Genomic DNA, 71,831 nt, shown 5'->3' with positions numbered 1-71,831 from the left:
AGAGAGTGAGGGAGAAATGTGGAAGGGCAAGTCAGGTTCCTCCCTCATGGGAAAATAACTCCCCACCTATGAGTAGATGTACTGGTGAACTTTATCCACTCTAACTACAAGTGTGATGCCTAGCCTCATTTGAAGTTTTTCTCGGACTCTGGCAACGTGCGGGAAGCGAACGCCGCTGGTTTCATTGTTCCATATTTGCCAGAACTTGAGAAAAAGTAGCACCTATAGCCAGTGGCGGATCGAGAGGGGGGCGGTAGGGGCGATATCCCCCCCCCCCCCTGAAGCTGTGTCAGCTATTTTCAGTGCTTGTAATTCACCTCCTATCACAAATTAGAACAATTGAGTGGGGCCACTGTGAGCACACATTAACGCAATTTATGGTATGACTGGGTTTTCGTGCTAGTAAAAACAAAGTCGGTACCCCACCCTTCTCTCTCTCGTGTCACTTCAAGCAAACGCCCCCCCCCCCCCCCCCCCCCAACCTGAGTCGCCTGGATCCGCCAATAGCCTGTATTGTGATCGCAGGCCAAACGCAACAGTTCATGTGGGTCGTAGTGCAGTTGCTTAACTTGCAATGGCAGCTTTGATGGCGCGACTACTAATGATTTAATTTCGAAAAGCTTCGTCTTAACACCTAATACATGTTAGAAGGGGCGCACTTAGGCAGGTACAAACGTCCAAGAGGCACTAGCTTATGAGCACACGGTGATGCACAATTATGTGCAAAAGTTAATGCAATTTTCCTGTCAAAAATAAATATTTGCTCTGCCTGCCGGCTACTCCAACATCACATCCCGAGCGTGCTTTAGAACGGACTCGAGGTGTTGAAATTGAATGCTTCACCTAGGTAACAGCGTCTACTGGGTTGACTGTCAAGACCCCTTTATGTGCATTGAGCGTTATTTCTACAATCAGGTGCTACTGACGTCGACTAGTAGAGTGTACTAGTGCACCGTTACGCTGGCAGTCACTCTGTCGCAGACATTTCAGGTATCCTCCAGCTTTTGCAGTTAGGCTTTCGCAGCTGGTCGCCTTACAGCTCACATCTCGCAGAAACAACAGCCGCAATTCAGCGGCCGTGCAACAGCAGTATGCTCGCCTGACATAGTGACATCAGAGAACACCTACCACTTTGTGGCATGTTCGCCCACAGAACACCAGGTTCGCCCTTCAAAAAATATACTGATTTGAACAAGTTCGTAGATTCATTCCTTCCTCCATGCTACACTCAAACATGGCGCCATCATGCTAAACACCACGGTGCTAAACACGGAGGGACGCTAAAGAACAGAGGAATGAAAGGTCCGTGCGCTAAAGCAAGGCAACCACAATTTCATGTGAAACCAAGTGTGACTAATAAATAAACCATTCAAAGTAGTTTATTACGGTAATTTTTTTTTAATTTAGTGGTGTAATATTTTTATACAATTTTTATTAAGAGGTTTGTTTAGTGGCGCCACCAACGTGTGCTGCATCCGATAGACGTATCATGACCTACTACACTCCTGACCTGCCCAGAGAGCACCTCTTCCAGCGCCCACGTTCTAGTTCATACCTTCTGCCGCTAGGGCCGTCACCTACGAGCGGCGTGGCGCTAGGCAGCACCTGTTCGCTGTCGTCTGCTTCAGCCATCGCTGTGGCAGTGCAAATCGTTCTTATTGTGCATGAATTGTGTATGAATGTGTAAAATATGGCAAATAAAGCGATATGATTCCTCGTCAGAGTTGGCTGCATTCGTGTGGACGTTTGAAGCAGAAATAGAACCGTAAAAAAAGCACACAAAGGGTCACAGTGGCAAGCAGACGGGAACTTTTCTACAAATGAAGGAAAATTTATTATGAAAATATTTCTTGAATGAAAACGTAGTCCAACGAGATAAAAAAACTATTGTTAGGCATTCATTGTTCACACTGAATCACGATGGTTCCAGACGATACGCATACACAAATTGCAGAAGATACGCAGAAACACAGTAGGTCGTGTGCAGAAACTTGCAGACGGCAGATAGCTGCAGTAGTCAGCTCTAATAGTGGCCGCGTGCAGTTTTTTTTTTTTAGATGAGCTGACACCTCAAATGTAAGTATGGTGTATTGCTGCGTGCCATATTGCAAATCGGAACAAGGCAAACAAAGTAAAGTAAGTTTTCACGAGTTTCCTGCCACAGACATACGGGAAGAATGGATCGAGGCAATTGGAAGAAAAGGTGAGTCTTGTGTTTTTGAGAGTCGTTTCAATTCAGAACGAGTTGCAAGCTAGCAAGAAGCACCAGGGTGCTTTAGTAAACTTTATTTCCGTGTGTTATGCTAATTCACTGAGCTAAAAAACATGAAAGCTTTTTTAAAGTACCGCGGCTAATATGGCAGGCTCCACAAATAGTGCCAAGAAATTTAAATATAGCACACAAGAAAAAAGTAAATATACGAAATCTGTAAATTATGTAAAAATGCGTAGCGGTGGGTTGCGAGGGGTTCGAGCACCCTTCCCGAAGGCTGCCTCAACAAATGCCGCCGAAATCCATAAAAAAATTAATGATATGAAATATTTACGTGCTGCCTCCACAGTTTGTCTCTCTGTGTGTGTGTGTGTGTGTGTGTGTGTGTGTGTGTGTGTGTGTGTGTGTGTGTGTGTGTGTGTGTGTGTGTGTGTGTGTTTAGCGATGGACAACTCTTGAACACTGGGTGTCACTGAAGTTAGCGACCGAATTTGGTCAAATGTATTTCTCATCTCAAACCTCTATCTTCCCATACAGCTTTGTTCGTTTCTGTATAAGCTTACTTAAGGTAATTAGAAACGTTACGCCGGTAACGAAATGTGGCGATTAACTGTTCACTCTATATAGGGCTGGCAGGCGGTCGGGTATAATGACATAATTGAAGTCCTTCGTGCAATGAGCCCATCGGCTCTGTGAGGGTTAAGAGACCCAGCCGGTGAAACCGAAATGAGGAACCTGGAATAATCAGCGACAGATACTCTATTTATGTGCGTGCTGCATCTGAGATTACATCATGCATGACAAAGATTCGTTTTGGAGAATGCAAAAGAACAAAAACCACTGAAGTCATCGTCGTCAACGGCGGAGTCATTGTACAGGTTAGAGGTTTGCGCTCTAAACCAAGACCAAGGCGCTCAAGTGCGCCTCGGTTTCGGCTCTGTCGTATTGGGTCGCGCTTCGTTACTGAGCAGCCATTAGGAAATTCAGCTTTGTTATGAAACCTTGTATAGCCAATGAGCTCTTCGAATAAAGGGCTTCAAGTATGCCACTGGACTCGACCACGTACCATCACTAAACATCAATCGACGAATGTAGTCATCTAAAAAGACATTTACAAAGGCTGCGAGAAAATATGAAAATGCACTAAATGGGTATACAGGTACTTCCCCAGAATAAAATCGTGGCTATGCTTTTTCTTAACCTCCCCATTTGGCTTGTTACATTTTGGAAAAATTAATTACAAAAAAGGTGTTATGGACTGTTATTTTGCAATCTTGCTAGCCATGCGTATACGCCTTTACCTTTGATGAAGGTTCAGGAAAGCATCGCTGGGAGCCCAGCGACCGGTCGAAGGTATGCAGCCTGCATTTTACCGCTGAAGATTACAGAACAGTGACGAAAAGGAAGATGTTGAAGCCCACAGCCGTGCCTTCCTTATTTCCCGCTTCTCCTGATCCACGTGGGCAAGATCCAATGCCGCGGAAAAAGCGGCTAAAACGAACGCAGGGGGAAACAACGCTGGCACCCATACAAGTAAAAATACTGTAAGTAAAACTTGAAGTCTAACACAACAACGGATAAGAATAATGTTAGCAGTATTCCCTTATGCGTTTAGCGGGACAATATATCTGTCATGCTTCGCTATTTTTTCGGCTTAACAGGGGAACGTCCAACGCAGATTCTTCTCAAGAAGAGCGAGCATCAGCGGAGCCTGGGGAAGTATATAGTTCTGAAAACCCAATTGAAACTGCACAAGAGGCCGAGTGGTTGCATTTTCCATCAAGTCAGGACAACATGGAGGACTGTAGTTCAGTTATACAAGGGGAACACCAGAAGAGGCCAGTGCGGCGCTCCATGACGTCGCAAACGTCGATCGGTTTGAAGAAGATGCGCTCCCTGGTCGCGGCAACTAAGACGTTGCGGCGGAAGTGCAGCAGGCTGAAAGAAATGAACAGTAATTTGCATTCACAGCTAGAGAAGCTAAAGAAAGATTTTTTCGAGATGAAAGCCCTCGCCGAGGCGAATGGCGCTCTAACGCTGCAGGTACGCAGTTACGTCAGTGGACGAATGTTATATTAATCCTTTTATATTCGCACTTAATTTTAAATGACTCTGAACATAATAACAATTTAGGAGTAAGTCAATTCTATCAACATCACCCGTACTACGAGAGGACGTCCGGTGAGCGAAGGAATTCTCGAAACTATAAGAGATTGTAAAGGTGGCGATGCTACCCTTAAGTTCTCGCGCATCGGCTAGCAGTGACGTCATACTTTGACGGCCTCAGGTAATGTCTAAGACTGCTGTGTTAGTAGATGCAAGGTCTGAAGTAGCAAGTTTCAAAGAAATGTTCTCAGCCAATGCGGCCAAGTACACAAGGAGCGACGCAACATAAAGCGACGTGCACGTGTCGAAGATTGTTCGCCAAACTCAGAACATTAAACCTAGTCTTAATTTTTTCTGTTCTAATAGTCGTATGATCGGAACAGGAACGATAGAGAATTATCAGGTACTCATTTATCAGTCTATTAACTTAGTGTCCCTATACTTTTTTGTAAGAAACGTCAGAAAGGGGAGGATGGAAGCTTGCAGTAAAAAACCTGTGAACAGGGGTTGTTCCCATTCTTTAATCGCTGTTTACACACACACAAACACTGAAAATAATCATGAACCAACTCGCTTAATCAGTAGTTTTAGCAAAGTTGTTTCGAGGCGGCGTTTCGACAAGCAGGCTTGTTTTCTGAAAGACTGAAATACAATTATAGCCTTAAGGATGACAAGTCCGCTGTCATGATGTCTGCTCGAGAGAAACTCTGTTTATAGATTTTCTTCTTCATATAAATTTACGTGACATTTTAGTGTACGCCGATGCTGGCAATCTTTCTGGTCATACGAAGGTGTAGGCCTGACATAAGGACACGGAATAAAAGAAGGTTGGTGGGTAAGCGCGCACATGAGCAAGTGTTTAAGATACGAAGGTCGGTGTGTACCCCCTTGCGTGATTGGCGCACCCCGAGTTTATTCCTTTATCCTGCGAACAACGAGTTCAAATTTCTGTCGTCGCAAACAATTAGGGACATTGGACTGACAACTGGAAAGACAGTAATTTGCAAGCTGTGTTGTGTTGGTGCTATGGGCCGATCGGTTTATGCTCGTACAGGAAGCCACGCTTGACGCACATGTGATGTCTGCCTTATAAACTTGAGCGAGCAGCATTGCATTCAAAAAGGAAGGAATGGTTTGGAAAGTGTAAGTGAACAGTTTCCGCTAGTCCGTATGTGTGAGTCGGTGGCCGGTTACTGAACATGACGCAAGTCTGAAGTTGCGCAATTCATTAATGTAGCATAGCTGCAATTGAATGTCCACGTGGTGACATGAAACATCTATTATTGTCTTAAGAGTAAACGCATATCTTTTCTCGCGATTATGAATTGTTGAATAAGGAATGATGCCAAATGCAAGGTTTCGACAATCAGGTGCACTATTCTTTGTCAGGACAGCAACAGCCTCCTTTAGTAGCGTGTGTGTGAACGTTTGCTCACTCTCCCACAACATCTAAACTTGTCTTGACAAGGGCAAGTCCAGTACGTAAATGTCGAATTGTTGGATGCGCCGGCATTCCCTGCTCTACGATGTTTCAGCGGGTCAAGCTTCCATTCTCCCCTGCACTTCCGCTTTCTTCCAGTATGTTATCTTGCGCGTGATTTACGCATTTCAACTGCCCTTTCATCATCAGGAAATGCTGGACGAGAACGACAAGAAGGCTGAATTTTTGAAGGAGCAATTGCAATGCCTGCGTGAGAAAAATCACCGTTGGAAAGAGGTGACCATCAGGCAGGCCATAATGTGGCAAGCTAAATCACCCTGCGGGTACGAAATGTTGCGGAGGTCTGGGTGCCTCACCCTTCCAAGTCGCATGACACTGAAGCGTTACATTGGCTACTGTACTGGAGCAGTTGTTTCGTCGCTAATGAAGCAAAGGCTGCACACGGAAAGCACACACTTGTCCGAACGGGTACGTTACTTCGATCAGAATTATTTACAATATGCACGCGAATAACGAAGGAAGCAGCGCACGCGGCAGTGTTTGACTGATCAAAATACATGCTAGTATAGCCGAATGAAAAGTGATTTAAAGTGAATAAACAGGGACCAGACCTGTGGCAAGGATTACTCGAACGTAAGATGTATTGTTTAAGAGTATACGGCAGTGCGCTATGTTTGCTCTAAACCCTAATCATTTCTGTTAAATTATGGGTCATGTACGGAACAACAAAGAAGGTTATTTATATAATTAACTGTCTCCGCCGATATATAACGCATGTCTGTTAACAGTGAATTCCCCCCCCCCCCATTTTTTTTGTTAGGAAAAAATGGGCTCTTTGATTGTGGATGAAATGTCTTTAAAGCAAGCACTGACGTACGAAAAAAAAGGAGACAAAGTCCATGGCCTAGTCGAAATGGGAGGCCTAGAAAAAGAAGTGGGCATTCAGAACGAGCTGGCCACACACCTTCTCGCCTTTGTATTTGTAGGCTTATCAACGCACTACACGTAAGTGAATCATCACTTTGTCTATCACTATACGTTTCGCTGTGACTGAAAGACTAACCCCACCTATAGATATAAAAAGAAAACGTTGTCTTTAATTAACCAATGATGTGCTATTCCGCGACCAGGGCTGAAAGTCTGGGGAGGGGCAGGGGGAGTCGTCTTCTATTTTTTAAGGAGGGCTCCCCCCCCCCTTTCCCCCGGCAAGTCAACTTTAGCATTGTGCACTTATTTGACAAGCACTCGAGATGAGCAATTGGCTCTCCTCCTCTCTCCAACGGAGTGAGATTTTAAGCCCAGCTGACACCGACGCTACAGAATACTGCTAATTTTTATCTTTTTCAGGCTACCCGTGGGATATTATTTCACGCAGTCAGTAAAAGGAGACCACCTGCATCAACTAACACTTGAAGTAATTAAGTCCATCGAAGAAGCAGGATTCCAAGTGGTCCGACTTGTAGCTGACAACCACGCTTCGAACAAAAAGATGTTCACCATGTTAGGGAATGGTCGTATGATGCCAGTTGTGCCGTAAGTTGCTAAGTATATATTTTTGCTCTCAGCTCGCATTAAGCTGTGCGCAATGCCTAGTGTAAATATTTTTTTATATGTATTCGCAGTGTGCCCTCAATGTATGCATGGATCGAATCCCAGCTGCGGCTGCTGCTTTTCCGATGGAGGCGGAAATGTTGTAGGCCCGCGTTCTCAGATTTGGGTGCACGTTAAAGAACCCCAGGTGGTCGAAATTTCCGGAGCCCTCCACTACGGCGTCTCTCAAAATCATATGGTGGTTTTGGGACGTTAAACCCCACATATCTATCAATCAATGTATGCACGCGCATGCATGCCGTGTTTGAGTGAAAAAAAAAACAAAAGACTTGGTCGCACAAAAAAAAAAGCCTGTATCAGCATCAGAGCCCCCCCCCCCCCTTCTTTTTTTTTAATCAGCGCTGCCATATAAGAAAGCCGTGTCCATAACAAGATTGCTATCAACAGTACAATCGCTGTAAATAGCCCGTCTTTACAAATCAATTGACGTTACGCGTTTGCGTAATGTATGCGCACCTGCATGCGACTGTATGAATGGGTGAGTATACTTAAAGTTTCGGAAGATTTAAGGTGTAGGTAATCTCAATAAAACACACACACAGACCTGCAGGATCATGGCATGAGTGGAGAAATTTTATAATAAGGTAATAATTAACAACGCACACGTCCTTCGAATGGCTAACATTTACATTACTTTGGTAAAAAACAGAAAACCGTATATGCAACTAATTATTCACACCGCAAACGCCGCCTTTCTCCAATTTATTTATTCATTTTTTTTTGTTGTTGTTGCAGACATCCAATGGATATGAATCGGAGGCTCTTCCTTTCTTTTGACCACTGCCACATCCTGAAAAATCTCCGCAACCAGATGTTGTCCACCAAACGCGTTCTGTTCAACAATGGGCATTACTACAGCCCCACGTATTTGAGAAAGTTGCTGGACATAACAGAAAAACAGTCGTCGTTCAAGCTTGTTCGGAACCTTACGCAGAAGCACGTTTACCCGACGAACTTCGAGAAATTAAGCGTGAAGAGGGCCGTTGAAGTGTTCTCTCCACAGGCATGTATAAGAAAAGGTGTAAACCCATTTAGCGTTAGTGTCACACACTCCCAGATTCTCTGTATTCCTTGTAGACATCACAATGCGTGACGCACACAGGTCATGCAGGAAATGCCTTTTCGTTAGCTGTAAATTATGTATGCTTCCTGCAACCTGTATTACACAAAAAAATACATCTAATTGAGCTAGAATCATGCTCGCAGTTTTCTATCAGTAGTGACGTTTATACTTCTCAAATTCTTTGGCGCGCTCGGGCAAACTTTTATGCGCTAATATTACGCCACAACTCATTTTACATCATATTACGTCAAGTGAATGTTCATGCAGAAGCAGAAAAAATTTTGCAGCTTTTCGTTCAAATGAAGCAGTACAAAAACTGCCTTTTAATAGTAATTCACCGCAAACGATACGTGAATATTCATGTTAGTTTCTGGTTTATTTGTTTGTAGAACCCAAACGGAAGCAAATGGTGAAAATGTAATTCAATACGTATATAACTGCTAACATATTTATCAGTATGGTCACATAAAAACATGCACATGAGCTGCTGCTACTGCTGCTGCTAACAGCGCATGGTTATCTGAACATACAATTTCCCTTTCTTAACGAATGTACCTGCGCGTATTGCTTACCACACAATAATTACGTATCATTAGAGCTTCTATAAATATATGTTCACTAACACAAACTCACTTAAAAGTGCACGTTATTGATGACTGCAGTGCCACTTGTAACTCGTCTCACTTGCTGTATACGAACGTCCAAGCTTAGAAACCTCTCTCTAAATAATTCCGATCATTTTTAATATGTCGCGTCTCCTTGGTTTCTAGGTGACATCGGCCTTACGATACCTCTTACAATACGGCCGCAGATTTGGCATTTTCGGGTTTGAAGACTGCCTGCCAACCATCGAGCTGATGGAAATGATATTTAAATGGTTCACCATACACAACATAAGAAATACAACCTTCCACGTAGTAAGCCGGGACCAAAACAGGATGCCGTTCAGTTCCCCAGATGATGACAGGTACATTCCATTTATCCCGCTAGGTTTCATATTTTCTACAATAAACTGCTTTATTTTCAGGTTGATATGGCTGGAGCAGGAATTTCTGCCCTTTTTCGCAGCATGGAAAGCCGCGGCACCACATAAGAGGGCATTCATATCTCTTGAAACATACGAAGCTCTCCAACTGACCACAATGTCCACAGTACAGTGCACACAATTTCTCATCCGTTCAGGTTTCCTATACGTGTTGACTGCCAAATTCTCCAGTGACCCTGTCGAAGCACTTTTTTCCACCATCAGACAGCTTCAAGGAAGCAACGATCAGACAGACGCCCGTGCTGCGCTTTCATCACTGCAGAAAGTCCTCGTGATGGGAATGATGCACTCATCACCAAGCGGCAGTACAGAGCAAACAACGTCTCCTCTTGGATCGCCCAGTGCAAGGCAGGCGTCGTGCTCCACAGCAGTAAAGCAAGCCGGACAACCTCTGGAAATGCACTCGCTAGTAAACCAGAATCAAGGGTCGTCAGGCGAGTGCGCGGCATCGACATCTGCTACTATAACCCAGACGATGCGGCCACATCTAGAAGCCCTGCAGACTTGCCGTGGTGCGCTTTTCATATCTCGTTGATTCCGTGTAATGGAATGATTTACATTATTTAAAAATTATTACACACCGTCCAACAATTCCCCACTATACGATATTATGCATATATTATAAACTCTGCGCTGCTTACTGTGTTACATGCAAGCCGCGTGAGGCAGCGTTTGCGTCAGTGCACGATGTAGATGAAAACATGCTTCTCAATCAGTTATACTGTGTATGTATGTAACGATAAGTCCATGGTACAAGCAGGTACTATGGCTTACATTTAAAAATATAACATGCTTTCACCAGGCGCCCACACAACTCGACTAACCGACGTCCCTTTCCCGCAATCGGGGAAGAAATTTTCGGCGGTTTTGAATCGCTGTCATAACTGGCACACAGATGATGGCATGGCTCGTTTGCGTTCGCCTTACTCTCTTGAGATGCTGTCCCTTCCTAATCCCGTCGTCTTTCTCTTGCTTCTTCTCCTAGATTTTTTTTTATTTTTAAACGTTTCTCCCTCAGTTTTTTTTATGTTGTTGTTTATACTATTCTCCGGACTTCTTCCCTCCTGTCGTGACAAGCTATAAATCGACGCGGAAAATGTGTAAATATTATTATACCTTGAAAAAGACGGGGCTCTCCCGACGCAAACGTCGGCTGAATGAACAGTTATCTTGATGATATGTGGGGTTTAACGTTCCAAAACCACCATATTATTATGAGAGACACCGTAGTGAAGGGCTCCAGAAATTTCGACCACCTGGGGTTCTTTAACGTGCGCCCAAATCTGAGAACGCGGGCCTACGGCATTTTCACCTCCATCGAAAGTGCAGCCGCCGAAGCCGGGATTCGGTCCCGCGACCTGCGGGTCAGCAGCCGAGTACCTTAGCCACTAGACCACCGCGGTGGGGCAACAGTTGTTATCTGAAAGCGCATTAACATCCATATATATATATATATATATATATATATATATATATATATATATATATATATATATATATATATATATATATATATATATATATATATATATATATATATATATATATATATATATATATATATATATATATATATATATATATATATATATATATATATTCTCATATTTTGTATACGGACACGTGTCGGTTTAATCATGCATGCTTATCTATATACTGATAAAATTCTTGCACACTTTTCATTTCTACCTTCCCACAGGTGCCCCACAGCCAGGCATAAGGGCCAGCACGCTTGGCCTTATAGCGGGCTTCCTGGTGAAAGCAGCTGAGGATTGCATTACTTGCGACGACTGCATCGGCAAAATCAAGGCTCCCAGCTCATCTGGACCAGCTACTGCTGTGATATTTAATTTAGACAGGGGAGGGCTTTCATACCCAACGATCTCATTTCTTTCCTTTGTGAGCACTCTAGAAAGGGCCGCGGAAGCATTTGCGCCATTGGCCATTTCCAAAAAGAGGCCGATGGCACTTTTTGTGCAAACTGTGCTACCTGCAGTGGCCTTGAACCCTCTTTTCAGCCATAAAGGCGCTACTAGCGAGCACCGAGAAGCCATGGCGCGGCTAGTGTTGCAAAAATTTAGCCGTCCTTTCTTCTCAAACTACGTGCGGGACAAAACAGCCAAAGAAGGAAAGAGAAAGAGAATAGCCGAAAAGCCAAAATCTCGCAAGATTTTAAAAGTTTAGTTGCATGCCTCCATTGTATCATGTACGCGCCCAGAACCTTGCTAGCACATTTTATTGAACTATGACCCAAATGCACGCAGCTCTGTACGCGTACATATGTTTTTCTTTATTGCAGACACAAGCCGTCACTGTGTGCCAGCAAGTAGGATATTCTTCGAAAGTGCAGAAACTTTGTTTGAAACATCAGCTTTAACTGGCATATTGTGGCACGCATAAGTAAAGCGACAAATGTGTTTTGTTTCATTTTGAAGTGCTGTAACATTGCTCGAATCACACGCATACACTCGCCAAATTCTTTTAGCAGAAACCTTGATATCACTTTGAGGGATCTGCTTTTCATTGACAAACGAGTATAATGGCACATTTTCAGCATGTGTACGCGCCCCAACTGCGGGTGTCGCCCTTGGGCGCTATCAATCAAACATAACCACTAGTACAACAAAGGCGGTACTATTCCGCCCTAAAAATAAGTCTGTTAATGAAAACATACATTTCAAGTATGGCGATACTATTATTGAGTTAGTAAATTGTATAAAAATTCTTGGAGTTACATTTTCGAGCAATATGCTTTGAAACGATCGCATTTACAGTGTGCTGGGTCAGTTATCTCGCGTAGAGGGCACGGTGTACAGTGGCAAAACTGTTCTACTATACAAGGTAAAATTCTTACTTTATAAATGACTGTTCTGTTGGCATCTTGCTTATTGTTTCTTGGTATGAAGGACTACGACTAACACGCGCTTACAAAAACTGTACCTGATGCAAAAGACGTATATTAGAATAATTTTTTACTGGTCGTATGATGCTCGCAGAAGTGAATTGTTTCAACAGGCTGGAATACCACCCCTACATCGTCTCTACGATTTTAAGTTAGCATTGGTGGTCAGGCGTCAATTTCAAGAAAGTCGACATTATTTGTACGACCTCTCGAAACTGCAGCCAAATAATTTGTTCGAAACATGACATAAAGAAACATGGAAAATAAAAACTTCGAGAACAAACTACTCCACAGATAGGTTGTTCTACACAGTTTCTACGTTAATTGATAAATATGTGAAAGCTGGCATAGATTTCTTACTCTGTACCCGAACTCAATTGCACGATATACACATGTATAGTTTTCAAGATTTCTTTGCAGTTGCTACATTGTTATCATGGTTGCTATTTTTATTTTTAGAATTTGAACTTGATATTTTTGTAATTGTTGCTTAGATAACATTGCTAACTGTTTGCCAGTGCTGTCGTGCTAAAGGCGTCTGTGGGCCTATGTCAAGCTGCCTCTTTCGAAGAGCAGCTTTTACCTGCCGCTGTCCTTCATCAAACTATTGATGAAAAATAAAACATTATTATTATTATTATTATTATTATTATTATTATTATTATTATTATTATTATTATTATTATTATTATTATTATTATTATTATTATTATTATTATTATTATTATTATTAACTATGCTCGACAAGATGATGATAATGATGACGATAAAAACTTTATTGGGGTCGCAATGTGTTGCCCTCGATAGGCACATCACTGCCTTTACCATATCGTCTCATCGCACGGACATATAAAATCATAGAAACGCGCATCGGCCAGCGCTCCCCGTTCCAGCAGACAAACTCCCGTAGCGAAATTTGACGCACAATTTTTGTTGTGTAGGTCACAGTAAGAGTTAAAGCTTCAATTCCTGTGTCTCTCCTTGATATGCGTCCGTGGGCGTATGTGCATTATTCTCTTCTATCAATTGACTACAAGTGTAACACCTGTCCAGGGCGAGTGTCCAAGGTAAGTGCTCAACAGGGGCACTGCGTTTCACCTGACGCGTCCTAAACAACCTAAAATCAGTTTGATATTCTATTACCAATGAGTACATTATTAGTCAAAAGCTTTATGAATACTAAATTGAAGTTTTTTTAGGCTGGAATGGCAAAAACAACCATGCAGCAAGACATTTCTACGCAAATATACAGCTTTAGAAGTCAATCAACCAGTATAGCCTAACTACTAAAATGTAACACATAGCACACGTTAGCCTTTTCAGCAAAAAACAATCACACGTATAGGCAGTTTGTCACAGAAGCAGACGCATGGTATCAGTCCGTCGCCCTCCTGCCGGCCGCACAGTAGCAGACGAACAGGTTATAGGTAGCGCCACCTACGGCGAGCGATTGAACGAGAGCGGGGACACGCGCTCCCATAGGAACCCCGCTATCTGAACAGGTCAGGAGTGTAGTAGGTCATGAGACGTATGAATGGACGCAACCAGCGAAATAGGCGTGCTGTTCTGTCAACATGCTCCCTGGGCCTTGCCTCCGTCCTGGCCTGCCGGCTATAATTGTACGTATGTATTGTACTTCAGTGTACTAGTACACTGTAAGTGTACTATTTTGTACTACCGGCCTCGCGTGGACTACCTTGTGGACGTTGGCCGCAACAGAGGATAGAGTGCACTTCAACCTTCGTGTGTTGTTTCGTGCTTGCAAATATTGTGCAGTTGACGCACAGCAAAGCTGATGTGCCCAAGTTTATAGTAGATAATGATACACAACGAAGCTCTCACAAGGGCTTCGTTGAAAATTTCGGAAAATTTCTTTTGGACACGGCTGAGAGATAGACCTGTGACAAAAAAACATGCCGCCAGTTTATGCTGTTATGCGAGTGATGGCAGTTTACTACAAAACACAGCGCGATGAAACTCGAACGAGCACCAGCAGCGCTGTCTCACAACAGTCAGAAGACTGCTGTGTGCGTGTCAGTGTTGTATCCGTTTTATCGCGCTGTATTTTCTTTATAAAGAATTATACCAACACGCCCAAGCTTTCACGCTAAAGGCGACAGTTTGTTGACCGATAAGCGTGCCTACATTGCCCACATTTTATGTTGCAAAGGCGAAAAAAAGATTTGAGATATCTGTTTCTAGGGCGCGTGATTCAAACACGCCAGCAAGCGTGTGTTGTGATTTGTGTAGCTCTAAATTACGCGCTAAATTTTGTTCCACTTCTGCGAAACCTCGGGAAATGCGTAGCACGGACATCCAGTGATTCCCGTTTGTAGTGTTCCCGCTGCTCTGTCTACCAAACCGCTGAAGGCTTCAGTGTTGATGTGGGGTCCAATCGATTCACCTGCAGCAGTCTGAACTGGTTCAGTGGTGCAGGCACAGCTCGACACCTGAAACGAATGACAAGATGCTGAAGGGGTGCAGGCCTTATTTCTGTTCGCTAGATTTACAGCATCCAACTAACACTGACCGATGGTAAACCACATATGAAGGCAGTTTATGAGGCGCAAACATTTTGGCAAAACACACGGCGCCTTAGTGCTGTGTTGTCTGCTGAGTTGCACGCACGGCTGCCCCAAGCTGGTACCGTCAGCGTAGGAGGTGCAGGAAAATCATGAACTAGTGCTGCACCTCTCTTGCACCTATCGAAACGAATAGCATGGTTCAGAGGTCGTCTTTGCTGAACCGCTGAAACAAATGGCAAGGTGCCGCACCTCGTGAACTGGTTCCCATACGTGGTGCAGGCGAATCGAACAGACCCACCTAGATTTGCAAACCTTTTGTGCGACATGCACGCTACCTTTTGCTGCGCTTTGTCGTCTTCCTTCTCATAACAGCAGTCGTGTCGTCTGCAGCGAGTTCCATTAGGTTGTTTCCCCCTTAAGATGTAGCCGTGCGGCAAAGGCATTGAAGGACCGCTGGTGAAAAGAGCAAGCGCGCTTGATAAGGCAGTGGTTCCATCTCTTGCGCGGCGTGTCAGCTGCATGTTTCCCAAGTTGTTTAAAAACCTTTTAAAGTTGACTCTTTCACTTTTGAGTGTCTCTGGCCGTGACTTGCCCCCCTGTGCCTGTCCGATTTCAAGAGTATCATGGAAGCTTAAAATGCAGAGGCCGATAAGCTTGCTCCTCGTCATGTACAGGCTATTTACAAAGGCAATTGCTAATGGAATCAAGACAACATTAGAATTCAATCAACCAAAGGAGCAAGCAGGATTTTTTACTGGCTACTCAACAATCGGCCACCTTTATAGTATCAATCAAGTGATAGAGGAATGCTCAAAACACACCCAAACACTGTACATAGCCTTTATAGATTAGGAGAATGCATTTGATTCACTAGAAATATCGGCAGTCATGCAGAGAATGCAGAATCAGGGCATCGCTGAATCATATATAAACATCCTGGAAGAAATCTACAGCAGAATAACTGCCACCATAGTGCTCCACAAAGAGAGCGACAGAATATCAATAAAGAAGGGTGTAAGAAAAGGGGATACAATCACCCCAATGCAATAAGCATATGGGTGATTGTATCTCCTGTAAGCACGTGGTAAATATACCGCATGCTTACAGGAGATTTTGATTGACTGATATGTGGGGTTTAATGTCCCAAAATCACCATATGATTAGGCGAGACGCCGTAATGGAGGGCTTCGGAAATTTAGACCACCTGGGGTTCTTTAACGTGCACCCAAATCTGAGCACATGGGCCTGCAACATTTCCGCCTCCATCGGAAATGCAGCCGCCGCAGCCGGGATTTGATCCGCGACCTGCGAGTCAGCAGCCGAGTACCTTAGCCACTAGACTACCGCGGCGAAGCACACAAGATTTTCAGAGGCTTAGAATGAGAAGAGTGAAGGATACAAGTTAATGGGGAATATCTTAGTACCTTGCACTTTGCTGATGACATTTTACTGTTGAATAACTCAGGGGACAAATCCGATTCATGATTACTGAGTTAGATAATGAGAGCAGAAAGGCAGGTCTTAAAATGAATCTGCAGAAAACGAAAGTTATGTACAACAACCTCGGAAGAGAACAGTGCTTTGAGGTAGGTAGCAGTGCACTTAAATTCTAAAAGTCTATTTGAGGCAGCTAGTAAATGCAGAGCCAATCCATGAGATTGAAGTAACTAGAAGAATAAGAATGGGGTGGTGCACATTTGGCAAGCACTCTCAGATCATGACTTGTAGATTGCCACTATCCCTCAAGAAGAAAGTATATAACAGCTGTATCTTGCCGGTACTTACCTACGGACCAGGAATCTGGAAGGTTACAAAGAGGGTTCAAATTAAGTTGAGGAGGACGCAGCAAGCAATGGAAAGGTAAATTGTAGGTGTAACCCTGAGGGACAAAAACGAGAGCAGAGTGTATCAGGGAACAAACGAGTGTCAAGGACATTATAGTCAAAATAAAGAAGAAATGGTCATGGGCAGAGCACATCGCATGAACGCAAGATAAATGATGGTCATTAAGGATCACTACTGGATTGCAATAGAAGAAAAGTGTGTGAGGGGGAGGTGTATATGTTACGTGGGCAGATGAGATTAGGAAGTTTGCAGGTATCAAGTGGCAGCAGCAAGCACAGGACCAAGTTGACTAGGAGAAGCCTTTGTCCTGCAATGGGCGTAATCAGGCTGATGATGATGATGAAATACCTACTTATTCAAAAGCCAGTCATATTGCGTTTTTGGATATACAGAATCAAATCTCAGGATATAATTATACTTAAAATTTATTTTTTGCTTGATTAATTCTAAGAAAAGAAAAATTCGACTTTTGACGAGGCTTGAGGGATGTGCTCTGTCGACCATGGTAGTGGCTCCAGAAGAGTGGTCATGTGCATCAGTACACCATGAATTGAAGTTAAATGAAGACAGATTTATTAGGCAGGTGGTTCAGTTCATCCAGTCATCAGTGTAATTTCATCTTTTTTAACCCTGATTAATACCACTCTCAAAAACAGGTGATTTACTCAGCTGTGTACAAAGCGCCTTAAAGGATTGACACTGAGGCTAGCACAGCTGAAAAAGTGAGCGACTGAGTAGTGCTGCCATTGTGTCGTCTACTAATCCTCCTTGTGAGGATGGTCCTAAGTTATACTTCGCTGTGCAACTGTCTTTGGGCATTGTGAAAACGTACCAACACATGAAGGAACGAAATCATAAGCTTTTAGAAAATTTACAAATGGCGAAATCAATATATTCATGCTAAGTCTGCATTAATACATGAATTTTCGAATGCATGATGGAGAATGTACTGTACGTCAGTGACGCTGTGGCGGAAAAAAGCAAAATCATACAAGTACGTCAGTGACAGTGGAAGAGTTATTTTTCTTACTTTTTGGTTATTTTTTTAGGCTAATTATTTTGGGCGATGCTCATTTACGTTAACATGATTTTGAGCATTGCTAGTCTTGTTTTTAGGCCTCTACTCACCTCTTGTTAGTGAATGATGACTAGGGGCTGTATTGTTAGACATTGAAAATCATGTTCTAGGTGCCAAAAATAGGCAGGCTAAACACAGTTTTAGGCACCCAAAATTGTAAATAGAGGCACAATAAATTTTTACAAGTTCAAATTTTCAGAGAAAAAGGTGTGGAACCTGTGTCTACGACAAGAAAGCAAAAAAAAAAAAAGCTATAGTTTATGATAACATAAAGGCCTTCATGGTTTAACATAGCCATGCAATTGTCCTTTTTCCTACGCAGTTTTCAGAGCATGGTCTCTCCTGTTATTGTCCCGCATGGCAAGTTTAGTGTTCACCATCAAATAAACTTGCTCCTGGGTCACTTTTTTTTCGGCATGGCTGAGAAGCGCAGCAAAAGAGCCAATAGCTAAACCGCTAAAAGGACTGAAGAGTCATTTAACCTCGTGTTGGCCGTAGGTTCAATTGCGCAGAATCAATTTGTTAACACCTTCAAGGGTCTCTCACCATGCTTGAGCATTTCGAGCTGGCGAGTGATATGCATGCTCTGGACGCTGACGATCACATCTTCCAAGATTTGCAACGCTATGCATGCCTCGGAAAGATGTGAAATTTCGGACTGAATGCCACATGCCCTTGATCTTATGGGCGCATGCACCAGCATGGAGGCTGTGACGTACAGAAGGAATGTTTCTTGGTACGTCATAATAGTTAGTGACAGTGATAATTGTTTAAGGTGACGTGTGTAGTAGGTGCAACCTGTCGCCCGAATAGAAGGATAGGAGTTGATAGGAGTATTAAAACATAGAAATAGAATCTGCGCGTTTTATTCCCATCTTTTACTTCGAATCTCTCGAGATGGGAGACTAAGCTGCCTCCATTGCGTTTGCGTTCCCGCATCGTGCCGGCGCCAGCCCTGACAATGCGTGCCGTGTTTTTGGTGCATCTTCCCTTACCGAATTTCCAGGGGTGCTATGAGCTGTGTCGTGGCGAGGATGCATGATCCTTGCCAGCCGCTCCAAACATGCATGCATAGAGGGATCCATCACGTAGAAATGGACAGTACACTACAGGGAACAATGGTGACTGCAACATAAAACTGCAGTCACCATCAGTAATGTAATTGCACACAGCGTACCTTTCGATGTATCTATCTTTTCTTCCTCGTCCGGCGTCACTAGTTGCATGACATTGCAGAATTTAAATCTTCCACCTACTAAAAACGTGTATGGTGAACACTCACTACAGTTCGTAGGAGCTAAAATGTGGGGTAACATACCACTTCAGATTAAAGATTCTAGGGCTTTCTCGAGCGCACTCAAAAAATTTTTGCAACATGTAGAGCAATGGTATTGACCATGTACATAACCTTACACATAGTTTGATGTTTCGTCTGTACTTGTTTATTTGATTATTTGTGAATAAAGTGCAACTATGTGTTCTCTATACATTTGCGTATGTTCTATCAAGCATTTCGTCACCTTAAATCCCAATAATATCATCCTGTACTTTTGTTCGTTTTATTGAAAAATCAGTTTTTTTTATGTTCTGATTTTTTTTATACAAATTGTATTCTGCTCGTATACTTTCTCCCGTTAGACCCCCTACTAGCCTATGGCTATGAGTCTAATCAGTGTTATGCATTTCATGAAATGTAATCAAAACAACCTCAATAAAATCCTAATAATAACTATACAACACTGCTGGCCTGCACGCACTGGCTTGGGCGTGTCATGCGCACACAATGTAGCCATGCGTGCGCATGACGTGTTGATGCGTCAGCGTCGTGTTATTTTCAGGCTTCAAGTTGCTCAGATACTAACAACAGCAAGGAAGGAATCTGGCATCACGCTTTCGTGGCTCACAGTGAACCAGTTAAAAAGTTTTTAAGGTGCAAAGCTCTTCAGTGGGCTGCAGCAGCTTCCAGTGTGTAGAGAAAATTTCTCATGTGAGCTTGTCAAGCATCTTTTATGAAGTAAATTACTAACGAAACAAAAGCCACCTGTAAAGGGGATTTTTTTTTAGCTGCACTGTATTTTCTCCGGACGGTACTTCACAACATTGCATTCTTTCTCCATCATCCTGCTGCTCCTGCAGCTGCACAGAGGCACCTCCTTCCGGTTCTCGGCACCCCAACACACCCAGGTTTTCAAGGAGGTGCATTGATTCCTCGGGAACACGGGACTGTAAAACCGGCTGTAAAAGCCGCCTGCTATGTCTTTGGCCAAGGATGCCACTCTCCTCTTCTTCCCCTCTCCTCTATCCACTTTCATTTTCCTCTCCCCATTCCACCGTATACGCTGGGACGTGCTCCCATTTATGGTTGTAGGAATAACATCTTTCCTTTCCTCTTCGTCCCCCTGCTCTAACCGCTCACGCCACGTCAGTGTAATGAGGTAAGGTGGCCGGCACATCCCATTCCACTGCTACTAGTGATTGCTTTTTGCAAGTTTGTTGAACTAGGGTACTAGGTTGTTGCACTCAATTGAGTTCCAAAACGTCAATCTTGCCAGGTAACAGGAAATAAGATCTCAAACTGTTCTTAGAAGTGAAATTTGACTTCAAATATTGCTCATACAGGTGCCATTTCTTGGAATTAGGCATTTATAGGAGCTATAAAAACACTATAAAAGCCCTCCTTAACCTCCGATTTGGGCTCGTATATCTACTGCACAATGGGAACGCAAGGATCAAAAATATTATTTACCTATAATCCGGTCTCAAATGATCGCACAGTGCGAGATCTTTTATTTATCTTTATTTATTTACAAAATACTGTCGACTCTCCTTGAGGGTTATTACAGGAGTGGAAAAGATACAAACTTTTCACAAGCAAGGCAATGCAGTGGCAATACAAGAAGAGTACATAAGAAAAGAACACAAGAGTAATGACATCATGAAGTGCAAGCGTCGCGATCATGGTAATAACTAATGCATACATCATACAGGAATAGCAATACATTGCCTACAACCAAATGATAAATAAAATAAATTGTTAGATTGTGGATGCTTTCACCCGTATGCAATTAGGTTAGCACATAGATCTTGGGGGCACCGAGATGAAATTTCCAACTCTTTCTAAAACATTTTGAAGTGTTGACTGTGTTACAGTAGCTGAATCAAGCGCATTCCACTCTCTTATTACGCGAGGAAAAAATGAAAACCTGAAGGTATTGTTACGGCAGAAATATTCTTCGAAGATCAGCTGTGCTTTTGGCGCACTTTCCCTTTTGCTTTTATAGTAGCAAAGGCAGAGGCATTAGTTTTAAAGTGGCCGTTCAACAGTTGGTAAAAGAACTTCAACCGATGTGTTTTTGCTCTATCGCAGAGCGTAGGTAGATATGCTCGGAGCAGAAGCTCAGAAGGGGAATCCGTTCGCTTATAGCGGTTAAAGATAAATCTCACCGCCTTGCGCGGCACGCTCTCGAGCAAAGCTATGTCAGTATTTGTTGAAGGAAACCACACTATATTCGCATATTCTAGCATAGGTCTTATAAAGGTAATGTAGGATAAGCGCTTCGTATCTGTGGTGGCGTAGCGTAGGGTCCGTTTTAGGAAAAAACAACTTGTTCATTGCCTTTTTCGTTGCTTGTTGTACATGTGCAGCCCATTTTTTCAGAATTTAAGTTTCAGTTTTTTCAGAATTAATAACCATCTGCCAATCTTGACACCACTGGGCTCTGTTGTTTAGGGATCTGTTAAGGGCAACCTGATCGTCAATGTGTTTGATTTCACTGTAAATCGTGCAGTCATCTGCAAGCAGTCTGATTTTAACGGTTTACTACGGATAGATGACAAGCGGACCCCCTAAAGTGCTGTGCACTTCCCTGCAACACTTTTTTCGAGTTGTTGTCTGATGGCTTCATTAACTCTTCCTTACCACGGGAAAATTGGCCTATTTTTGTATGTTGCAGCTAGGAATTTTCTGTGCCGTTGCTACTAGGTTTACAGTGCCATGCAATACATCAAAATAAAGACGAATGAACATACTTTTGAATGCTTTTTATTTTGAAACAATAAAGAAAATTTATTTGGTACAAAAATTCGTATACTATAAAATTATAAAATTTTCAAGAATTTTTTTTAAAAACAAAGCGATATCTCCGACACAAAATTTTTCTGAGGAATTCTGAAATATACAAAATGTTTAGTAATCACAGGGCAACATTATTTAGAAGAATTGTTAAAATTGATCAAGCTGTTTTTGAGTTACAAAAAAATTGCCTGATGCATAGCGAAATAGTGGAGTTCTGAGTTGGTACTACGCGAGATTTTTTTTTTTTTCAAGAAAAAAATTTTTTAGCAAAATATTACATACCAAAATGCAAGTACTAAATGTAGGGTTTGAAAGCTACATTTGACAAAAGAACTGGCAGATCTAAATAGGTAACAAAAATTGACAAACACAAATAATTAGGTTTGTTCACAACAAACGTCGTAATGATATACTTATATCTTCCGAGTAAAAACTTATGGAAAGTTATGAGAGATGCAAAATATTTAAAACAGCGTATTGGAGTAGGATTGAAAAAATGAAAGTTATAGCTCAAGAACTTCTCGGGCTATAAATTGTGCACTACTGCGGAGCGTCATGCCAAGGCTGATGCCCGGATCCCTCTGGGGTCGGAAGTCCACGTGTCTTTGTGCTGGAGGCAGCACATTGCGCCCAAATAAAGTAGACACGCTAGAAATACAAAATAATATGCGGGACACATACAGAGCAAGTCAGCCAGCTCCAGAACACGATAAACAAAACAGAAGGTGAAAACCAAACTCACTCGCGACTAACAGCTGACGTTCCCGACTGATCTGATAAAATTTCTTCATTGGAGCTGAAATCCGATGTCGTTGTCCGATTCCTCACTGCTCGAGAAATCCAAAAGATCGCTCGTCGAGGGGTCGGCATCGAGCGAAATCGCTTTTTTCTGAGCGCGCAGGTTTCGGATGTTGACGCCATCATGCGGATCACGTGCGTTTCAACATTTGAATGGGCGCGCCCTTTAAAAATCACCGCCACACGGTAAAAATGCGAACCGTACAGAAACAGAAATTCTAGTGTGTGTACAATTGCCTAGATGGCGCTGCAAGTCCATATGCACGGTGTTTGTTGAAAAATAGGGGCGTGAAATCGTCGTTCACCGGTGAACGATGCCTAGTGGCGTGGTAAGGAAAGAGTTAAAAGAGCTCATTGCCTTACAAAGGGACTGCTGCAAATATTTTTAGGCGGTCAAGCATGAGCAGAGTTGCAGTGATTTGCTTCATGTTTCAAGTGCTTTCTCTCTTCCTTCATTTTGAAAGATATCCAGAGAGAAGGCTGACTAAGGGTCAAGAAAAAGCATCCCGAGATGGGTGCATATTCTTGGTCGGCATGCGTCATGGCCTCGAGCACTTTCTCTTTATCTTCTGCTCGAATGTGTGGCTTGCTTTCAGTGCTATTACGAGCGTCCGCATGAGCACGGGGTGGCATCTCACAGGGGCCACAGTGATTATGCTGTACTCGATGCTCAAATTGTTCAAATGTTGTAGAGTTTTGCTATATGGAATCATTTGTAGAAATAACAAGGAGAGATTTATGATTTATAGCTGACTTTGAGAATTTATTGTTAATTACAGGTCCTATGCTGCACTACAATTTTTGTCTCGCATGTTCCGAGAAGATTTGACTAGCGATTGGCTGCATTTTCTGATCATGCTTAATAAGTGTTGCAGGGCCCCTTTAAAGGGCCAACAAACAGGCTGAGACTTTTTTACACCTCCCAAACAAGCTCACTAACTCGCATGGTAAACCACGGCATCCACAATTTGCGAGTTTTACAGCGCTGCATGCTGTGCAGACCCTCTGCTTTGAAAACAATTCTCGTGCTTCTTTCCTACGCTTCTCCAATTCTCATCGCGGGTACGGTGATTAAACCTTGATTGTAAGCAACGATACAGACCACTGAGCTTGTCGATTGGCCCACTGTATTACGAAATGGTGCTTTGATGCTATGGTGATACAATTTTGGCCGAGCTGTCGGCATTTTCATTTTCCTGTCCTGCCCTGTGCAATTTTGTAGAGCCCGAGACTGCCACGACAAGTGATGATGACGGAACAAAAGCCTACGAGATAAAGAAGCTTCTCTCTACTTTACTGCTAAGGCAAGAGTGCATACCTCACCTGTGTCTCTAATTTTTCACACCACACTTCCTCATTGCACTGCTAGGACACGTGCATACTGGAGGCAAGCCGTGTTCAGTTTTTGCCGCCAGGCCAGTCGCGTAGTCACTGACGTAATGCTACGTTATTAAGTGGGTGTAGCCGCGACAGAGGGCTACGCCTACCCCTTTTCATTGTGAAAAGTAAGGTGGGAAGAACAATTGAGAGGTCAAAGAAGGTTGTTTTCCTGTAACTTCCTTATGACAGCACTTACTTTTGAAGTTTTTGCAGAAGCATGTTCACACTGTACGAGTGTGCAGTTATTTGCCTACTAGAAATTTTTGGCTGCGAGGTTGTTTACTGGCCCTTTAAAACAAAAGCCTTTGAGCTAGTGAGCTGCGCATCTACTTCATTTAAGTAGCATCGGTTAAAAAAAAACTGGTTAATATTTTTTGTCATAGAAACCAGTAAAACATTAAAGTGAAAGTTGTCTTCAGGATATTAGTTGATTGTTTACAATAGTTGCCAATGACTATGTGCAGATGTGTGATCGTCCTATACTATGTTTATGAATAGGATGATCACTCATCGGCCTATACCTGAAACGTCACTATATGGCCTTCAGTAAACTACATCTAAGTTTAGTGTTTAATTATTATTTGAGACTATGTGTATTAATTATCAGAACCTAGACACCTATGCCTTGATACTGTACCGCAGGCCATCAACTGCATTATAATTCTGCCCCTTGGGACTATGAAGCAGTTGAATGTGAACTGCCCTGTAATGGTCCAAGGGGGTGAAGATACCGTTCTATAAAATAAGCACTGTTGGCCCTTCCTTGACGTTCCATACAGCAGTATTAGTAAAACAAGTTGCAAGCAATTGTATGACAGCCATTATTCGCTGCTGAAAAGCCCCCCGCTGCAACCTCGCTCCGACGTGCTATGCAGTGAAAGCAAGGCAACTGCAAGCTTCGTACTTCCTTTTGGTTGTTCAGACGAAAACTTCTTTTGTCCCTTAAAACAGGAACTACTCTTTTGAAGCTTTCTGCACATCTTTACCAACAAAGCATACTAAACTATGCAACGATACATAAGCTGTATTTTTACTTGGACCGCTACATTGTGAAAATGAGGCCCCTGTATCAGTCGAAGGGCTATTCAATCCCAAATTCGTCGCAACATTCTGGAAATGTTTGCGGTTCACTTGCTTTTGAAGCATTTTGATTGTTTAATATGGGAACATATAAACAAGAAAATGCAAATATATTACTGGTGAAAAAATGCACTTTTTATAAAAAAAAACTCTGAACATGCAGCATATTGCGATCGTTTGCCTTGGCCAAAAAAGGAGAATGTTCAAACAAAAATGAATATACTGCTATAGTCATGTAATAGTAGTGCTTTGAGATTAAAGAATAAATAAATTGTTTTGTGGTTATTGCTCAAACGGGTAATATTTTATATACATCTAACGTGACACAATTTCACTTGGTTGCCCAAAGTTTGAAGTGCCCTCCAGGCAACACAGAATTGGTTGCAAAATATAACTCAATAACAATTTTCACATTCACATTCATATGTTGGCTATTTAGGCAGCATATTTACTTTGAATCATTCAGTCGGGATTAGCTCGGTGTGTTTTCTATACTTGCCCTTTTGCCAGCTCTCACACGCAGCAGACAAACGGGGTATTTCATATAACTGCAACCAAATATTTCAATAAAAGGGTGTTGATTGCTACTAAATGAAATCAATGGCATATTTTGCCATCATGTGCCGATTAGGTTATATTTATATTGTGTTTATCTAATGTCAATGCTGAAAAACTTTTAATATTACCTTTAAAGCCAGGTGCATTTTCCTACATGGTAGAGGGCATTCCAAAACGACTGGTGCAATTTTTCACGCCAACGTACGTGCCAAGTGGTAATTTTTTTCTGGCATGTAAAGGGCGCGTTGCGTTTCCACGTGATGTGGTGGAGCGTTGGTGTGCTTCCACACTACTGTTATATGTCTTTGTATACCATGGGGTAGTACGTATGTAATCTGTGGGTGTTTATATATGTGTTTGTTTGGGAGGGTTAAAAGGATCGCAAGGCAGGAGCCAGCGGTGCCTTGGAATAGGAGCTCGACTATGTGGTGTTGCTATGTTTTAGCGGTAATGCAGTGTTTTCTAGAAATAAAGTTTTGTTATTCTTCTTCACGTGATACGAAATCCAAGCACTTGACTTTGCTTCTGCACGAGAATGCTACTACTCTTGCGAAATGCGCTTCGAGCAAAAGAACCAGCTCGCAGACCGTAGCAAAATGCGTGGCCGCAGCTATAGGCATTGGTTTCTTTGTGCATTAGCATTATTGATGGCTGCACGCGGCGATGTTCACTGGGGGCATGTGCGGCCTCAGTTAAGCAAAAAGCAATATTTCATATTGCACTAGCTGTCAAGGTCCAGAAAGCTGCAAAGCCTTTGAATCTGTTGACACAGCTTCAATTTTTCCAACATCAAGAAAAGAGGATCTATGTAGCACTTGGCCATTATGGGGAAGACATGCTTAGGCAAGCTGCGTGCTTGGGCTGCAAACATCTGCTTCAGCATGGCAGCAAACCTACGGATGCACGTGGTGAAAAGTCGTACTGCTGTTTCAAGGTGGCAAGTTCAGCCTGTTGGATTACGTTCATGTTTGAAAATTTGGTTGAAGCGCACTGAAAAGACGTGGACAGAGGAGGCTGACAAGGACAGTGCTTACTCTCACAACTGTAGTTTTATTATACAAAAAAGGTATTTAAAGTGGATACATAGTTCTTCACGCACGTGCACTTCAACCAAATTTTCATCATGATTGCGCTGCTGTTGTCATGCCTTTCTACAGCGAAGAAACCTTGACCTTTGCTCTCACTGCTCACAATTGACAACTGTCCATGTACCTCAATGGGAGCCGTTAAATGATATTGCAGAATGAATTAGAGAAAATTTTTCAGCATAATATCAGCCTAATTTTGACTGGTGTAATCCGGTCTGAGAACCAATGCAACAAAGGCAGTAAGCAGTACAGTATCAAGTAAATTTGGAAGGGCAGGCAAATTGGTTTAGGTTTGAAATTAAAACAGCATTAAAGATGGATGACCAAAGGGAGAAGGGCACTGACAATAGCAAACAGGGCCATTCTGTGCAATCTCTATACTGGTCTCCTGTTTTTTGTGCCTTCACGAATTACGTGTGCTGCATCAGCTTGTCTAAACTTTTATTTTGGTATAGGTGCCATGACTCGAGAGTGTAATTAAAAGAAGGGGACAGCGCAAAATGCTGCCTTTCAACTGGTACATCACAGTGTGATGAGTACCTGATAATGACATTCATATGGTGTTAACCCTATAGTGTACAAAAGTAGGAGGAAATGAGCACAGCGAGATTTCTGTAATACTGTAGCGCGGACCATACCAACTTAATATTTGCTTTTTGTATCCGCTAAGATGTCATTGTGGCCAGTGAAGCAAAACTGTATGGAGAATTTTCTCAGCTCCTCATCGCAATGTCTGTCTGCTTGAATATACCGCCCCATTTAAATGTGTGTATTTGATGTTGTAGGTGCATATTTGTTCTGCTGGAGGCTGTTTATGGCCTTGCGATAATCACGTCTTTTTGCATTGTTTGATGTGTTGTAATTGGCATGACATTGTGCTCTTCAAATGAGTATTATCCTTATTATGAAAAGGTCGCAAAAGCAACATTCACAAAAATGTCGCCACTGGTGTGTGCTGATTGTCTATTGAGAAAAACTGGAAAAGTGCAGACGCCATCTAGTGTTTCTGCCGAAGTGATGGTGCTCTGCGGGGCTCCTGACATGCTTGGAGTAAACGAGCACACCTCATCACCGTTGGTTGGCAGTAAAGTTTAGTATTTTGGAGACATCGACGGTGGCTTTTGGTATCCAAACGTTGGCTATTAGTGCAGCATTTTTACTCCAAATCGTTCAGTCGGGATTAGCTCAGTGTGTTTTCAGTACTTGTCCTTTTGCCAGCATGTGCTTTATGTGGTTTGTATGCTCCAGTAAAATGAATAATGTGTTTCTCTCATGATTTATTATTGTGCATAGGCAAAATAATATGTTTGCACGATATCGCTGCCATGGTGCACTACTGCTGAACTCTCGGTACGCCTTGCTAAACTCTCAACAGAAATACATTTCGTGCAAAGAGACGTTCTTTAATTATAATACTGTGCTTTAAACAATTGCACTTAACATGTTAAAAGCACTTCCAACACTTTTTATATTTCAAGTAGCTATAGCCAAGCGTGGCCATTGCTTAGAAGGCAGCATACACTTGAAAATGCCACACTTAGGTCACTCTGCGCTTGTACAATATGCTCACTCCTGTGTTGTCAGTCACTCATAAACCAACAGCGAGTCCAACGATAGCATTGCACTGGCAGGTTACTGAACACATCAGATTCTACGTCACCAAAAGTGATACTGTTGCTTTCCTGATTGTTTCAGAATATGGGCCCTTGTATCACTAACTGATGCCAATAATCGAGTGTTTTGTTGAAGTAATATGAAACCTTTCTCTAAGGGTTACCTAGTGTTGCAGTCTATCACCATCACGGTATTCTGCAAGCTCGCTTTATTTCTCTGCGTTTTGAGAAATTTCAGCGAAGTCGTGGTTTAAGTATTGAATCTGAACAGCAGCACCCATGGATGAGAACTTTGTTTGGACTCCAAGGTCAGTGACAGGAGTTCAATCTTGCCTTGAGGGTCGCTATTTCAGAGGAAGAGGCAACATATCCGTTGTGACAGGTGCTGTCAAATAGCCTTAAAGCTCATTCAGACTTGCGACTCTCACAGGTCGTGTGATGAAGTTGGCTGCAAATGGTCGCGGAAGGCCACTTTCGCCGTGGAGACTGATCTGGCTTAGTCACTGGCTGCTCGATTTTTCAGTCGTACGACTGCAGTTATAAACCTCTAAACCAATCAGATGCGCATAAACAGGACGTTGTCACCTTATTTTATGGGTCAGTGGCAATGTGAGTCACATGCGAGCTGATGTGAATTCTGTGTGACAACACATATCAGTTCCTTGCAGGTGTGAACATCAATTGTCTTGAGTCTTTTTTTTCGTTTGTTTGTTTGGTTGCTAGTCTCTAAAGCCTTTCGATGGGTGCTAGTCGCAGGTGTGAATGAGTTTGTACAGTACTTCACGCGCATGACACCATTAATTCGCCAAATTCGTGCTGGTAGAAGAATGCCAAGAGATGTAGCATGTCAAGGAGAGAACATTGTGACGAAGACATTTAATAAAGAAGCTTCTCTATTCAAGTTCTGCAGCTTTGAGTAGGTTAAGCGTGACTGTGCAATTGTTTTTAATGAATGTATCGTTGTCTATGTTACAATATGTAGTAAGTGTAGCTGTGCGTCCTCGGGATAAGTTAGTCTGTTTACACTATACACACTTAAAAATTTAGATAACTGTCCACATTCGCCTCAGCGGTGCAGTAGTTATGGTGCTTCGCTGCTTACCTGAAAGTCACACAGTCAATTCCAGCCATTGCAGTCTTATCTTGATGGAGGTGAGGTGCTAGTGGCCTAGGCACTGTGCAATATTAGTGCATGTTGACGAACACCAGATGGTCGATGATCCCGAGCACCCATTACGACATGCCTCATATTCCTATCATAGTTTCGGAGCGTGAAAATTGTGGTATTATTATTTCATAACTGTATTCATTTATATCCTTCAAAATGTGCCTGCTAATTACTACCTCGTAATTGAGTAATTACTACTATTCAATTTATTACTTTATTATTTTTTCTCTGTCCTGATTCAGAATGAGCTAGCCGATGTCTTTCAGTGCATTCTTTTCAGCCCTTTGCATGCTATCAGTATTCACTGACAGTTGTGTTTCAGAAATTGTGTTGACCCTGCCACAAAAGTCTAGTGTGGTTATAGTACTCAACTGCTCTCCCGGAGGTCGTGAGACTCTTCGTGGCCGCATTTTCTCTACAGGCTAAAATGGTTGAGGTCCGTGTACTTTAATGTAGACAGACGTTAACAAACCGCAGGTGGTTGATATTTCCAGAGCCCTCCTCTAGGCGTCTCTCATAACCACATTGTGGTTTTGCGATGTTAAACGCCTACAATTATTATCACAGAAATTTTGTTTATCACCTTGTTTTATTGTGAAAACTTCAACAAGAAACACATGTGCTCCATCTGCCTGTGGGAAAATGTTGCTCATAAGATTCTGTTTGTATGATTACCTAATTTTAACGTCCGAGTTTTTTCAAATGAAGCACTTTATTATTGCTAGGACTCCATGAAAAAACTTCAAATAGGCCGAAATGTCGAAAATTGTGAGCTTTCATTTTTTAGAAATTTGCAATCAGTGTGGTCATTGTTTTCAAGTCTTAGCAGCAATGGTCAGAATAAGCAGCCTACATGGAGCCCTACGATTAGTAAAGAAAGAATGAGCATCCTGATTTGCTTATTCACATTATTTATGCTGCTGCATAGCATAGCAATGCGAACTGTAGAATTTTCACGGAGCTCTAGTGTGCAAATTTGTGTTCTTGCCTCCTAAATACTGTAATTTACTACGTGTGATCAGTCAACTCTGGCGGATACAATAAGGGCAAACATTTTATTGTGCTAAAAGCCTTTTCATAAAGTATAGTTATGTTTGGGGCACACAAAGGATGGCCAGTCAGTAGACGGTGCCCGACAAAAAGAGAAATTAAGGAGAAGAGGCTGCGCAGACGCGTACTAAGCTATTCGCCTCTTCACACACCTTTGTTGCCAAACTCCTCACCGCACCTTGTGCTGGTGAGTCACCCGCACGGCGATCACAGTGAGCTAGACTGAGAGACCACTCCTTGTTTTCAAAAAAAAAAAAACCAAACCAAAAGGCAAGAGGTGTTTTATAGTGAATAAAAAAGTGAGAACCCCATATGTCCCCTTGTTTACTTGAGGCAGTTTTCATTTTATCGTGCAGTGGTGCCATTTGCTCATAGTAGAACATAACACACAATGCGCATGTACTTTGTGCGTATTTCTCTTCTGCTAATTGAGTGCTAGCGGTACTGTTGTCTGCAAGTCAGCTTCAAATTGTGGTTTCACAGAACCGATGCGTATTCAAAACGGCAATCATCATGTCATAAATATTGCTAGAATTCTCAGACAAGCTCCAGAAATTCGAACACTCTTACTTTTTTAGGGGAAAAATAGACCTTGAAATCGTATGTGCGTTAGGTTAAAGCACAGACGCTTAAACTGGCCCATGGCTGTATTTTTGTTTTGAGTCGGCCCTTTGAATGAAAGTGATCAGAATTTCTTAGCTATATGTTTGGTTAATGTCTAAAGTAAAGGTATATGTGTGTGCACTCTGAGTGTTATGGTGAAACAGTGCAGTCAATGTGACGAATAATGCAGAGTACAAAGTGGTGTGTCCTGTATGTTTTTCATCCTGCTGTCTGTGCTCTTTTGCCATAATGTTCGTGAACTAGCTGGACAACCTAAAATCTCTTGTGCATTATGGGTGTTGGTGCTGGCTTTAACAGTGATTTCTATGCTATTACAGATGTGTTCATTCCTTCGGCGGAGCATTCAAGAAGTTGCCGAAATACATTACATGAGGCTCTTTTAGAAATAATTCGCTTGCTTTCCCCATTACATTGCAGTGTGATTATTCATCGCGAATTTAAAAATGGGACCATGATATGGCCGTGTTTACAATCTGCTGCCTATGATTGGTTATTTTGAAACAAGTGAAATTGGGTATTAGCTTTAGCATATTGAACAAGATATTAAATTTTTAGTAGTGTTTATGTTTCCATGATCAGTCTAGAGGAATCATTCTGTTCTCTGCAACGCATTCTTTAATGCTAGGCAGTTGGTAACCTATATGTATATTGGGACCGCCTTCCCTACGACATCGCTACTATCACCTGCTCATCTGAGTTCATCTAAGAAGTGTCTGCCATTGTGTCACCATAATTTTATTTTATTTTTCTATTTTTTGTAAACCCACCCCTTATGTAATACCCCTTTTTGGGGCCTTCAAGGAATGAAGAATAAATGAAAAACCAGGATATTCATAAAGAATGATTATCCTGAGTTTTGCATATCTGTTCAATAGTGTTGGAACAGTCATAAGCAAAGTGAACACAAGAATTGCGCTAACACAATAGGCATTGGTTTCTTTTGAACCACGCAGCCACTGTTCATGTAGGGTCGAAGAATTTTCTATCTCATGCATTAGACAGTTTTGGCATGTCTCGAGTATCACTGTTCATTTTCCTTCTCAACATTGTTATAATATCGCTGGATAGAACCCTGAGGTCTGTCCCAGGTCTTAGTACTTCACTTTATGCACCTTAACTTAAGCATTCCCCTGCTCCTAGGAAACTTGCACCTTCTCTACCATGAGCAATGGTGATGGCAGCTTGCAACGGCAATGGCGAACAATTTACCAGACCTGATGAGGTGTCCTATGTCTATGTAGCCGTACGTGGTAGTACTGGTCTTTGTATCGTCTGGGTGGTGAACTCTCGGAGCTTATGTCGGTGGCGTGTGTTCACTGCCCGACCACAGAAGCTGCATTTGTAGTAATAGTGAGGGGAGAGAACACCCATTTGCTTATATATAGGTGCGCTTGAAAGAACTACAGGTGGTTGAAATAAATTCATAGTACCCCCGCCCACCCCACTATGGAAGAAGCAGCTGCAGATTCAAGGCCCGGGCACAGGCATCAGATGAGCCATCCTCTGCTGCGATGGCGGTTTTGTTCACTTTGCGGAATTAATGTAAATCGTGTAGACTGCACTTGTAGAGAGGAACCATCCTTTGAGCAACACAGACATCTGCTTGTATTTCTGGCCATGAGAAACTGTGATGTCACTGTAAGCACCGCTGATAATTTTAGTTCTTATTTTTCAGTTCACTTTGTATTAATGTGTTGTACCAACTTGTTTCTATAATAGTATCTTATTTGACATGGTTCATGTGTTCTGGTATCGTTTCTTTGGTTTATTCTATGCAAAAAAAAGCATAATATTTACAGTTTCGTTATTTGTTAATGTGGCCCTGCAGTGTTTTTTTTGTTTGTTTTTTTCATCTGCCTGCTGTGACACTTGAGTGGGTGCAGTGTTGAATACCAAAGTGGATGCAACTGGAGTAAATAATATAGGTGCATGGGAACTGGAGTTAGTAGTATTATAAATCTCGAAACATGAGCTGTGAGATCTAACAAACAATTGTGCCAAGGAAGGTATAGGGCATGTTATTGAAATCAAAATATAAATGTGAACAAAGAAAAAAGTTACCAAACGATCTTGCTGTGGGCAGGGACCGAACCTGCGAACTTCAATGCATCCTGTGCTCTACCAACTGAGCTGAGCCACACCCTCACATTTAAATGCAAATATACACCCCATAAAGTGGACGGGGGGGGATAGCTGCCGTGGTAGCTCAATTGGTAGAGCACCAGGCGCATTATTCGAAGGTCGCAGGTTCGGTCCCTGCGTGCAGCAAGTTATCCTGTCGTAATTTTTTCTTTCTTCACATTTGCATTTCAATTACTTTCAATAACATCCCCTATACTTTCCTGGAGTACATTTGGCAAGCACTCTCAAATCATGACTGGTAGATTGCCACTATCCCTCATAAGGAATGTGTATAACAGCTGCATCTTGCCGGTACTTACCTACGGAGCGGAAACCTGGAGGCTTACAAAGAGGGTCCAGGTTAAATTGAAGACAACGCAGCGAGCGCTGGAAAGAAAAATAATGGGTGTAACCTTGAGAGACAAGAAGAGAGCAGAGTGGATCAGGGAACAAACTGGGGATAAAAATATAATAGTCGAAATCAAGAAGAGGAAATGGATATGGGCCAGGCATGTAGCCCATAGGCAAAATAACCGCTGATCATTAAGCGTAACTAACCTGATTCCCAGAGAAGGCAAGCGAGTTTGGGGGAAACAAAGTTAGGTGGGCTGATGAGATTAGGAAGTTTGCAGGTATAAATTGGCAGCAGCAAGCACAGGACAGAGTTGGATGGCCGAACATGGGAGAGGCCTTTGTCCTGCAGTAGACGTAGTCAGGCTGATGATGATGATACTTTCCTTGCCATGATTGTCTGTTGATTTCATTGATACTGTGTTTAACAGAAAAAAATGAGCCCTTAAATGTACACTTCTTTCCAAAACAGCAAATAAGAAAAAAAAAATGTTATCTTTTGCATAGCGCTATGCTGCTTGGGTCATTGGCTAGTTCCAGTGACACTCAAAAGAAGAAATTCATTTGTATATAAGGAAGTGTGAAAAGATTTTGGTAATATTGTCACGGGCTAAGTAGATGCCTGAGGATGACGACGACGAAGTGCTGAACGGGAACAGGCTCGGACTGCAGCAGCGTCGTACGCATTAGCTCGCCAGTATATTCGCCAGTACACATTTGTTCATCAGTGTATACTTTATTCCCCGTAACATCATTGGTGGAAGGTGCGGGGTACCACTCGCTATACAGCCCAACGAGCTGGATCTTCGCAGCGGACGGCGCATTGCAGCTACCACGATGACTGACCAGGCTACTCAATGTCAACAAGATCCGTCAGCCCCGCAGCCGATCGTTGTGGTGCAACCTCGTGACCAAGGTCCATTCAACGGCACAAGTGGCATAGACGTCGATGACTGGCTTGTTCAATATGAGCGCGTCAGCAGCCGCAACCATTGGGGTCCAACGCTTATGCTGGCGAACATCATCTTCTACTTGCATGGCACGGCAAAACTCTGGTACGAGACACATCAAGAAGAGTTGACTAGCTGGGACGTCTGTAAGCAGAAATTGCGCTATCTATTTGGGAAACCCATCGGACGTCAAGTGGCCGCAAAGAAAGAGCTTGCGACTCGTGCCCAGACATCCACGGAGCCGTACATCGCGTACATCCAGGACGTGTTGGCTTTGTGCCGCAAGGTCGACAAGGACATGCTCGACGAGGACAAAGTCGGACACATCCTGAAAGGAATTGCGGATGACGCCTTCAATTTTCTCCTGTGCAAGGACTGCTCCACGGTGGAGTCGGTCATCGAAGCATGTCGTCGCTTCGAACAGGCAAAAAGTAGGCGCATAGTTCACCGATTTGACCGCCTTCCCAACACGGCGGCTACGTCCTCTTGCGAAGATTTGCCCACACTACACCAACCACCAGCGCCAGAAAACGTCACCAGAATAGTCCGTCGGGAACTCGAGGCCATGGCTCCCGCTATGTCTAGCGTCAGCGCGCCAGGACACAACCTCGGTGCTGTTTCAATGATACAGGCCGTGGTTCGCCAAGAGATCGCGAATATGGGCATTTCGCCACCTCATCAAAATGCCTCTGCTACTTCCAGCTCGGCTCCAGTCGTTGCGGCTGCCACTCCGAACCGCACGTTCGCGCCACGACGAAACCCAGCTGAATGGCGCACTCATGATGATCGGCCCATATGTTTTACGTGCCATCGGATAGGACACATCGCTCGCCATTGCCGCAGCCGGTGGACCTCATCACCTCGACCGAGCTTCTATGACTGGCGGCCTCGCTCTGAACGTGCACCTTATGCCCCGTCCTACCGTGCTGAGACAGGTGCAGAGCATAATCCAGAACGTCGGACCAGCCGCTCGCCATCGCCCGTGCGTCGTCAGTCCCGCTCGCCCCAACCCCGCCGTTCTCGGTCTCCTTACGACCGTCGCTCGGAAAACTAGCCGGTGCAGCCCCCGGAGGTGACGCTGCATACACGACTTGGACTGCAAATCCTCTGATTACTCCCGACCAGCGGTGCAACCTCCTAACAATTCTCGTTGATGATTTACCTATAACGGCTCTTATTGATACCGGTGCACAAATATCTGTGATGAGCTCAGACCTCCGCCGCCGCCTCAAAAAAGTTCTGACGCCTGCGATTGCACCTACCGTTCGTACCGCGGATGGGAGTACTCCTGCTGTGCTTGGAATGTGCACTGCGCGATTAACAATTTCTAAGCATCAAACTTCAGTTTTGTTCGCTGTACTGGAAAATTGCCCTCATGACCTAATCCTTGGACTCGACTTTCTGACTTCACACGCTGCGCTCATTGACTGTTCCAAAGGTCTTCTTCAGCTCGAACTACCATCCTTTTCGGAGACCGTCTCTACCAGCCCACCTCGTCTACGCTCTGTCGATTTCCTTAGACTTCCGCCGCAAGCCGCAGTCCAAGTCCAACTCTCGCCATATCCTGCAGTACCCGATGGTGATTATGTTGCTGCCTCGATTTCTGACGTCGCCATGACACGCAATGTTGCACTCCCCAACACGGTGGTTACCGTTAAGGACAACCGAACTTCGTTTCCCGTCCTCAATTTCGGCCTCTCAGCGCAAGTTATTCCTCGCGGCATGTCACTTGCGCATCTTACACCACTGGTCGACCACACAGTTTCCGCTCTAACCACCAATTCGCCACCCGATTTTTCATCAACGTCGTTCTCGTCACGTTCCTGTTCCGACCTTTTCAAGCCAATGCTATCTGACAAGCTCACCTCTGAACAAGTCTCTGCTTTCTGCCGTGTGCTTGCTCCTTATCAGGACATCTTTGACTTCGGCGACCGTAATTTGGGCCAGACATCTGTAGTAACCCATCGCATCGACACCGGTGACGCTCGACCCATTCGCCGACGACCCTACCGTGTGTCAGCCCCGGAGCGTGCTATTATACAGCGAGAAGTCGATAAAATGCTTGATAAGGGCATAATCGAACCCTCATCCAGTCCCTGGTCCTCACCCGTTGTACTTGTTAAAAAGAAGGACAATAGCTGGAGATTCTGTGTTGATTACCGCCATCTCAACCATATTACCAAGAAAGATGTCTATCCCCTACCGCGCATAGATGATGCACTCGATTGCTTGCACGGTGCCAAATATTTCTCTTCAATAGACCTTCGCACAGGCTACTGGCAGATCGCTGTGGACGACAAAGACAGAGAGAAGACGGCCTTCGTGACTCCTGATGGTCTTTATCAGTTCAAGATGATGCCTTTTGGATATGCAATGCCCCCGCGACATTTGAGCGCATGATGGACTCTCTCCTTCGAGGCATGAAGTGGACCATCTGCCTCTGCTATCTTGACGACGTTATTGTTTTTTCGACTACTTTCGACGATCATCTTACCCGTCTGTCCGCAGTGCTTGATGTTTTTCGACGTGCCAACTTGCAACTTAACTCGTCCAAATGCCCGTAACAATATTTATCGAATAATAGTGTGGCCTAGCTGGGACCTTATATTACTTCCAATCGCAAGCATTGCGTTTCACTGTTGTTGAAAATCAAAGCAGTTTCTGTGTTAAAAAGCCTTGTTTTTGGATGTGCCATTTAACGAGTGTTAGCAATGCATTCCACAGTACAAAAAAGAGCCGTGAAATTTATCGTATAACCTTCGAGTAATAAAGGGATCGACAAAAAAATTGTGTTGCTGGGCCCCTTTGGTATAGTATTGTATATACAGGTACAGAGGTTTGGCTTGGCACTTACAACCTCGAAGTTGCAGCCAAATTGGAGATTGTTTATTTTCAACTCATGCTCACCTGTAATTGCATTGCAGTATTTGCCTGCAGAGCAACGGCAACTTTGTGTGAAATATGTTTAAGGTGAATTGACTGTAATGAATAGGTAAAAGTTACGTTCTGATGTTCGTAAGTCCTCGATTGTCTGGTGTTGCACTCCAGTTGCATATAGTGTGATGCAATATTTACGTAGCTTTTCTCTACATGATGTGGCTGTGCAGGTTCCTCATTTTCGGATTCTTCGGAGCAGTACCCATCACTCGCATTCATCCAAGATGGACTGTATTCTTGTGGACTGTGCCCCTACGTGACGAAGTGCAAGGGGCACATGAATACACACCTTTGCAAGCACACGGGCGAACGCCCTTTGAAGTGCCACCTGTGTCTGGCGGCGTTCGTTCAGACCTGTAATCTCAAAAAGCACATACGCACCCACACGGTAGAGCGTCCCTTTTCCTCTGTCCACTGCAGTGCATCCTTTTCGCGAAGAGACCACTTAGCAGATCACATTCTTACCCACACAGGAGAACGATCGTTTACCTGTTGGCATTGCAATCGGTCCTTTTCACGAAAAGGCACCCTGATTTGCTATGCCTCATGTCATCTAAAGGAACCGTGAAGCTCGGGTGGTGCTGAGATTTTCCTCTAGGGCTTATTTCATTGGTCGATTAATATTGCTGGAAGGTAATTCTGAAAGTGCCCGAGAGTGTTTTTTTTTTAGATCCCTGAGCTATTGAGTTATTTGCGCCACATAACAGAGAAAAGTCAAAAGTCATGCAAATTCTTCAAGTGCCTTTTGACGAGTTTACCGATACGCCAAAATATTGAAAGTATGGCAAATGTGAAACACATATGCCTGTGCCGTAGTGCTGAGCACCGTAAGAGGACCAAAGATTTGATTGCTTTGTTTAAAAACTCGTTGAGGCATGTATGGTTGTGTGCTCGATATAACCTGTTCATTCTTATTTGTTTTCTTTTGCGATGGTGGGTGGGCACATCAGAGCAAGTGTCAGGGCAACTGCACATTTGATTAGTTCTCCACTTTCAGCAGAATTTGTCATGTAAAGCTGTCTTCGCTGTTTCATTCCAAGAATAGATTTTTTCTTTAGTTTGCCTCTGGTTGACCGATTAAGTTGATGAGATGATAAACATATTGGGAAGAAAAAAAGGATACGCTAGGATGTTATAAAATGTTGACTGCTATGTTTCACGCATTTTGTTTTGTTTTACGTTCTGCTTTGTATTGATGAATCGGTGCTTTCCGAGTTATTTGCAAAAGTCTAAAATTGTAATGTGCAGGAGTCTAGATGCTGATGTAAACAAACATCAAATATTTCATTATGAATACCCTCAAGCAGTGTAGCTTGTATGCTGATAATAGGCAGCTTGACTGATTTGCATGAAAGGAATAGAAACTGTGTGAGTAGAATGTGAGACAAAACAGTGTGTAGTGCCACTAATCTTTAAGGTAAGGGTCTCTTCAAGGCATGGGCCTATCAGCTGGGGGGGGGGTGGGGGAGCAAATTTCAATAGTGATCTTGGAATAAACTCTCGATGGCAATGTTACATCACTGTGGATTTTTCCTGTAAACCTTCGTGCTTATACTTTCGTGTGGTGCTTTCAAATAAAAACTAGCCACTACTACCTCCACTTCACTCCTTCAATGCCATTCATTGAAACAGAGTTATCTCGGTGCATTTAAATATAGCTGTCCTCAATGGTGCCATGAAATGTGGTACTCGTCTTTTCATTTTATACCATGCCTTGTGTGCTCATCTTCTTATGTTTATATATACATATATATTGGGTGGGGCACTGTAAGTGCTCATCATAATTGTTTACTGCCAAAATTGCATGTAGTCATTTTTGAAGTTAATGAGTAAATTGTACAAGGTAACATATTCAGAGTACTGTAATCGTTATGTGCCACTGGTGTGACTTTCCATATGTGACTCCACTATAGAGCCATCTTGTCCATTCATAACTATATATGGTGATAGATATGATGTTTAAGTGGAATGTCTGCTTTTTTTTTGTGATCATGTGAGAGACTGAAACCTTATCTCATGAATAAGTAACCTTTAGTATGCCACTCTTAGCTCTGTAATGTTTCTCTTGTCATGTTTTGCAGTTTGTTTCATAACAACTTGTCTCACTGGTATTTTACTTCACATTTCTCGTGTGTTTGAATATCAGCTGATGCTTTTATGGACTTGCATTGTATGAATATTGCTATGCAAAGCAGCATAGCAGCATAATTTGTTGGTGCTTAATATGCTAGTACAATACAGAGAGACTTGGTTATTCACAAATGGTATCGAAATTTCAACCAGGTTGAAGCTTGGCAACTAGAGTTCGCACTTATGAAAGGGATTGTCTACCGCTGAGAAAATTTTCGTGATTGTGGTGCAAATCGGAAGATCGTTCATCACATCGGCTGCAGCGAGCATGCCTTTGTGACATAATTGAAGAATTATAATTTTAACTTGACGTTGAAAGTCTGCGAAAAATGGCCACTAGCCTCACCCAACAGCACTGTGGTTAATCTATTGGTAGGACAAGAAATCTTATCGGGTAGACTGTCTTGCTTAAAAACAAAAATGTACAACTTGAAATTGTATTTTGCACACTTGAGACAGCTTTAGATCGTGCCAGAGACTAATTTTTGCGTTATTTCTCACACATTCAAAGACTGCCGGCGGTGCGTTTGCTTGTCTGCATACCTGCCTGAAACAACAGAGAAATGCGAGCACGGTGTCCTCCGCCGCTCTCAAAAAACAAAGTGTATGTGCCTTAAGTGACCACTCGCAAGGTATTTGTTTTACTAATAAAAAAAACTAGGTGAGGCCTGCAAGAACTGGACACGGTTCCAGTTTCAGACTTTCACCGCCAGTACAATTGTCATCGCTTCCACGGACCAGTGTTGTGCGCATTTATCCCACTGATGGAAGGAGACTGAACGCAGATTAAAAAGCTCTCTTTTAAAGATGTCTACACATTTTTCAGAGAAACCGCTGAAAGGTTCGACTCTCAGATAGTATGCTTTTTATTGCGACAGGAAACAATTGAAGGATGGTAGACAGTCCCTTTAAGCACTACAGTGTGTATAGAGCAGTGGTATTTCAGTGAGAGGTTTATGGGCTTGGTCCACTGTTATCGTTAGGTAAAGGCTATGTTCTTCGTTTAGAAGTTCAGAAATCATCGACTGACTAGTGCTGCACTCTAGCTGCGCGTCGTGTGCGATATGGGATTCTTATTGCCTTCCATTGCTCCCTGTGGCTTTGCAGATTCTTCGCCGTCGACTTCCCTGGAGCAGTACGACTCGCTCGTGTCGATACAGGGCCGACTACGTTGCTGCCGGCTGTGCACCTATGTGACCGTGAACAAGACGCACATGAGAGAACACCTTTGCAAACACACAGGCGAGCGCCCCTCCAAGTGCCAGTGGTGTCCGTCTGCATTCACGTCGGACCGTGATCTCAGAAAGCACATTCGTATCCACACAGGAGAGCGTCCCTTTATCTGTGGCTACTGCTATGCATCCTTTTCGCTAAAAGGCAACCTCAAGCATCACATGCGCACCCACACGGGAGAGCGTCCTTTCACTTGCGTCCATTGCAATGCATCCTTTTCAATGAAAGCCACCCTCAATCGCCACATCTCTCGTCGTCATCAAAGTAGTATGCCGTAAAGGTCATGGCTGCAAAGGTGTTCTATCCGGGGCCTAATTTAAAACTGATCCGAGTCGCCTAAATGTTTAGCCCCTGAGGTCAGGGGTGCAAATGCGTTCTTTCTGGAGCTTAAGTTAATAGTGATATGTTTTTCAATAGTAGGTAACTTCTAATTCGCTTGGGAATGTTTTCAAATATTTCAGCTGTTGGAGTTTCTTCCAGTGTGTTGCTCAGAGGGAAGTCTGTAATTGCTAATGACAGTTTCTCACTTGCTGTCAGCTGACTTGTTTGATATATCAGAGTGGTGAAGGCTCACCTTTAGTGTGCTATACATGGCCTTACGCTATAGTGCTCAGAAGTGAGAAAAAATTAGTCAAGTTGCTTTGTCTATGACATAGTTCATCCATGTATGTTAGTTGGCTTGATGTAGGTAACATGTCCTTTATTTGGTGCTGCATTGGTAAGCAGCCACATTTCACAGGCTCTTACATTGACAAGGAGTATAGCTTGTAATGAAGAAGGTGACTACACGTTTCGCTGGGTCGCCTTCTTGAGCAGAATTTGTTCTGTAACCCTGTCATCGCAATTTTAATTCAGGAAAACGAAAATTCTGAATTTTTAGTTTTTTCTGTGCTTGATTGATCAAAAGTGTATCACTCAATAGACACACAAGAAAAAATAGGGACGTACTAGAAACCATTAAAATTTTGTCAGGACAGGGACCCATGTGCCGCGTTTAGCTATATTTAGGCTTGCAGCGACGAGTTTCGTCTTTGTGTCCGTTTTTGAGAAGTTCGAAATTGTGGTGAACAGTAGAAATGCAATGATGCTTACCCAGCTATTCATAAAAGTTTTGTGTCAGTAAGCAGCAATGAGATTCATTGTCTAGAAAATAATAATGTGCTTTTCAAATAGATAATAAAATAGCTGATATGTCAGCTATGTAGCAATATTATATTGGGACGTAACTAGTGTTCCTGATGAACTTATAGTGGTATAAATTAGGAAATCACCGTCACACTAGAATAAGGAGTGAATGCAAAGCTTTTGCTGGACCAGAAATTCATATTTGAGATAGTTGTAGATACAGAACATGACCCATCGCAGCCACGCAGCATCTCGAGAACCTGCCAAGCATTTCAGTTCATATGGGAGCATATGATTCATTCTTTCTTCTTCTATGTTGCAATAACTTAGTCCACATGTGTATTTCATGTTATGCTGCCCAAGCTTGGATTTCATGACGAATTGTCACAGGGTCCAGATTGCGGAATCATTTGTAGAACAGTTTTGCTGGATACTCAAAACTGCAAGGGTTCGATTCATTCCATATTGCTAGTGAGCTTCCTTGTATTGAACTTAGGTGGCCTGAAAAAACAATGGAAAGGCCTGCCTGGTTAGTTGGCTCTAATGTGGTCGACTTTTGTTACGGTTGCGAATTCTTCTTAGACCATTGTTCTAAAATCTTGGTTGAAGAATACAGCTGGTACAAGTTTGCCTAGAATCACATCAACAGCGAGATGCTCTGGCGAATCTGGAGGGAGTGCATACTTGGTGTAGACAAGGCCAACTTCGACTTTCTGAATAAAAAAAGTTACCCATATTTTGGATTGTAAAAAGCAGACTGCACTAATATATGTAATAAAACTACACTTGGTGATTGCACACAACAGACTCCATTTCGTTTTATGTTGCTTCTTTATTCTCTTCACCCCTTTTTGGCTTTTGTCTTGTTTCGATTTCTCCTAGTTGTGGGCTGTTTGAATCGCTTGAACCTTTGTATGCGGTGATTGGTGTTTTTTTTTTTTCACACAGTACACAAGAAAATGGCAAATTTTACCTTTTTTGTTTTCACTGTACGGGCTAAAACTTGGGCAGCCATCACCGCAAGTCTTCTTCGCAGCCATCACCGCAGGCAAAAAAATGCTATGTGCTTGTTTACAGTTTAGGAAATAAATGCGCATTTACCATGCATGGCACACAAAAAAATTAGTCCACTCATGTACATTCAACTTGCCGTTTTCTTTTTTCAGACGAGATTTTAATTGGCGGCAGCTTGATTAAAATTACGTCACTTGCCCTCATTGGCTGTTACAGTCTGGCGCAACAAAATTTCTGGCTTTTCTTTAAGCTTGACGCTCTCAGTTTCATAGTTTTAATTAGGATTAGATGAGGCAGACCTCAAATTAGATTCACTTATACAATACAAGTGCGCCATAAATTATTTTCGTCTATGCATTTTTCTCGTATGAACAACTACCCCAAAGTTTGCCATTGGAAAGTCAACAAGTTTTTAACAATTAGTTATTTTGATGTAACGTTATGTGCACCACGGCATGGCATTCACACGTCATCAAAGAGCTTGTGTGCAAAGAGGAAAGGTTGCCGGCTGTCAGTATTTACAATGACAATACCTGCATTGACTGAGAAAAAAATGCCCTGTGCATGTTTATTATCGAAACAAGGCCCTGTGGCCTGCTTTCCTTAGTGCAGTAAAAAATTTATGGGTTGGCTAGAAAAGTTTTATTAGTTCCTGGCAGCGTCGCTTCTTGGCGTTGACTGCTTTTACCTCGCGGTCCCTAAACAACAGTAGACTGCAACAGAAATCCAAGCGGCTCTTTCGTGCGGTACCAATTGTCCAGTGCCATTTACCGGTTTTATGACTTTCAAACAGAATTCAAAAGCATGTTCTATTCAAATCGTGAATGGAATGATCGGTTCTGTCACTGTAATCCATAGTCTTTTCATTTCAACGAGGGTCAGGTCATACATTCTGGCCAGTTGCCAGTTACATTGTAATTGCAAGCTCAAGATGCTTTTGTAATGTGATTTTCCTGCGTATATGTGAGCACATATGACTTATTCTTAGCAGTGAATGTGGCCTTTGAGATAGTATAGGTCAGTTTTAAAAAGAGCGAGAGCTCTCGTCCAAGTTGTGGCTCATCACAACTTGGACGAGAGCTCTCGCTCGGATGACTCTGCTGCAAGTATTGCGGAAGAATCGACATTAGGGCAAGTTGGAATTAGTTATGCATATTGAATTCAGAAACATGAAAACCATGACTTGAGAAGTAACATGGCCATTAATATATAATATTACTTCTTTCGTGTCCTCGTTTCATAACTTCCCATTTCAGGATGTCACAAGTGCTTATTAAAGAAGAACTCCCGAGTATTGTTGACCACATTAGGGTGCTGCAGTTTTCAAATGGTATTGACAGCCTTGTAACTACCAGGGTGGCGGAAATGATGAGTCAAGACTGAAACAGCCACTTGCTTTGTGCAACATCCACTACAATGTTGCATAAAACACTTTCAGTGACATCACGTAATACTGCATCGTAGAGTAAATACTTGCAAAAGTGTTTACAGGGGGACCAGTTTCACCTGACAACACAAATCTGTTGACTTCCTGGAAAGATCTAAATGCCCTGGCCAGTTGTGGGACTAACTTATGTCCCCAGCATCATATAGGCTTGGACGAAGTGTTTGTTGGACGTATCGCGAACATGACCTATGTTTGGGCAACATAGTCGCTGGGATGAGTTGTAGACGTTGCTTGCCGATAGAATTTCAGCGGAGCTGCTATGCTTGAGGTCTGTCATGAGTCATGCATAAAAAATTATGGTGAACCGGCTTGCACTCTCTCCATTCTCTTTTTTCGATCCCAGAACTCATGCATCGATTTGTCTCGAGGCGATGCAATAACTCTGACGAGCATGTGAACAATGAAGAGAGAGTAAAAAAAACAAGAAACAGAGAGAAAGAAAAAATATAAAAAATAGGAAAAATAGTGGTAGCAAATAAAAGGTATAAAATCAAAGAGGAAATATGTAGAGAGGCCGGAGATATAAAGAAGAGAGAAATGGGGAAAAAAGGTGACAAAAGATAGCCGCCAAACAAACAGCGGGGAAATATATAGCAATCTTAGCCAATTATAGTACAGTATATATAAAGGATTGCAGAGAGAGAGATGTGAGGGACCTGAGCCACTTCTGGTCAGCTGCTGAACAATTGTTGCCGAGACTGAATTGCCCAAGCCTTCTGTTAAGACAAAACGGCAAGGCAGGGAGTGCTTTTGCTATTCGTAGTATGTTGAGCTTGGCATGCTCTGAGCTGCTTGGTATTCACCTCAAAGCCCGAGAAAGAGGATAAGTTACCAGGCAAGGTAACTATATATGAAGAAGAAAATGGAGAGAAACAGCTGGAGAAAAGTCCCAAGGAGAGCCTTTCAATGAGTTGAAGCCCAGCCCAGCAGTCAAGGTACGAGGCCACATGATGTAAATTTTTTTAAAGCAATAAACGCTAGGGAAATATTAGGGTGCAGTACAAAGCACATCTTTTTAGGCATACGTGAGCGTTATAAAGTAAGTCACTTTTCTTAATCTTTCATAACTAAAGATTTTATGAAGAGTATGTCTTGCACAAATACTCCTAACTCAAGTTCCGCTCATTGAAAAGAATTTATTTTTTCTGCAGAGACATTAAAGAAGCTTTAGCCTGTGCATTGAGCCAAAGCAAATTAAATCTGATGAATATCAAAAACATTGTTATTAAATAACCAAAAGAGCATGCACTAGCACTAGGGGCACCTTTGTATAACTGACAGCCATATTAAATGTGTCTTTTGATATTGAGGGCCATTGCACATCTATTGATGTGATAGGAAAGTGCAAAATTTTAATGGAAAATGATAACTATCAAAAGATTTATGATTCTTTGCATACCGAGAAATGCCACGGACTTTATGAAGGTCCTTTTCTTGGAATGATTTGAAATAGGTGCAGTACTTGCGCAAGCTGATAAGAAGGGCTAAAATTCTCAATAGTTGTAGCCAGTTCCATTTGTACCCTGCTACCGCGTGTCTTTTCTCAAGCACCAACTCAAGAATTCTTCTATAAAGACGATAGTCTTTCTTGGGGACCTTCAACGCAAAATTTTGGCCTGTTTGTCTGTCTGTACATTTGTCTGTCCACTCATACCGGCATCGGGTACTTGAAACGGCCGACCCTGTCCGCAGCGTTCACCACTGTTGCTCATGGTTGAGCGTTCATGCTTGTGCAATTGTCAATTAAAAAGCAATTATTGCACATGTCTGGGGCACCATAACAACAGGCATATATTCTGCATATGCATCTCTTACTAGAAAACGCATACATAAGTAATTTTAAGGGCCGTCGCGCTTACCATGCTATGCTTGCACGGAACGGGGAGTGTTTTCAACGCTTTGCTAAGACGAGATGGTGGTGGCACCTACCCGTCGCCTCGCGTTCTACAGCTTATCACCTCTGAAACATGCGCGCACGGCCACGCGCTTTGTTTTCCAGAAACTTCCACAAAACCCTACCCGCCTCCCGTGTCTTTGCGTTTCAAACTAACGTTCATTCGAGCAAACGTTACACCAAGTTTCGCTTCAAACCGTTTTTCCAGCACCCGCGTCGACGCCCGTTTCAACCGGGTCAACGCCGTGCGCAGGTGCGCTGTTGCTTCGCATTCCATCAGGGTTACCTTCGGGGGGATGTTTAATAATTTTGAAATGACAACATAATCAACCAAACAAAATTTGTTGGTTTAGAGTGTGAACAGCACATGTACCACGTTGCGTATTCAACCGGTGAAACCTTATGACTGTTTTCTTGAAGGGCTAGTTGGTACATGATACTGAAGGGAACTATGACTGTTATGATTTAAAATGTGTGTTGACAGTGCATTAGACTATTGTGAGTTGTTAAGCACTTGATATGATCTACTTGATATGATAACTACCAAATTAAAATACAGCACATCAAGCTAGTAATCGTACGTCGTACACAAAAGTGACACTTTCTTTTATACACTTGTGTTTAAACTACATGGAAGCTTCGTGTAACAAAAAGACAGACAATGAATCGCATTTAATATAACCAAGAAAACATTTTCAAAAAAAAAATCGCCTTCTCCACTTGGGCGAAGAATGCCTCGCGTAACCGTTCGATATTTATCCAGAAAGTAGTGCACTACCTCAGAGGTCGTGCACCGGGCTGCAGAAATTAGGCGCCTTCTTTCCCTTCTAACCACTACCACTACGTAGTGGTTAACACACGTTGACAACATGTCGGGTCTATTCGTTTTTCATTTCTGTCGTCGCTGCTGCACTTGCTGAAACGTCACCTGCACGAAGACAACACCCAGACGGCACCACCACAACCATTTGGCACCACCGTGAACTAGTTCTGGAAGTGCAGGGTGAATCGAATGGGCTAGAGCAATGGTGTCCCACACCCACAGAGACATGCATGGAGGAAGTTGTTTCCTTCTTCCGTGGATCTGGGCGGAATTTTGAATGTGTTATCATGGTGTTATTTAAGGTGTAAGTGGTAGCTTGGGTCGTGACAGCTGCGTTATGTGAAACAGTGACGGACGACATCCTCTAGGTGAAAGGCGCACAATAATGGCCTTTTCTAATATACACTAGAGGGAACTCTGGCACTAGTGTCTATGAAAGAGGAAACTCTATGCTTCTCTGTATGTCATAGCACAGCCTCTTTGATTTCCCTTGCCTGCAGGATGAGCACGAAGCGCCCATCATCTATGATGGCACCAGAGTTATTCAATCATATGAGTTGCAAAACTGCGTTCCCAAACCTGGACACGCAATTGGCCGACCTAGCGGGAGTGAGTAGAGTCTCGCTATCTGGGAGCGACAATACAAAACACTGCATCGCCACTTGTGCGTGTGCTTTTTTTTTAGGCTGCTCAACGCCGCACGCAACATTCGCGTTGTCACCTCAATAAATGGCCTTGGCTTGCACGGGGCCCGCCGCCGCTGTCAGCTGTTTTCGCTCTGCAAAGGCGTAATCAAAGCCGGGTCAAAGCGTCAAGTTTTATTTTGTTGAAGGTGGTGCTTGCAATTTCGTGCTACAATGGTTTTAACACTGTGCCCTATTTTTATTACTCCTCATTTGCTCGTTTGAAAATGTGCACTTGAGATCAATTGCTACCGGGAAGTTTGACGAATCCTTTTAACTGTTTCACTCTGCGGTTCACGATGTGTCCCACTAACACGACGTGAGCGATGGTAGCACAAACAAGACACAGATACGGTAAAGTGCAAACCAAAGCACAACAGTGCTGATCAGTACTTACCGCAAATTAGCCGCTTTGTCTTGCACGTAGCGGTGAAATTCCACTAATCAGGAAATCAATGAGACACCGGTTGGGATACCAATAATTATGAAAGCCCGATGACAAGAAAGTTGGAACATTGAACATTGTAATTTACTTGCAACTAGCACTGCAAGCGCTCTTTTCTTTTAAGGTGTGATGTTCGTGGAGTCTTTCCAATGGCACCTGCGTTGCTACTCAGGCAACGTCGTCTGCTGCCGTTGACAGACAGGTTAGATTCACCTGGGTCAACGCTGCATACCACTTGCATCACGCCTAGCTGCTCACTATTTTGCTGAAATGTAAACATCGTGGGCTCTCCACATGAATCTGATGAACTAGAGACTTCGCTGCACCATCCATTTACTCTGTGCTAGCCTTGTTCCACACGAACACGCCGCTTATAGCCACATTACTTCTAGTGCAATGCAGATAACATGAAAAAGGTCAGCACATCAAGAGAACAAGCAGCTCCTGTGTCCTTTATCACGTCTTTATCACCACGACGGCAAAGTAACATGTTCAGCACCCTTAAGCAACAACTCACCTAAGAACAAGTTCTAGTCGCTGCCATGCTGTTTGGCAGAATGCGGCAGCGCTCACAATCTAGCGAAACGCAAAAACACAAAATATTGCGTTTTCTAGTTAGTTCTGTTGTCAAAGCGTGGCGCTGCGAACTACTCACTACAAAACGACTCATCAAAGAGGCAACTGAGAAAGCCCTGACTGGTAGCCAGCAACTGCAGCAGCAGCCTACAGACCACCCATCAACCAGAGTGAATCCAAACTCGCAAGAAATCGGTATGGCCAGATCCGGAAGCTGAGCAGGAGGTCATAATTGTGGGAGATGTCGATGTAGAAAGAATCGTGCCAAACGTACAGACCAATGTAGATCCCCCCGAAGTGGTTGGTATCTTATTTGGGAAAAAGGCCACATGTGAAAAAGCTATGCACTATGTTGATACCTATGAGCGAAAAGCAAAAAATGTGCTCTGCCAATACATAGTGCATGTCGGGCTCACTGAAGCACTGAGGCAAGATCTGTGTCGTATCACCCAGATCATCAAAACGAGCTGGCACAATCGCAATGCCAAGCTAGTGGTATGCTCCATCCCAGAAGTCTCCTCTAGAGGTGACGAGACCAGGGCTGCAATAGAGTTAGCCAACACACAGCTGAGGAAATGGTGCAAGCGCAGCTGACACAGGTTCCTCGACATAAAGAAGGGTTGGAGACCAGGTATAATGGACAAAGACGGGCTACACTACAACAACACAGGAGTGCGCTTTGTAGCCAGGAAAATTAGTACCGTGGCTCAAGTTTTTTTAGAACAGTGGTAACAGGCAACCAAGGCTGCAGACACCACGACGCCACCACTGGAAAAGTTCACAGAGGTTGAAAGACAACTGGACAATGTCGAAAGATGGGGACGCCCCCCCCCCCCCCCCCCCCAGCAGCTGCAGCACATGCCGCCTCATCCTATGACCTCGCAGCATCCAAGCCCACTGCCAGGACTTCCAGCATGGGCACAGACTCCAACTTTCCCATTTAACATCCCAGACCCCCCAAATATCATGTATCACACTGTAGGGGAGCTGGTGTGCCATCACCTCGTGATGGCCATGAAGATACGCCAATGAGACGTAGGCGCCCTCCAAAAAGACACAAGCATACACCTGTAGTCAATGTAGGCTTCCTCAACCTACATGGTGCGAGCAAAATGTTAAAATGGGAGGAAATTTTTCGGACTATCCAGGCAGAAGACTTCACCTTATTTGCTGTGGCTGAAACACATCTCCGAGACCTTGAGGAGCCACCTCCAAATGCAGAATGGCATTGGGAAGGCTGCAACAGAACGACGGGATCCCGCAAAGGAAGAGGCGTGGGAGTGCTGTGGCACAGCAATACCACATGGACCAGGCTGGAGGGTCCCTGCAACGAACACATGTGGATTTCCAGTGAACTTCTGGGTATGCCAGTGCTTGTTGGGGTGGTGTACCTCAGCGTCGCACGCGCTGAAGATACTGGGAACTGCCGCACTATCGAAAAAAAAGGATGTATCCGATAGGCCATAGGAAAGCAAGTACTCCTGATGGGGGATTTTAATGGACATATCCAACCTCTTGATGGGTACCAGGATGTCAACGGATCCCTTATAGTACAATTAGCAGAAGAATTGGCATTGGAAGTCACCAATCTCCGACCAGACTGTGAGGGTATGGTCACGTGGTGTGTGCGCAACAGTCAGTCATGTATTGACTATCCCTTGTGTCACGAAGACTGTCAATGCACATTGCCCGAGTGCATGTTGATGAGACAGGCCAATACAGTGTAAGGAGTGGCCACAACAGAATGAAGCTAAATTTCACAGCCTTACCCTATCATAAAACCCAACGCCGACACCGCAGCCCGGCAAGGTGGTTCTTACCAGTAGAAGCCTACGACATTTGAAGCTAGCGATATACACAATAATCCAGATGGCTCAGTCACGTATGAAGCGTTCATCAAATAACTGAAAGACATAATGGGCAGACGTGAGATTCGTGTGAATTCTCGCAAGGGTGTTCAGCGTAAACCCTGGTGGGACACCTAGGAGAAAGAGGCATTGAAAGGCCGACAGGCAGCAAATCGAGAGCATCCGAGCGCCATTTGGAACCTCCCAGCTAAAGATTGCGAGCAGGTGTGGCACAAGTACCTGGGGCTGAAGTGGCACATGCAACAACTAGTGCAACGCAAGATTGCAGAAAGCGACCACAAGAAAATCAAGGAGCTTACAACACCAAGTCGTAGTAGAATGCAGAACTTTTGGAGATATCTATCGACATTGGACAGAAAAAGCCCCTCACGACCAACCCACCGAGACTAGGCGACTGGAGAACAGTTCTCCGATGTCAAAAAAGGATAACTGAGTACATCCAGAACATTTTCGGAGCCCGAGCTCTGGTGACAGTCGCAGAGACCGAAGTACATATACCACCAGCCCCAGGGGATGCACAGGAAACAGACCGTGAATGGAAAGTCACACGAGTAGCGCTAGAATATGCCCTAGCGCGAATAGCATCACAGACGGCACATGGGCTGGATGATATACCCGCAGGTCTGGTAAAGTGCCTGGGAAAGATAGCGAGGGAACATCTAGCTTCTATCTTCACGGGTATTATTATAGAAGGAAACCCCATCCCCGAAGACTAGTTGCGAAGCTGCGTATGTCTAGTCCCCAAGAAAAGCGCTGACAGCAGTTTCCTCAGCCGCTACAGGCCCATAACTGTGTGTTATACAAGCTATTTGCATAAGTAGTTAAAGCACGGATGAGTAGATGGGCTGAAAGTAGCAGACACCTCACAGAACTCTAAAATGACTTCTGCCCAAACAGATGCCTGGAGGACAATCTTTTCGTGGTTACCCAGTGCATTGAGGTTGCACATAAACGATCCTGCCATCTACCCACATGCTTCCTAGATGTTTCGAAGGCATACGACAGCGTTCCACATGACCTAATGCTGCAACGCATGACCCAGCTGTACGTGCCACAAAAATGGATAGACTTTCTGCGTTGCCTTTATGCCGATTGTTCGGTGGTTGCACGCTAGGCAGATACGGCATCTGAGCCAGTTACGGTCCGCAGAGGACTCAAGCAGGGGTGCCCGCTCTCGCCACTGCTCTACATGCTATATGCATCAGGTTTAAAAAGTGCGCTCATCCAGTCAAATATCGGTTTCCAGATGAAATTCCTCTCGGAAGGGCAGCCCGAAGTATGGACACTGCAAGGGCTGGTTTTTGCCGATAATATTGTTCTTATGGCAGAAGACCTACAGCTGGTGGCAATATCAGCTCTCCATTTGGCAGACCTAGGCCTTCGGTTTAACACTCAAAAGTCAGCTGTTGTCCAATTTTCTGGAGAAGTGAACACAAATCTCCCGTTAGAACTTCTTGCCTTTCTCAACAGAATACCGGCATCTGGGGGTGACCATAGGCATGGGAAAAGACCCATTCTCGGGGCACGAGGATCGATTGCGGCTGAGTGCGAGCTGCATTCTGCGCTGGAGAAGCCTCTGCGGCTGCAACGATTAATTGGTGCGAGGTCTGTGGAAATCGATCCATGTACCATGTCTGACCTTTGCAAACGCCATCATATGCCTGTCCAGCAAGAACCGTGAGTGGCTGGAGCGAGGCCAAAGGGAGGTGGGCCGTTTGGCATTGTGCTGCCATGGAATGGTTGCAGTGGAGTTTATCCAGAGTGACATGGGTTGGTCTACGTACGTGGCGCGGGAAGCCACGAGCAAGATCATTTATGAAGGACACCTACGCTTCATGAACGTTCAGCAGTGAGCCCGTTGTATGTTCCGCTACCTGTACTTCGTGGGACTCAGGACACAGTGGTTGAACAGAGTCTACTTCCTTCGACGCAAATACGATATGTTGGACCTCTCAACAATCGAGACCACGGAGCACAAGTTTTCCGCAGCAGTCTGGAAACGGATACGCGAAGAGGAGAATGCGCAATGGGAAATCTCGATGCAGCAGAAGAGTACACTTCAGCTGTATCGCACATACAGAAAGGCCATTGTCCCGATATCTGTGTATGACAACAGTGGTGGAAAGTAAGCTACTGTTAGAAGCGCATGCGGGAGTGCTTCGCACGCTCACATACCGTAGCCACTTTGACCCAAACATTCACTCGTCCCTATGCAGAGCATGCGGAGCGGTACAGGAGACATTTGAGCGCTTGGAAATTTTTTCCAGTGACTCTATAAGGCGCTGGCCTTGGCGGACGGGAATGCAAAAGCAGTTTCCACCACAAAGACAAGGCTCCAACAGTGGTGGAAGTGGGGCCAAAAGTGAACTCCTCTTTGTGCTTTTGATATTTTTTTTTGTTCTTTTCTTTATATACCTAGGCTGGAACACAACATATATATATTCACCCATTACGAAGGGCAAAGTCACATATCATCATCATCCACCACTTCGGCCAATGCCGTGTTCGGATTTTGATACTTGGAGCCTATGTGGAGTTTAGCAACTCTTATGATCGAATAGGCAGTGTCTCCTGCGCCGCGCGGCGCAGCAGCCAGCCCACACAGAAGTGGCTTCTGCGCCGCACAAAAGTGACGTCACTTTAAAAATTATTGCCTAAAGCTAGTTAATTGTGTAAATTCGTGTTAAACCTACAAAAATTTTACTAAGCAGGTGTTTAACGAGTCAATTAGCCTAGGTTTGTCATTTAAATACATATTACAAGTATTTTAAATACAGGGGGCGCCATGGGCGCTGCAGCTGCGAAAGGTAAACACTGCGAAATGGTAGCCGCCTGCGATGTGTTGGGTGGCGAAAACTCCGATGAAATCGTGGCCATGGCCTAGGCCACTCCCAAGGAGGACTGGAGTGTCGTCGCTGCTTCATGTGATTGCTGGATGCGTAGTTAAGCCTGGTGGTTGGGGCTAGCGCGGCCGTCCACCGCGCCGCAGCTTCATCCGAGTGTGTGCACCATAAAGTTTCTCAGTATGAAGTGAGGATTATTGTTGTTGGGCATACTGCATTTTCTAGATTGCAATGCCAAGCGTGGTGTTGTCAAAGGTGAAATTATTCTTGCTGCTGAGTTTTTCTGGTCGCGAAGGGCAAGGTCGACGATGAAATAAATGCTTTTGCACAGTTAACGTGTGACTGACCGGACGCACATGCATGAAACCCCTGTCCGTCGTCTGCAAAGTGTTCTTACGAAGAATGAAAAGAACTCTATTGTAGTGTTCTTACGCAGCCTGTGATCTCCGAAGGCGAAAGCTACTGCATTGCCGGCTGTTTTGTTAAGTGCAAACACGTACGGCCGTTCTCATCTGTTGCTACGTAAATGATTCGTGCTGTCAGAGGGCGTGCGTGTTATTAAGCAAGAGAGACAAGCTGTTTTGTAGTCAGATAGGCTAGCGCCGTCCGCACTTCCCCGTGGGCATCATTTATCAAGTGATGATCGCCTAGACCATTGCGGTGGCTCGTCAGTATTTTGAAGCGGCCTGCCGGTTACCTCGTCAGGTGATAGTACACTGAACGACATAAAAAAGTTTACTAATACTACGTTGCGATGCGCCTTTCTGTCATCAAAACTTTGATAAACCGTGGAAATAACATTCCAGACATGTGTGCCGGAGAAACCAATGCAGCCAGCTGCATTTGAGTTTTTCGTGTGTTTTCCGTCTCGCCGATGAAGAGCATTAATTCGCAAAACACTTTATCATAATAAATATAGCTAATTTTGCGTGAGTCGAATGAAGATTGCACCAAGGCTCGAACCACCGACCTCACCAATTCTTGTTGTGCCACTCTAACGAACTACGCACCAGCTGCTAATTGGTTTGGATTGATTAACAAGCCAGTTTCGCATTGATGTCACGCGGGACATTACAGACTTGTTTTTTTACTTCTACGTTTGGACGTAGCTTTGACGGCTTCTATCATAACGTCTAGGTGTACCGCTAAACTCTCCGACTATTCAAACAAAGCGCCTAACAAAAAAAAAAATGCATGACGTCACATCTGTGCGGCTCAGCAGCTGTTGCGGGGTGGCCCGTGCGCCGCAGCAGTAGTCTCTGTGACTGCGCTACCTACGTAGGAATAAAGCTATTTGTACTTGGCCTTTGAGATGAGCAATTTTGACGTTTTCAGATTTTAGAGGCTATGCCTTGTATAATAAAGAACTGTGACAGTCAGAACTGTTGTTTGAAACCAGGTAGGAGCGTAGGCCTAGCCAGCGAAAGCAGCGATAACGTCCGGCACGAGCGTACTGGCGATGTGTTTTCCGAGCTATGCATGATCCACTATATTCATCATTACATTTTTCCCCTTCGCTGAAGACGGCGCCAAGTAGGTGTTCTAAGGTGTCGTGAGAAGAAGTGGTTCGTGATATGGTTTGATACGATCGACGTGCATGATTTCGCGTCCTCGGCGACGCAGGTCCGGAGTAGGCGTGAGGGGTTCGATGAGGTAGTCGACAGCGGAAGTTTTCTCTATGACGCTTTAAGGCCCATGGTACCTGCTGACGAACTTTGTAGATGCACCAGGAGCCGTAGAGTTTCTCAAAATTATGACAACTCTATGCCAGGAGCAGCAGCGGGAGGCACCCACAGCCAAACAAGAGAGTTGGGCGAAAACTGGTTGTGAGACCGTCCATCGTCATGGCGAAATTTTTGTAGCCCTTGTTCTTGCGTTGTAAGGGCGCGAGCTAATTGTCGACATTCTTCCGCATACCGAGCGGCTTCGGAAACTGGTGTGCCTTCGGATGAGTCGGGTAGGTAGCATAGAGTTTCCCAAAAATAACTAAAATAACTAGATGGCACTCTGGCACTGCGATCGTTCAGCGACCATGGGAATCACGGAGGAAGGATACCGGAGGAAGGATCCTCCTTGTTTCCTACCCATCATTCCCTCCTCCATGATGGGAATGATGGGTAGTATACACATTTGCCTAGTCTTCGTACTTGTGAGAACGAATCGTACTTGCGGCTTCGTTTAATGCTAGTTACGGTTTTGTTTTGAAAAAAAAAAAACGAACCATTTTGACCTTAGTGTCTTAATTCAAAATGGTAAGCCTATAATTATAAGGTTGTGAAGCGCAAACGGTGAACATTTGCTAATTTATGTTTTTGTAAAAAAACAGCTTCAAGCCACACGAACACATACGGAGCCAGAAGCAGGCCAGGAGTGCGAAAATTAGACAAATGTGTCTACTACCCATCCTCGCTGACGCGCCGTGTATTGCAGCTCTCTCTATGGCAGCTCCCATAAACACTTGCGCCAGAGTTCCCCCTAGTGTATATTAAGCACGTGATATTAAGAAACTCTATGGTCGGTAGGGGCGAATGGTGTCGATTGGAGATGATTGCTCTCGAGTCTCGACCATAGAGTAAAACGAAGAGAGAAAAGCCTGTCGTCGCTTGACTTACGAACACAGTAAAGAATAGACTGAGAGGACAGAGCGCTCTGTCCTCTCAGTATATTCTTTCCTGTGTTCGTTTTTTCGCCTCGCGCCACATAAATTTCTTTCAAATGTTTCACCAACAAGCCTTGTATTGAAGGGGTTGCCTGTTGAATGAGTGCAAAACGCCTGTTATGTACGGTGGCGTTACTTACGCAGGGTTAAATATAATTGCGTTTACGCCTTTTGAAATATTTTTATACGTTATTTTTGTTTCACATATGCTCCAAAAACGTAAAAAATTATGTAGTGACAAATACGAGCTTTGCAATAGAAACGACAAAAAAAAAAAAAAAAAAGAGATGTTTGTTGTGGCGGAGGCTCGTGCTGCTGCAGCTCATGGAGGAAGGGAAAATATGCTGCAGTTGCTGGTGAAACCACTGGCTGCTGTCTCGCTGCTGTTAGGCCCATTAAACGGTTGTCTTAAGTAGGGGGGTTCCGACGACGGCCGCTTCCTAAGTGACCGCCGATAATCCGACAGGCAAGTAAATCTAGGAGGCTGTGGTCATAGCCTCCTATCCTAAATGATAGTGTATAGGTGTTCTGTGCTCCTGTCTAGACTTTCGTCCGTGTATCTAGAGGAGGAGATGGTGCAATGAACGGCACTCTGATAGCGACTAGTGCATCGACGGATAAGAAGCCGAAGGTTGAAGACATGGTTGATGAAAATCATTATGCGAATGAAGTTGCGGTAGACGTGAAGCTTACTGCTGATCACGGACACTATGTGAACGAAGTTACGACGGACGTGAAGCCGTGTGTTGATCACGGACACTACGCGAATCAGGTTACTGCGGACTCGAAGCCGTGTGTTGATCACGGACACTATGCGAATGAAGTTACGGCATTGGTGGACGAGAAGCCGAGGGTGGATGATCGGCATGATGCGAATGCAATTACTCTCTGTGAAGGTAACGTACGCCCTTTTCGGTTATCTTTGGCATGATTGCAATAAACTGAGGAGTGCTTCTTAAATATTATTATCCAATGTCGTGCATGTTTCATTAGGTTCAGGCTTATTGCAGACGCGTTATAGCAGTGAAATGAAAGAAAGTGTTTAATGAATGCACAATATGCAGTTATCCTGTTTGTTTCAAATTAAATGTTGCTCATATTTTATTATTTGGTGCTTTTTCTCTGCTTGATCATATAGATACCTTTATGCAAAACACTAATAATTAGTTGAACGAGTTAGTGTGAGAACATGTGTTCTGTATCGGCGGCAGCGGTCGCGTTTCGGTGGAACTGAAGTGCGACACGAAAGCGACATATGTACTTAGACATAGGTGCACGATAGAGGGCCCTAGCTAGTCTAAATTTCTGAAGCTATGCAGTAATATGCCTCATGATCGTGTGGTTTTGTCAAGTAAAACTGCAGAAATGATATTATCTACAGAGAGAAATTTGCCTATCTTGGTGTACTAATATTGAAATTTGGTAGTACCTGCATCGATTAAGGTAAGAGTGTGCATAGATAGATGGCAACTTGTATAAGGCATGTCCTGAATCATAGTACTGTTTTGTTAAAGTAACACGTGCAGCAACCCTTGTTATTTTGCTGCTCAAATCTAGTTATATGTATGTTGTGGGATCTATGATTTGCATTGCCTTGCTGTGCTTCCTGTGGCTATGCAGGTTCTGTTTCTGCGGAAGCCCGTGGCCAGTACCATTTGCTCGTCTCTGTAGAAGATGATGTGCATTCATGCCGGCAGTGTGCCTATACGACCAAGATTAAGAGAAACATGAAAGAACACCTTCGCCGACACACAATGGAGCATCGCTTCCAGTGTCACCTGTGCCCTGCTGCTTTCACTGCGAATATCCGCCTCACAGAGCACATTCGCACCCATACCGGAGAGCGTCCTTTCTCTTGCACCCACTGCAATGCATCCTTTTCACGGAAAAACGCCCTCAAGGAACACTTGCGCACCCACACAGGAGAGCGTCCTTTCTCCTGTCTCTTCTGCGATGCATCCTTTCCACGAAAGCGTGACCTCAGGGAACACCTAAGCAAACACACAGGACAGCGTCCATTTCCCTGTGACCAATGTGATGCAGCCTTTGTGAAGAGAGACACCCTCGTGAAGCACATGCGCACCCACACCGGCGAACGCCCCTTTTCCTGTGGCCACTGTGATGCGTCTTTTTCCCAAAAAAGCAACCTCAAGCTACACATGCGCACCCACACGGGAGAGCGCCCTTACTCTTGTGTTCACTGCGATGCATCCTTTACACTGAAATCCAACCTCACAATGCACTTACGTACCCACACAGGAGAGCGTCCGTATTCCTGCATCTACTGCAACGAATCCTTTTCACAGAAAATTGCCCTCAGTCGCCATATCTCAAGACGTCATTCAAATGAAGCTTAGAAGGGCAGGGGTGCCAGTGTTTCTAATGTGGAGGTTACATCACTGATTTGTTGTACTAAAAGGTGATCTTTTACAAAACCCTTTACTGACGTGTGCCGCCAATATGTGACATTCCAGAAAACTCTGAGCAAGCAAGTCACGAAATGTGTGCCACCTTTAACGCCAGTTGCGAAGTACTCACAAACAACATAGCTTACAGCAGGAAATATCTAGCACTGTGATGTGTCAAGAATTTTATGCTCAAAGCAGGTGTTGTGTAGCTGATGGTGGAAAGCACGATGCATATCTACATCTCTCAGTTCATATTTTCTCGCCTGAGTGACGTAACTTCGGTCTTCTATAAATTTGTTGGTGTCTACGTACCCAAGAGGTTGCACACGACATGTTACAAAGTTATTAAGTACGTTTTTATTACAAGATCCTTGCTTTTGTGGCATGCTGCAAATTTGCAACATACCTGTATGTATGTATTCAAGTTGAATTTTAGATAATGTAAGTGCGGAATCAATGCAAGGTTGCTATGTAAAGCTCAAAAATGATTTTTTTTAGCTGGTTTCATAATTCACACAATAAAGGTTTAATGTGCATAATAATGTTTTCAGAACCTTTGGCTGTTGAGTTTATAGGGAAGTCATTATGCATAAGAATTTCTTAGGTGACAATGCAGATGTTCAAAAAAGTTTAAGGTTTGGTTTGCCATGAAAGTGGATTATGTGAGAGTTTCCAATGCTATGGTGCTAAGCACTGGAAAATAATTGCCTTGCTTATGTTTGCACATGCATATTAGTATGTTCGACGTAACCTGGAATCTCTTAATTCATTGCTGCAACGGTAAGGGGGCCCGTTTTCTGAATGATTTTCCAAATTCTTACAGTTTTTTTTTTTCCAGCAGGGGTTATGTAGCAAAACCAGAATGTGGTTGCGAGGGGTGCTGTAGTGGAGGGTTCTGGAACCTTCAGTTACCTAAGGTTCTTTATAGTGTGCCTAAATCCAAGTACACGGGCCTCTAGCATTCTTGCCTTCATTGAATTACGGCTGTCACAGCCAGATTTTATTCCGCAACCCCATTACCACCGTGACACCATGGCTGGTCGAGGTACTTTCAGTAATGAGAAGTGTAGAGTTTAAACGGGTCGTGAAACGGCCGCTTTACAACAACAATGCTGCACCATCGGCAGCTACATGCGCTAACTGTGTCATCAGCCCGAGTGGACCTGTGTAGACTCTTTGCTTATCGAGGAACACGTAACTCTATGGCATATCGAGCATGCGTAAGAGACGCTCATTAGCGTCCGCCATTAGCGATCCGCGTTAATATGACGTCAGAGATACACTGCATAATATGACGTAAGAGTTCATTCCTGTAGTACAAACTCAAAATGGGTGATTCTTGGAATGTCAAAGATGGTAATGAGCATCGTTTCAATGCGCCACTTGCTCAGTCACATTCTTGGGCGGATTGTTAGGTGTCCAAAAAGGGGTTCCTTGGAGACCTCCTCCCTGCCTTCCTTGAACGCCTTGTGCCACCTCTTAGACTGTAACCTTAAAATGCAGTCATTCTTTAAGGCCTTTCGCAGCATCTGGAATGTGTCAGTTAGATTCTTTTCAAGCTTCACGCAAAACTTGTTAGCATATTGCTGCTCAATCAAATGCTTCATCACGTCGTGTTACATAGTAAAAAAAAAGTTTCACGTGGAGGAATGTCTTTCGCTTGCACTGCCCAAAATATGCTTGCGACTGGCTGTGCTAGAAGGGCAGACCCCCCAATGCATTGCCCGACGAATTTTACCACACTTGCTAAGGTTGAGGCTGAGGGTATATAGTTGGTTATTCTTACTACAGAACAAAAAAGCACGGAATTATGACAGGACAGAAAATGATGGAGGAGGTCAAGTTGTGCCTTCTTTATACTTTATCCTGTCAGACTTTTGCGCTGTTTTTTCCTTGTTATTTATCACATTGCCATGTATAGTTGCGTCATGAAATCATGTGCATCACTTTCATAGTCGACTCTGAATACACGCACACATACAAATTCACGCACATGCATCATCCATGGTTTAACCCACCTGAAAAAATTTCTGGCTACACCACTGTAATGTAAATAAATATACTGAAAGCCTTTATGCCGATCATTGGAAGTGGCATTCATTTGCACCACAATTATAAAAAGCATTCATGCTGAATGTGAAACAAAATGGAGCATGGTGCAACAGGCATTGAAGATGAAGTTGTGGTGACATAAGTTGTGAGATGTTTCTTGTGAGCAAGCGTGTTACGAAGCAACACTAAAGAACTAGAATCAGGACGCAATGCTATGTTTTTGTTGTACATACACAAAACCTGTATATCACAGCATGAGACCGATGACGATACCATACACAACACATTCACCGTGCGCTGACCCCGAATTTAACATTCCGTGCTTTTTTTTTTTACTTTCCTTCTTTTTTCTCTCCTTTTTTTTTTTCTGATAACGATTTCCCAGCACTACACTGCCAACAGGAGAGGCCACCCACGTCTTAACGACTTCATGAGTTTGTGAGGCCCTTGTGTGTGGGGTGTACCATACATCCCATACACTGGGGCACCTTCGCAGCCATATCACCGACCACCTATGTCATATTCAATCTTGGGACACGATCTTGCATGCCTATATAAGAAAGTGTGCAAAGCTGTAATAAATATGACTACTTGCAATTGAGGTACGACTGTTTGCTTACCGAAAAATACCTGAAAATATGATTTCCGAGAAAACAAAATGGTTCGAAATGGGCACAATTTAAGATGACCAGGAGGGCTAAAATTCTCAATATTTGCAGCCAGCTCCATCGTGTATCTTAATACTGCGTGTCTTTTCTCAAGCGGCAACACACACACACACACACACACACATATATATATATATATATATATATGCACTATTGTCTGTTACATCTCATTATTATTAACCGCATGATTAGCGGAAAGAAAGTTCCATCCCAGGATGATTTCACGAGACGCATGCAGAAGGACGACAAATTCAACGATGTAAAGCACTCCTTGAATCACAACACGAGCAGTGCATGTGGCAAAAGGTTGGACGTGTTGCGAGCTCGCTGTTCGTAAAGAAATTTCAACCAGTGGAGTCGTCACTTTGTTCAGTTTGCGGCATAACACTTCACTGATTATACAAATAGCGGCACCTGTGTCGACAAGAGCAGTTGTGGCGAAACCGTCCACAAACACGGCAATCTCGTTAGGGGGCGAAAGATGAGGCCTTGGAAATTTCATCGGTGGTGCAGCTCTTGCCTCGGGAACTGCAACAGTTAGTTTTCCTCCTGGGCGTGGTTGGAACGGCGAAGCATGGGGGAAGGAGTCCGAAGACGGGGTGAAGTCTGGTCGACGTGAGCGGGGGTCATGTGAATCGGGTGTCACATGCGATTCTGATTGCCGAGGTATGTTGCCAGAATGCTGAACATCATTAAAATAGAATCCAGGGCGACGACAGTAACGCGCGACATGTCCTGGAATACCACAGTTGTAGCAGACGGGCCGGTTATCCGGAGTACGCCAAGAGTTTACTGGTGCTCGGGGTGGTGGAAAGGGCCGATTTACTGGATAAACCGAAACTGGTGACCTGTAGTAGTTGGTGGCTGGACCGTATGAAGGGAGCGGCGGTTCGGCAGGAGGTCGGCGGACGGCTTCTGCATAGGTCAGCGGTGCAGCCACTGATATTGGGGACGCGGGCGAAGGGAGAGCCTCGGCAACTTGCGTCTGAATAGCACGGCGAAGTGAGTGGTCCAGTGTTGTGGGGGTCTCGTTGATGGTGGCGACAAGAGAGAGCTGTCGAGCAACTTCCTCCCGGATGTACTGTTGAATTTGAGGCATTAACACGCTGTAGCAGGGGCCACTGCTTTTGCACTCCAAAGCCGAAATATAAGCAGTTTCCGTATTAGCGCGACGTGTAGAAATTCGTTGCTTGCGCAGCTTATCGAAACTTTGACATAGCTGAATCACGGCCGTGACGGTCTGTGGTCTTTGGCGAGGAGCATATGAAAAGCGTCGACATCAATGCCTTTAAATATATTCTTTATTCTGTCAGCCTCCTTCATCCTCGCATCAACTCGCCTACAGAGGCTGATCACATCCTCAATGTAGCTCGTGAAGCTCTCACCATTTCGCTGAAATCGTCCCCGCAGGCCCAGTTCAGCACGAAGCTTACGCATGGCTGGACGACCGAAAAACGAGGTGACGGCCTCTTTGAAAACTGACCAGGTGGGGATGTCGGCTTGGTGGTTGGTGAACCACAGGTTGGCCAAATCCGTCAAGTAGAAGATGACGTGAGTCAGCTTTGCAGGGTCATCCCACTTGTTAATCGTGCTGGCATGCTCGTAATCTGCTAGCCAGTCCTCGACATCTTGATCTTCAGTGCCGTTGTATACTGGTGGGTCATGCAGACGAAGTTCACCAGAACGCATGACAGGTGGCAGTGTGGAAGAGCCTTGTGGGGGATCGACGCGCTCGGTCATCGCAGACTGAGATGGTAGCTTACGGCTGCAGAGCTCCAGGACGTTACCCAGCACGTTTCCACCAAATGCAACGAGCAATGTTGCGTGAAAACACAGGTTATTATTCGAGAAAAGTTAGCCGCAACAAGCTGGTACAGGCAGGAACCCGGCAAGCACGAGCCACACACGGGCGTCAACGTCTTCTTTCACGCTGGCACAGAGCTGGCGCCACTATGCTTCGGTACAATATATATATGTGTGTGTGTGTGGTTTTTCAGCATCAGTGTCAGGACTATGCACTTTAAAGCAGCGCTGCGGTGCTAATAATTTGTGCGGCACGCTTTTCCAGTGTAAGGGCCAGGCTCAATCTGAATATCTCTAAAAATATCAAATGTGCTTCTGGTTTTTATTGTTAAAAACAAGGACCCGTTGTCTCTACTCTAAACGGCGATGTTTACTCTGTCAGTGCCAGCTTCGCCTTCTTGCTTAGTTCGTATTCTCCGAGTCTCTCGCGCCTCTTCACAAGCCCCTGTACCACTTCTTTATTTTTAACAGCCATCATTGAAATGACACACACATGTACAATGTCTTCCTTTATGAAAGGGAACACGTGAGCGCGTGGCCTGCATTCTCTGGCGACTGCCTACAGGACCATCAGAAAACACCTAGTACTTTGCGACAATCGACAGACCGCAAAAAAAAAAAAAAAAAAGACGTAGGCGTTTGGCGTCATATAATGGTCCTAGAGGCCATACTCAAATTAAGGATGTTAATGTTTATATAAACCTGCTTGAGTAAAATCAAACAGTTCCCCACAAACTGATGTTACGTGATGATGATGTGGTGCGCGTGCATGAAACTCTATGCAGCATGTATAGTGGCTTAGCATTAATAAAAATACAGGCGTAAAAATATCCCTAGCTAAAGGCAAATGAAAAAAAAAACGATTGAGGAAGTTGTGTGAGACGACCTACCACAAAAAAAAAAAAAAAAAGAGAGAGAGAGAGAGAGGGGTGGGTGGGGATCCATACACATCGCGACCCTCTCATCTTTCAAGCGCCGCTCACGGCCGCCTGCCCGCCAGGTGAACAGGTAGGTGTTCTGTGGCCCGGTCCAGGTGGCCGTGGGCCGTAGACAAGCACTGCAAGATACTGTAGAGAGCCGTTGAAGAGAGAACGACAGAGTACATAATTTAACAAAGCGATTGAATAAGTTTGATGGTTCACACATACTCACATAAGTGTCCTTGAGCGTGAACAACACCTGTACCAAGTTACGCGTTCACGATGCCTGTAGATAATTATGACATGCTGAGCACTTCATATGATTGCTGTTAGGTAACCAACAAAATACTGCTCATCAAACTATTCTTGTGATGTACACAAGCCACTTACAGTTTTGGTTTCGTAATTGACCAGTGGTTTCTTTGCGTGTATCTTTTCCATAAAAGTGTATACACAGAATCTCTGTTCACCAAAAATGACAAGAATTCAACATAAGCAAACACCAAAAACGACATTTTTTGAAAAAAATTTCTTTCATTTAGTTGGCTTGATACGTGAAAACCCAGTAGAGAGTATTTTTGGCAACATCCATCATCATTGACAACCGCGAAAAAATAAATATAGCCAATAATAGCCAGAAAACTATGCTACCTATGCGTCTCGCAGATCTGGGGCTTTTGGAAGTGTTATCCTGGCGTTATTTCCATTAGTTATTCAAGGTGTGAGTGGTAACTTCATTCCTGACCGTTGCATAAAGTGAAACCGCGACGGGCGACGTTCTCTAGGTGAAACGTGTGTAATAATGGCCTTCTCTATTCTTCATAGCCTCCTAAGTAAAGGAGGCAGTGGTGCAATGGACGGCATTTTGACAGCGACTAGTGCATCGGCGGATGTGAAATCGAGTGCTGAAGACTTAATTGGCGAAAATCATTATGCGAATGAAGTTGCGGTAGACGTGATTCTTACTGTTGATCACGGACATTATGCGAACGATGTTACGACGGACGTGAAGCCGAACATTGAGCATTATGCGAATGAATATGCGTCGGACGTGAAGCCGAGCGTTGATCACGAACATTATGCGAAGGAAGTTACGGTGGACTTGAAGCCGTTAGTTGATCACGGACATTATTCGAATGAAGTTATGACATTGGTGGACAACAAGCCGAGTGTTGATCATGGGCTCCATGGGAATGAAGTTACGGAGGACGTGGATCCATCTGTTGATCACGGACACTATGCCAATGAAGTAATTACTGCGGACTTGAAGCCGATTGTTGATCACAGGCATTATTCGAATGGAGTTACGGCATTGTGGGACGAGAAGCCGAGGGTGGATGATCGGCATGATGCGAATGCAATTACTCTCTGTGAAGGTAACGTACACCCTTTTCGGTTATCTTTGGCATGATTGCAATAAACTGAGGAGTGCTTCTTAAATATTATTATCCAATGTCGTGCATGTTTCATTAGGTTCAGGCTTATTGCAGACGCGTTATAGCAGTGAAATGAAAGAAAGTGTTTAATGAATGCACAATATGCAGTTATCCTGTTTGTTTCAAATTAAATGTTGCTCATATTTTATTATTTGGTGCTTTTCCTCTGCTTGATCATATAGATACCTTTATGCAAAACACTAATAATTAGTTGAACGAGTTAGTGTGAGAACATGTGTTCTGTATCGGCGGCAGCGGTCGCGTTTCGGTGGAACTGAAGTGCGACACGAAAGCGACATATGTACTTAGACATAGGTGCACGATAGAGGGCCCTAGCTAGTCTAAATTTCTGAAGCTATGCAGTAGTATGCCTCATGATCGTGTGGTTTTGTCAAGTAAAACTGCTGAAATAATATTATCTACAGAGAGAAATTTGCCTATCTTGGTGTACTAATATTGAAATTTGGTAGTACCTGCATCGATCAAGGTAAGAGTGTGCATAGATAGATGGCAACTTGTATAAGGCATGTCCTGAATCAATGTACTGTTTTGTTAAAGTAACACGTGCAGCAACCCTTGTTATTTTGCTGCTCAAATCTAGTTATATGTATGTTGTGGGATCTATGATTTGCATTGCCTTCCTGTGGCTATGCAGGTTCCTTGTCTGGGGCATTCCGTGACCAGTACCATTTGCTCGTCTCTGTAGAAGATGATGTGCATTCCTGCCGGCAGTGTGCCTATACGACCAAGATTAAGAGAAACATGAAAGAACACCTTCGCCGACACACAATGGAGCATCGCTTCCAGTGTCACCTGTGCCCTGCTGCTTTCACTGCGAATATCCGCCTCACAGAGCACATTCGCACCCATACCGGAGAGCGTCCTTTCTCTTGCACCCACTGCAATGCATCCTTTTCACGGAAAAACGGCCTCAAGGAACACTTGCGCACCCACACAGGAGAGCGTCCTTTCTCCTGTCTCTACTGCAATGCATCGTTTTCACAAAAGTCTCACCTCAAGGAACACGTACGCACCCACACTGGAGAGCGCCCGTTTTCCTGTGACCAATGTGGTGCAGCCTTTTTGAAGAGAGACACCCTCGTGAAGCACATGCGCACCCACACCGGCGAACGCCCCTTTTCCTGTGGCCACTGTGATGCGTCTTTTTCCCAAAAAAGCATCCTCAAGCTACACATGCGCACCCACACGGGAGAGCGCCCTTACTCGTGTGTTCACTGCAATGCATCCTTTACACTGAAATCCTACCTCACAGTACACTTACGTACCCACACAGGAGAGTGTCCGTATTCCTGCATCTACTGCAATGAATCCTTTTCACAGAAAATCGCCCTCAGTCGCCATATCTCAAGACGTCATTCAAATGAAGCTTAGAAGGGCAGGGGTGCCAGTGTTTCTAATGTGGAGGTTACATCACTGATTCGTTGTACTAAAAGGTGATCTTTTACAAAAACCTTTACTGACGTGTGCCGCCAATATGCGACATTCCAGAAAACTCTGAGCAAGCAAGTCACGAAATGTGTGCCGCCTTTAACGCCAGTTGCGAAGTACTCACAAACAACATAGCTTACAGCAGGAAATATCTAGCACTGTGATGTGTCAAGAATTTTATGCTCAAAGCAGGTGTTGTGTAGCTGATGGTGGAAAGCACGATGCATGTGAACATCTCTCGTTTCATATTTTCTCGCCTGAGTGATGTAACTTCAGTCTTCTATAATTTCGTTGGTGTCTGCGTACCCAAGAGGTAGCACACGACATGTTACAAAGTTATTAAGTACGTTTTTATTACAAGATCCTTGCTTTTGTGGCATGCTGCAAATTTGCAACATACCTGTATGTATGTATTCAAGTTGAATTTTAGATAATGTAAGTGCGGAATCAATGCAAGGTTGCTATGTAAAGCTTGAAAATATTTTTTTTTGCTGGTTTCATAAATCACACAATGAAGGTTTAATGTGCATAATGATTTCAGAACCTTTGGCTGTTGAGTTTATAGGGAAGTTATTATGCATAAGAATTTCTTAGGTGACAATGCAGATGTTCAAAAAAGTTTAAGGTTTGGTTTACCATGAAAGGGGATTAAGTGAGAGTTCCCAATGCTATGGTGCTAAGCACTGGAAAATAATTGCTTTGCTTATGTTTGCACATGCATATTAGTATGTTCGACGTAACCTGGAATCTCTTAATTCATTGCTGCAACGGTAAGCGGGCCCGTTTTCTGAATGATGTTCCAAGTTCTTGCAATTTTTTTTTCCAGCAGGGGTTATGTAGCAAAACCAGAATGTGGTTGTGAGGGACACTGTAATGGAGGGTTCTGGAACCTTCAATTACCTAAGGTTCTTTATAGTGTGCCCAAATCCAAGTACACGGGCCTCTAGCATTGTTGCCTTCATTGAAATACGGCTGTCACAGCCAGATTTTATTCTGCAACCCCATTACCACCGTGACACCATGGCTGGTCGAAGTACTTTCAGTAATGAGAAGTATAGAGTTTAAACGGGTCGTGAAACGGCCGCTTTACAACAACAATGCTGCACCATCGGCAGCTACATGCGCTAACTGTGTCATCAGCCCGAGTGGACCTGTGTAGACTCTTTGCTTATCGAGGAACACGTAACTCTATGGCATATCGAGCATGCGAAAGAGACGCTCATTGGCGTCCGCCATTAGCGATCCGCGTTAATATGACGTCAGAGATACACTGCATAATATGACGTAAGAGTTCATTCCTGTAGTACAAACTCAAAATGGGTGATTCTTGGAATGTCAAAGATGGTAATGAGCATCATTTCAATGCGCCACTTGCTCATTCACATTCTTGGGCGGATTGTTAGGTGTCCGAAAAGGGGTTCGTTGGAGACCTCCTCCCTGCCTTCCTTGAACGCCTTGTGCCACCTCTTAGACTGTAACCTTAAAATGCAGTCATTCTTTAAGGCCTTTCGCAGCATCTGGAATGTGTCAGTTAGATTCTTTTCAAGCTTCACGTAAAACTTGTTAGCATATTGCTGCTCAATCAAATGCTTCATCACGTCGTGTTACATAGTAAAAAAAAAAGTTTCACGTGGAGGAATGTCTTTCGCTTGCACTGCCCAAAATATACTTGCGACTGGCTGTACTAGAAGGGCAGACCCCCCAACGCATTGCCCGACGAATTTTACCACACTTGCTTAGGATGAGGCTGAGGGTATATAGTTGGTTATTCTTACTACAGAAAAAAAAAAAGCACGGAATTATGACAGGACAGAAAATGATGGAGGAGGTCAAGTTGTGCCTTCTTTATACTTTATCCTGTCAGACTTTTGCGCTGTTTTTTCTTTGTTATTTATCACATTGCCATGTATAGTTGCGTCATGAAATCATGTGCATCACTTTCATAGTCGACTCTGAATACACGCAATCATACAAATTCACGCACATGCATCAACCATGGTTTAACCCACCTGAAAAAATTTCTGGCGATGCCACTGTAATATAAATAAATATACTCAAAGCCTTTATGTTGGTCATTGGAAGTGGCATTCATTTGCATCACAATTATAGAAAGCATTCGTGCTGAATCTGAAACAAAATGGAGCATGGTGCAACAAGCATTGAAGATGAAGTTGTGGTGACGTAAGTTATGAGATGTTTCTTGTGAGTGAGCGTGTTACGAAGCAACATCAAAGAACTAGAATCAGGAGCCAATACTATGTTTTTGTTGTACGTACACAAAACCTGTATATCGCAGCATGAGACCGATGACATTATCATACACAACACATTCACCGTGCGCTGACCACGAATTTGACATTACACGCTTTTTTCTTACTTTCCTTCTTTCCTCTCCCTCTGTTTTTTTTTTTTGATAACAATTTCAAAGCACTACACTGCCAACCGGAGAGGCCACCCACGCCTTAACGACTTCATGAGTTCGTGAGGCCATGGTGTATGGGGTGTACCATACATACCATACACTGTGGATCCTTCGCAGCCATATCACAGACCACATATGTCATATTCAATCTTGGGACACGATCTTGCACGCCTATATAAGGAAGTGTGCAAAGCTGCAATAAATATGACTATTTGCAAGAGAGGTACGACTGTTCGCTTACCGAAAAATACATGAAAAATTGATTTCTGAGAAAACAAAAATAGTTTGAAACGGGCACAATTTAAGATGACCAGGAGGGCTAAAATTCTCAATATTTGCAGCCAGCTCCATCGTGTATCTTAATACGGCGTGTCTTTTTTCAAGTGGTAACTCTAATATATACATGGCAAGTTATTTTTTCACCCACTTTTCATTCTTTTTATTTACATTGCATTGGTTCTAATAACTTCCTCTGTACATTCCTTGGCATTATTGTCTGTTTTAAGCCCCGCCGCAGTGGTCTAGTGGCTAAAATACTCGGCTGCTGACCCGCAGGTCGCGGGATAGAATCCTGGCTGCGGCGGCTGCATTTTCGATGGAGGCGAAAATGTTGTAGGCCCGTGTGTTCAGATTTCGGTGCATGTTGAAGAACCCCAGGTGGTCGAAATTTCCGGAGGCCTCCACTACGGCGTCTCTCATAATCATATGGTGGTTTTGGGACGTTAAACCCCACATATCAATCATCGACTGTCTGTTAGATCTCATTAATATGGTGTCAAAACACGGAAAAACGAGCCCTTAGGTATACATTTCTTTCCCATATATATATATATATATATATATATATATATATATATATATATATATATTGTGAGCGCTGATTGTGTTGCTCATCATTTTCACTTTCACCTGCGCATACAAAGCACCGTGATCATCATCATCGTAGCGGCTCGCTGCTTGTTCGGTTGCTGGCTCGCGCGTCTGGGTTGACAATAAAACGGTCGCTCCTTCGTACCTGACGTCGTCTCACAAGTGGTGGAGCGTGCTGTGATTCCCAAGTCCTCGTGCACTACCGGTCACCCCTGGAGCTCCGATCAGGTCGACGGCTGTGCTTGCCAACAGTGATGGCGCAAAACGACCCACCCCCTACCGCCTTCTTCGCACCACCCGCTCAGCCTGCTGGGCCTCACCACACCGTGAGTACCTCGCAACGAGACCCTCCAGTGTTTTCTGGCCTTCGCGGTGAGGACGTAGAAGAATGGCTGGACAGTTACGACCGTACCAGTGCTTGCAATTACTGGGATGAGGCACATAAGCTGCGCTATGTACCCTTTTATCTGAAGGAGGTTGCTAAGACGTGGTATCATAACCACGAACGCGACTTTCCTGATTGGTCAGCATTCACGGTGCAGCTGCGTCAAATATTCGGCACTTCTACAGGACGCTCTGAGGTAGCTAAACAGAAGCTCGCTACCCGCATCCAGGGGCCTGACGAATCGTACACATCGTACATTGAAGACGTTCTGGCCCTCTGCCGCCGCGCCCAAAAGGACATGCCGGAGGCCGATCGTATTCGGCAAGTAATGAAAGGCATCAACTCCGTCGCCTTTAATGCTCTTGTCATGCAGAGCCCGACAACAGTTCAGGACATTATTACCACCTGCCAGCGCCTGGACGCACTTTACTCAATGCGCCTTCCACACGCCTCCTATGACACTCGTCTTACTGGCGAGCATGAGCTGCGAGCTCTAATTCGCACCATAGTGAGAGAGGAACTTCACAGCCTTGTTCCTGCCAGCGCACCGACTTCACCTGCCCGCTCACCCCCTCCTAACCTGCGGGAAATTATAAAGGACGAATTGGCGTCGATGACGAGCGTCGCACGTGCCCCGCCTCCTGTGCCCTTACATGTGCCTACGTATGCCGAAGTCGTGTCACGGCCTCCTCCACCTACTCCACCTGTAACTACGGACGTCGTATACGACCATTTGGCTGCGATGGCAGCCAAGGCACCACCACAACCACACTTCCCTGCCTGGCGCCCTACGCGCCCCGTCTGTTACTACTGTGGCATAAGAGGACATATCTCCCGCTTTTGCCGTCGGCGCCAGCAAGATGAACGACGAGGTTATTCTTCGTACGAGAGTGACCGGGCTGCGAGGTCTGACCCCTACGTTCCAGGAACCTACATTCCCTCGTCACGACGTTCGCCTTCGCCTCCTTTGTCCCACGGTGAACCTCGTTCTTCCCGCTCACCCCGCCGTCGTTCACCATCGCCCTTCCGCCGTACTACTTCGCCTTTACGTTCTGCC

General features: G+C 44.0%; 4 protein-coding genes across 6 annotated transcripts; 2 read left to right on the top strand and 2 right to left on the bottom strand.

Annotated features, from left to right (window-relative positions):
• Positions 1–14,687: 14,687 nt before the first annotated feature.
• On the bottom strand, positions 14,688–55,860 carry LOC142771753 (uncharacterized). Of its 2 annotated transcripts, XM_075873618.1 has the most exons (4): positions 50,154–55,860; positions 33,704–33,770; positions 16,691–16,705; positions 14,688–14,830 (listed from the first exon to the last, which is right to left on the bottom strand). In XM_075873618.1, exons 1-4 carry the CDS (start codon positions 50,454–50,456, stop codon positions 14,805–14,807), a joined length of 411 nt encoding a protein of 136 aa, XP_075729733.1. In that variant the 5' UTR covers positions 50,457–55,860; the 3' UTR covers positions 14,688–14,804. The 2 variants fall into 2 exon arrangements, with proteins under 2 accessions (XP_075729733.1, XP_075729734.1); XM_075873619.1 differs by lacking the exon at positions 16,691–16,705 and having other exon boundaries at positions 50,154–55,859.
• A 776-nt stretch (positions 55,861–56,636) lies between these two features.
• On the top strand, positions 56,637–59,311 carry LOC119163811 (uncharacterized). The gene is made up of 2 exons (XM_037415881.2): positions 56,637–57,257; positions 57,982–59,311. Exons 1-2 carry the CDS (start codon positions 56,942–56,944, stop codon positions 58,716–58,718), a joined length of 1,053 nt encoding a protein of 350 aa, XP_037271778.2. The 5' UTR covers positions 56,637–56,941; the 3' UTR covers positions 58,719–59,311.
• A 2,331-nt stretch (positions 59,312–61,642) lies between these two features.
• LOC142771751 (uncharacterized) lies at positions 61,643–64,818 on the bottom strand. Of its 2 annotated transcripts, none has more exons than XM_075873616.1 (2): positions 64,445–64,818; positions 61,643–64,359 (listed from the first exon to the last, which is right to left on the bottom strand). In XM_075873616.1, the coding sequence occupies exon 2, from the start codon at positions 63,227–63,229 to the stop codon at positions 62,714–62,716; it is 516 nt and encodes a 171-aa protein (XP_075729731.1). In that variant the 5' UTR covers positions 63,230–64,359; positions 64,445–64,818; the 3' UTR covers positions 61,643–62,713. The 2 variants fall into 2 exon arrangements, with proteins under 2 accessions (XP_075729731.1, XP_075729730.1); XM_075873615.1 differs by having other exon boundaries at positions 64,445–64,812.
• A 28-nt stretch (positions 64,819–64,846) lies between these two features.
• LOC119163809 (uncharacterized) lies at positions 64,847–69,161 on the top strand. The gene is made up of 2 exons (XM_037415879.2): positions 64,847–65,588; positions 66,304–69,161. Exons 1-2 carry the CDS (start codon positions 65,015–65,017, stop codon positions 67,038–67,040), a joined length of 1,311 nt encoding a protein of 436 aa, XP_037271776.2. The 5' UTR covers positions 64,847–65,014; the 3' UTR covers positions 67,041–69,161.
• The last annotated feature ends 2,670 nt before the right edge of the window (positions 69,162–71,831 follow it).

This window comes from Rhipicephalus microplus, chromosome 9 (genome assembly GCF_043290135.1).
Source record: "Rhipicephalus microplus isolate Deutch F79 chromosome 9, USDA_Rmic, whole genome shotgun sequence".
In the NCBI taxonomy this organism is placed as follows: domain Eukaryota; kingdom Metazoa; phylum Arthropoda; class Arachnida; order Ixodida; family Ixodidae; genus Rhipicephalus; species Rhipicephalus microplus.
The sequence above is the reverse complement of the archived record's forward strand: the minus strand, read 5'-3'. Positions and strand labels throughout refer to the sequence as shown.

What these genes read in the sequence shown, in the direction of transcription:
- LOC142771751 (XM_075873615.1), bottom strand. Translation starts at nt 62,588, where the DNA reads ATGCCTCAAATTCAACAGTACATCCGGGAGGAAGTTGCTCGACAGCTC.
- LOC119163809 (XM_037415879.2), top strand. Translation starts at nt 65,015, where the DNA reads ATGGCCTTCTCTATTCTTCATAGCCTCCTAAGTAAAGGAGGCAGTGGT. An exon ending in TGCAATTACTCTCTGTGAAG is followed by an intron (nt 65,589 to 66,303) that starts GTAACGTACACC and finishes GTGGCTATGCAG; the next exon opens with GTTCCTTGTCTGGGGCATTC.
- LOC142771753 (XM_075873618.1), bottom strand. Translation starts at nt 50,456, where the DNA reads ATGGCCTATCGGATACATCCTTTTTTTTCGATAGTGCGGCAGTTCCCA. An exon ending in TTTCAGCCACAGCAAATAAG is followed by an intron (nt 33,771 to 50,153) that starts GTGAAGTCTTCT and finishes TTTTCTTTCCAG; the next exon opens with CGCTCGCTGCGTTGTCTTCA.
- LOC119163811 (XM_037415881.2), top strand. Translation starts at nt 56,942, where the DNA reads ATGAACGGCACTCTGATAGCGACTAGTGCATCGACGGATAAGAAGCCG. An exon ending in TGCAATTACTCTCTGTGAAG is followed by an intron (nt 57,258 to 57,981) that starts GTAACGTACGCC and finishes GTGGCTATGCAG; the next exon opens with GTTCTGTTTCTGCGGAAGCC.